Source organism: Neomonachus schauinslandi, chromosome 11, assembly GCF_002201575.2.
Source record: "Neomonachus schauinslandi chromosome 11, ASM220157v2, whole genome shotgun sequence".
Taxonomy (NCBI): Eukaryota; Metazoa; Chordata; class Mammalia; order Carnivora; family Phocidae; genus Neomonachus; species Neomonachus schauinslandi.
In genome coordinates, this window is record NC_058413.1 from 48,358,909 (window position 1) to 48,430,997 (window position 72,089).

The following is a 72,089-nucleotide window of genomic DNA, read 5'->3' on the forward strand; positions in this document are numbered from 1 at the left end:
AACGTGATGCTCCCAGCTTTGTTTTTCTTTTTCAACATTTCCTTGGCGATTCAGGGTCTTTTCTGATTCCATACAAATTTTAGGATTGTTTGTTCCAGCACTTTGAAAAATGTCATCAGAATTTTGATCGGGATGGCATTGAAGGTATAGATTGCTCTGGGTAGCATAGACACTTTAACAATGTTTATTCTTCTGATCCATGAGCATGGAATGTTTTTCCATCTTTTCCTGTCTTCTTCAGTTTCTTTCATGAGTGTTGTGTAGTTGCTACAAAATGAATGAACTATTTTGAATGAACATTCAAAATAGAATGAACTCTCACCAACTGTACATCACCTGTGTTACCATCACTGACATCAAGAAACTGAGCATGTATGACAGAAGACCCCATGGGAAATATGGGATATGAATCATCGCAAATACAAATCAGGCAGCATTTCCCAGCCTGGTGCATGGGACTGGTTCATGCCTGAGGTATAATTCCACCCTGGTGAATGACATGGGAGGGATCCCTGGATTGAAATGTGGGAATTAAAATCCCTTTACCTCAGAAAAAGTTAAAGGTATATATGGACACTGGACATAGAGTGGTAGAATGAATCCCTAAGTGTTGTTGGCAACCTAATTGTTGCCAGGGGAGGTGAGCTTCCTTGAGAATGGAACCTGCTCTAGGAACATGCAGAGAGAAATAGACAAAGGTAATATGCATTCAACCACATTGTCCATTTCAGGACAGAGCCAAGTCTGCAGAGTGATTCATCTCTTCACACAGTGGGGACTTAGCCAAAAGGTCTCCTTGATTGTTCACCCAGTATAGACTGATCCCCAAATCCTTGATTTTCACTGATACTCAATAGGATTAACCCTATTTTTTTTTTTTGAGAGAGAGAGAGAGGGAGCTGTGGAAGTGGGACAAAGGGAGAGGGAGAGAGAGAATCTTAAGCAGGTTCCACACCTAGTGCAAGGCCCAACATAGGACTCCATCTCACGATTCTGAGATTATGACCTGAGCTGAAACAAGTCAGAGGCTTAACCAATTGAGCCACCCAGGCGCCCTTTTGGCATTAACTATATTATGATTATTTTATAGAGAAAGGTCTAGAATCAGTGAAGATAAATGATTTGCTCAAATCTCACAACTAGTCCAGATCATTTGAGTCATAGTTGAAAAGCTCTTTCAATAAAATCAATTGTTATGATATTTTTATCAAAAATTTTCAGTGGCTCTGTATTTCTTCTACAAATGATCAGAAGTTCTTTGATGGTGGGAGTAAGCATTCAGGTTTCTACAACTAGGCTTCAATCTACTTGCCTTAACTAGTTTCCCACCATTGCCCAAACTGTGCATTCCACCCAATCATCCTCTACCTCTAGCTCACCTGCCTTTGCTCAAGCTCTCATGCCACCAATCTCTTCTTTCCCGGTTTACAACTGTTAGTCAGCCTCTGTTTTCACTTCCTATTGGAGATGTCATGGTGAACTGAGTCTCTTGCATGAAGAGGCACTTATGCCCCATAGGAATATGAAGGAGTGATGGTCCAGGGGTGTGCTCTTGAGGGTTCACACCTGGGGGGCCAAGATCAAGCGTCTTTAGTCATCATGCAAAAATATGAGAAGGTGTTTATGATGTGATTCCAAGTTCTCCACGGAGGGATTCTACAGGGCCTATGATTCAATGTCATATAATGTTCTAGAATCAGTGCCCTGAAGCACTGAATTGTATGTAGGAGCAGGTGGCTTTGGAGTAGAGGTAAAACTTCTGATAAAGTACTGAGAAATGTAAAGAGACAGAGTCAATAGGTAAGAAAGGGAGGATTCTGGTGTGTGTGTGTGTGTGTGTGTGTGTTGGTGGGTTTTCCATTTATAGTTCATCTCCAACTGGTCGTTGGAGATGCTGTTGAAGTGATGTCTCCATGCTCAGGAATCACTGGACACAACTGGCACATTGGAATCAGTAGACTCCTTGGTTTTGATGCTGGTGAATTTCTTTTTCTCTTTTTTTCAGAGAAAAGTTGGGGCAATAATTAGAGGTATAACTAATTTGCACGCATCAGTCATCAAATCTTAGAATTTTGCAGCTGGAAGGGAACTTGGTAAATAAGTGCAACTCCTACCTCTTCATCTGGAAGGATGAAACCTCTTTAGGAGTGCTCTGCCTAAATCTTTCTTTCCAGGAGTTCTGTAGGACAGCATTGGGTCTCTAAGTTCCAGAGAAAAGGTGCAGCCACTGCAGTCAATGGCTTGTTATCAGTCACGAATGTGGGTTTTTTTTCCATAAGATGCTTACAATCCATTCTACAACATTTTTCTATTTTATTTACATTACACTCTAAATTTTCCAATTTTCAAATCTATTCACTTCTAAATATTTGGAACTAAATACATTTTGTTCTGTTTTCTCATCAGAAATGGGTTTTAAGTGTTTGATCCTGTGACTATATTTTACTGATTTCAGGTGACTTTTGATATGCAAAATATAATTAGCATGGTTAGTATGGACATTTACTTTTAATGGATGATATGGTCAAACTCAGAAATAAGTCAAGTTGCCTTTCACTGTCTGCCAATGTCCTACTGGTCTTTACTCAAGATGACATGAGCTGTGTCCTTCTGTTCTCCTGGGTTCCTCAGCTCCCACAGTGTATTTCTGCTGGTTTTCAGAACATCACACTAAAGCCAGTAGGTGTCCATTGTAATGCTAGGGTGTCATCAATACCTTTGATCTGAGTAAGTCATCCTTTTTCCCTATGCTTTCTTCCCCTGCCTACTGTATCTTCCACTGGTGACATGCTATTTGGTTATTTACACTCCTTCCCCATTCAGAAGTATTGAATCCCTCATAGAAATGTCTCATAGCCCCTTGTTATTACCTCTGCTTGCCAACAGTGTGTGTGTGTGTGTTGGTTTCACCCTTCTTTTTGACACTCTATTCCTTAAAGATATCATGGATTTCCTCATTCTTTTATCCCATTATTCATCAAACATTGGTTTAGTATCAATTATGGGCCAGGGACTGTTGTAGACATTGTGAATGTAGCAAAGAAACAAACAAATTCTTGGATTCCTGGAGTTTATATTTTAGTGATGGAGTTAGATTTTGCTCATATATAATCTGCAAATATTATAAACATATAATATGTACATGTGTATACATAAATTCTAACCCCCTTATTCATATATATACATACAATGTCACTTGCTGATAATGGAACAACACAGAGCAAGGTATAATAGATAGGAACTGAAGTACTGGAGTAACAGTGGAATGCTATTTTATGTATTGTTTCCCACTTTCTGTTGAGCTGAGGATCCAATGTGTGCCTGTGATTACTGAACCTAGGAAATGGTACTTGCTCAATCAGTGTTTGCCGAATAATTAATGATTAAATGAACTCCTGATAAGAAGGAAAATCGGAGAGAGAGAAAAGACAGACAGAGAGGAAATGTTTAAATCAGTTTTAGAATGATCAGAATCGGATGATTCTTAAATATCATGGTCACAAGGATTTGCCATAGAGAACTGGCTCTTAAAATTTCCCATGCAGGCCAATCTGAGTATAATTGGCCATGACCAGCGTTTGCAAAAATCAATAATCCTGAAGCAATTCACACTATTTACAGATCACCTAAGATTTTGAAATATGAAATATGAAAACTCTGCAGGAACCCACAACTGGGGTGAACTTAGATGTATTTTTCACATTTAATAAGTTTCATACAGGTATTTTGAAATGATAAATATTTATAATAAATATAAATCAACTGTGCTGTAACTTTGAATCATTAGGTTGTTTTAAAAATTTTTGTGGGTATCTTTTTCCCTTTGTCTACTTTTTAATACTTTATTTTTGGTAGTTTTAAAAATATCTATTTATATAAAATTGAAAAAACCAGATGATTCTGATAGCAATGTCATGGGAATGGAAACTCAGTTATAAAATATTGATGTTTGTTTAAGGGTAGGTTTAAAATCAAACTATATAATGTTACAAGAGCATTTTGATAATATCTTATACTTTTCAGACAAGATTTCTGAGCTGGCATTCTTTACTTCCTGTTTTTTACTTGAAAGGTTTATTAATCCGAGTAGTTGGCCATATCTAAAATCGCCAAACTGAATTTAGTCAGGATGTCTTCCTTTTTACATCTTTAGCCAAGAGTATCTGGGGTGAATTGCAGACACAGACTCTCAACTACTGGACCATGACTTCATAATTTGTATACAGTGTCCCTAAAAACAAAATACTCTCCACCACGAAATGAAAAAGCAAAATCAAAGCTCTGTGGTTGAATTCATCCTCCTGGGCTTTTCTAACTTTCCAGAACTCCAAGAGCAGCTCTTTGGGGTTTTCTTGGTTGTCTATCTGGTGACTCTGTTGGGAAATGCCATCATTATAGTCAGCATCTCCTTGGAACAGAGCCTCCACGTTCCCATGTACCTCTTCCTCCAGAACTTGTCTGTGGTGGACGTGAGTTTCAGTGCAGTCATTATGCCTGAAATGCTGGTGGTCCTCTCCACGGAGAAAATGTCAATTACTTTTGCAGGCTGTTTTGCACAGATGTATTTCATCCTTTTTTTTGGTGGCGCTGAATGTTTTCTCCTGCGGGCGATGGCTTATGACCGATTTGCTGCAATCTGTCATCCTCTCAGCTACCCAATGATTATGAACAGAAGGGTTTTCATGAAATTAGTAATGTTCTCCTGGGTCTCAGGGGTGCTGGTGGCTACTGTGCAGACCACATGGATTTTCAGTTTTCCCTTCTGTGGCCCCAATGAAATCAATCATATCTCTTGTGAAACCCCTGCAGCGCTAGAACTCGCATGTGCAGATACCTCTCTGTTTGAAATCTATGCATTCACTGGCACCATTTTGATTATCATGGTTCCTTTTGTGTTGATTCTCTTGTCTTACATTCGGATTCTCTTTGCCATCCTGAAGATGCCATCAGCCACTGGGAGGCAAAAGGCCTTTTCCACCTGTGCCTCCCATCTCACGTCTGTGACCCTCTTCTATGGCACGGCCAATATGACCTATTTACAACCCAAATCTGGCTACTCCCCAGGAACTAAGAAAGTCATGTCACTGACTTACACATCACTTACACCTCTGCTGAATCCACTGATCTACAGCTTGAGAAACAGTGAGATGAAAAAAGCTTTGATGAAATTGTGGCGAAGAATAGTGGATTCACACCCATTCTGATTGTGCTGAGAAGCCGTGTGATATTTGGTCACTGTTTGAACTCTGTTTAATAAATGGTGGCAACCATTTGCATTTCTTGGTATGAGTATGCTTAACCTCTTGATTTCTACATATTTGTTAATACATTAGAGGTATCTTCATATATTAATGTTTTATTCTTTTTTTCAGAAATGTATAATGTTCGTTAATATTGGGTATAAAAGAGTCTTTAAAATTTGTTGATTGGTGGCCACACAGGTGTTTATGTTAGGTTTTGCCCCTTGCAGTATGTTAAATAAACTAGTTTTATACACATACAAATAATGGGGCTTTAATTTCTATAGAGGAGGTTTCACAACATGGGTTTAATGGGTCAAAGCAATGGTGAGTTTGCAAACTTTTATAAATATCACCAAATTACTTTTCAGAAAAGATTTATTTATTTTAGAGACAGTGAGAGAGCATGGTGTGGGCGGAACAGAGGAAGAGAGAGAATCCTGAAGCAGGCTCCCCACTGAGTACAGAGACCAATGCAGGGCTCCATCCCAGGATCCTGACATCATGACCTGAGCTGAAATCAAGAGTTGGCTGCTTAACCGACTGCGCCACCTGTGTACGCCCCAAATTACTTTTTAAAAATGTAATTCAGATTGGCTTTGAAGGCCCACTCTACCCCACTGACTGGATTGAGCTCTAAGAAAACAATAAAGCGATGGGCTTTTTGTGTGTGTGTGTGTGAAAATCTGTTCCACGTATGAGTTGAAAAGAGCAGTTCTTTACTGAAAGGATCACACTGGCTCTATTCTGGGACCTATAGAAGTTATAGATCATATCTAGCTTTCGTCAGGTTATCTTAGAGTATATTTACCTAGGGTGCCTGGGTGGCTCAATTGTTAAGCATCTGCCTTCGGCTCAGGTCATGATCCCAGGGTCCTGGGATTGAGCCCCACATTGGGCTCCCTGCTCAGTGGGGAGCCTGCTTCTCCCTCTCCCTCTGCCTGCTGCTCCCCTTGCTTGTGCTCTCTCTCTATCAAATAAATAAATATTTTTTTTAAAAAATGAATATATTCACCCAGTGTGTAATAGAGAGTAGCATGGGATTGTTTTTGAAGATCATTTATTTATTTAACAATATTTGTTGAATGACTTCTATGTATCAGAAACTGTGCTAGGTCCTAAGAGCACAAAGTTTAGCAAGATAGTCTAATGAGAGAGATAGCTATTAAACAAATAACCACACACTAAAAACACAATTACAGTTGTGATAACTGTTAAACAGGAATAGCACAAGATACCCTGGAATCATCACAGGAAGACCTTATCTGATGTGGAGGGGGTGCGGGGGAGAGCACTGGCATTGGGAAGGACTTTCTCAGGAACCTCCCTGAGAAAGTGACATTGAAACTGAGCCTCATAGACAGATAGGAGTTATCCAGGCTCAACTCCAGTGTGAGGGGGTGGGGAGTGGAGTCATCCATGTGGAAAGAAGGATGTATGTGATGGTCTGGATGGGAAGGAACTTAATGTCATTCCAGTAAAGGGAGGAGACTGTAAGCGAGGGAGGAATGAGATAATAAGATGAAGAGGGAGGCAGAAGCCAGACCAAGTAAAATCTTGTTGGTACAAGAACTCTGAACTCACCTGCCAATGATAGGTGGCCAGTGAGTTAAGCAAAGCAGGAACATGGACACATTTGTAGTTTTAAAATGTCTTTCTGGCTTATTATTTGATGGAAGGCGTTCAAGAGTGGAAATAGGCAGGAGACGACAATTGCTACAGCCCAAGTGAGAGCAATGTGCTTGGGCTGGGGTGGTAGCAGTGAAGGTGAGCTGTGTGGATGATTCTACCCACGCTTAAGAAATCAAACTGACAGGACTTCGTAATGGATTGTATGGGTTGGGGGAAGGTAGGAGAGAGAAGTGAGGAATTAACCCATATTTCTGGTTGGAACAGAGAGTGGATGGGGTTTCCATTTGTTGAGATGGGAAACACTGGAAAGGAAGAATTTGGGGGGAGAAATCCAATTCTGGATGAGTAAAGGTTGGGATGTCTGTGTGAAATCACAGTCAAGTAGATTGCTGGGGTATATAGGTCAGGCTCAGAATGAAGGTTCTGAATTAGGGGAACAGGACTCAGGGCAATACCTAGAGAGGGATGCATGATCCAGGGACGGTCTTCTTAAGATGGAGAGACTCCAGAATGTCTGAAGTTCCATGGAAAGAATCCAAAAGAGAAGGAGAGGTGCTGAATCAGTGTGGCTCAGGCCTGGTGCTAAGATGTTTCTACCTGAGGAAGAGAGAGATACAAATGGACAAAGTGTTGCATGGATCACAGAGGGAGGAAGACCCAGCTGTGAAGTTGTAGGGATTCCATGGACTAAAGAGCTAATATTAGGAGGCTGGGGCAAGTGTATCAGGAATAAAGGAAGTGGATCTGGAAAGAAGCTTCAGGATGGTGCCTCTAAGCCCTAAATGAATGAAAGCTCCAGGAGGGGTTTAGTGACCTATGCCAAAAGATGGACTAAATCCTCACTGCCATCTAGTGGCTCAAGCATATAATTGCTTTAATCTCATTGCGGAAAGCTCAGGGAGCTAAGCTTGTTCTTGGTTCACCAATACCATCTGTGGTGAACTCACAGAAAGTAATAGAAGCAATCACATCAGCCCTGGGATCAAAGAATTTGAGCAAATGACAAATGCAGTGGCAAGTTTCATGTCATTAATAGGTGTAGATGTATCTCTTTGTCAGGCTTAGGAGCAGGAAGGCTGAGGGACATCTTTGTTCTTCCCCTTTTCCCATCTCCTTTCTTTTGCCACCACCACCATCACTTCACCACCACCATCTCCACCAGAGTCACCATCATATCATCACCATCACCATAAGCACTATCTCATATCCCACATATTATACATTCACAATAGTGGGTTATGTCAGCAATTTCATTTGAATATCCATTCATAAATTCAAAACCATTCATTGGATACCTAACATGTGCCAGTTGCCTTGTGGGATGTTAGGCAAAACTTCTAGGAGATTACTTGGAGTGATTGAAGCAAATAAATGAACTCTTAACAACACTGTGTGGTGAGTGTTAGAACTGTGGTTAACACTTGTGCTGTGAGACCTCACTGGGTAAGACTCTTAAGACTAGGAGTCCAGGGGGCACCTGAGTGGCTGAGTCGTTAAGCGTCTGCCTTCGGCTCAGGTCATGGTCCCAGGGTCCTGGGATCGAGCCCCGCATCGGGCTCCCTGCTCGGCGGGAAGCCTGCTTCTCCCTCTCCCACTTCCCCTGCTTGTGTTCCCTCTCTCGCTGTGTCTCTCTTTGTCAAATAAATAAGTATTAAAAAAAAAAAAAAGACTAGGAGTCCAGGAAGGCTTCCTGGAGGAGATGATTGTGGTCATAGTTTGTAAAGACTGCTAAGAGTTAGCGATATGGCAAAAACAAGAAAGAAGACTCTACATCTAGAGAAAAGCTGGTCTGAAAAGGATGATGAATTTTAAGATCTCGAGTGGAATGGTGTGACAGCTGCAGAGAATACTTGAAGAACGACAGAAAATAAATTCAGACTATGAATGACTTTATGAGCTAAACAAAGGAGTTTGAACTCAGTGCTGAAAGGTATGGGAGAGTCACTAAAGGATGTTCCATAGGGGAGAAACAAAATCAAACTTGCATTTTAAGAATAGCTAGAATTTATTGGACATTTACTATATATCTGGCTAAGCCCCTTACGTGGTTGAGCTCATTTTATTCTTCACAACAATACCATCTAACAGAGGAGCTGAGAGATACTAAATAATTTGTTTAAGGATTCAAGAAAATTTTGTGGCTGTGTGGGATTAGAACACATGTTTCTTGGACGTCAGAGTTCAAGCTTTTGGCCCATAGGCTGCTTTACTGCATCTTACATGATGGAAGCAAAGGAACTGCAAACACTCTCAAGTTGGTCTTACGTGCCCCAAGCATTTCTCCAATGGCCATGCTCTGAGCTGCTGTGCCAGTGTATATCCCAGGCTGGAGCCCCCTCCTACAGGTGGCCACATTGGCTAGCACTGTAGTCCCAGAGTAGGTCACCAGCAGAAATTGTGGGCACAATTGTTCAGATCAAATACAGACCGTTCTTGCAGGAGAGACAAGACCTGGGATCACCACGTGTCTTTGTGCAACTCTCCTGACACCCCACATGAGCAATTTGAGCATAAGAAACAATTGCTTTGGGCGCTAGACAAAGGCAATTCTTTTTAGAAAGTTCACATCTCCCCTAATTTTCAACTTTTCCACCAGACCTTAAGGGGGGGGGGGGGAGCAGGCATCCATTGCTCATGAAACTTCTTTCTATCTCTGTTGTTACTGTTTCCAAGTATGACCTCCTTTTATTTTGCTAACATTTTAGCCTTTGCTAATAAATTTGTAGACTTGTGACATTTGGCAATTTACAGAATATCAAGTCCATGTTTCAAAATAAAAACATAGCAAACTTGGTTTCCATGTTAGGGCTTCTAGATGGGCTATTTCTCAGGAGCCGGCCATCCCTGATGTCCTCATAACAATATCCCCAGCAGCAGGCCAGAACTCCTTATAGGTTGCCATGGTCAAAAGCAGTGGAAATATCAAGAGTAGGACACAGACACTTCCATCTTAATAACTGCAACCTTTTTTTCTTGGTCTATTTCTTTATGTTTCATTTAGAAATAAAAGCTATTCAGTGACCATCTTTTACTGCAGTTTTGTTTAGAGTAGTGGTTCTCAAACTTGGTTTGGGGACCCCTGACAGATACTGAGACCCTTTTAGGGGTTCTGTGAGGTCAAAGTTACTTTTAAGATATGATTTGCCTTTTATCTCTCATTCTCTCAGAAATGTACAGTGGAGTTTGCCAGAAGCTACATGATGCATTATATCACAACAGATTGCATGCAGAACGAATGGGAATTCAGCTATGTCCTATTAAGCCAGACATTAAAGAGATTTGCAAAATTGCAAAACAATGCCCCTCTTCTAAATGTTTTTTGAAAATACAATTATTTTCCATCAAAATATGTTATTTCTGTCCATGTGTCATGGGTCACTATTGTTATTTTTAAAGGAGTTAATAAGTAAATATTTTTTAAATGTCTTAGTTTTGATTTCTAATATAGTAAATATCAATTACTATAATCTGTAGAAATAAAAGCTCTTTGAGGTTCTCTACAAATTGTCAGAGTATAAAGAGGTCCTGAGACTACAAAGTTTGAGAATGGTGGTCCAGAGAATTCACTGTAGACAATTTCTCAGTGATTTCAGAGGAGGATGTATGCCCTCATTTACTTCGCATCCTCCTTGGGCTAAAAGAAAACAAGAGGCAGCAGAAATACACATGCTGGGGCGCCTGGGTGGCTCATTCGTTGGGGGTCTGCCTTCGGCTCAGGTCATGATCCCAGGGTCCTGGGATCAAGCCCCACATCAGGCTCCCTGCTCGGCGGGAAGCCTGCTTCTCCCTCTCCCACTCCCACTGCTTGTGTTCCTGCTCTCGCTATCTCTGTCTCTGTTGAATGAATAAATAAAATCTTTAAAAAAAAAAAAAAGAAATACACATGCTTACAACTCCCTGGTCTCCCGGTGTCAAACATGGCTCTCCGAAGAAGAGTTGATCTGTTTCCTTGGTAACTAAAGTGTAGCTGCCATGTGTGGCCTATTAACAACCTCCCTGGGCTGGCTGGATTCCACAGGGTGATGGCTGTCTGGGAATAATTAGGGAACTTGGTAAGGAAGTTTCCTCAAGCAGGAAATTGGTTCCTGTGGAACTTGTTAAACATTAACTCCACAGTGAAATCATGAAAACATTTACTGAAATTAGTAATAGCGTTCAGGTCCTCTGAGAACACTTACCAAGGGTGAGCAGTGTCAGGAACCAGGGACTATGAGTTTATTCTTAAAGGTTTAGGTGTCAGTTTTAAGCTGTGATGAGGGAGCAATTAGGTTAAAATGACTCCTGCATTTCTATTTTTTAAAATTTTTTTTTTAAAGATTTTATTTATTTATTTGACAGAGAAAGACACAGCGAGAGAGGGAACACAAACGGGGAGTGGGAGAGGGAGAAGCAGACTCCCTGCCGAGCAGGGAGCCCGATGCGGGACTCCAGGATCATGACCTGAGCCGAAGGCAGTCGCTTAACCAGCTGAGCCACCCAGGCGCCCGACTCCTGCATTTCTAATGAAGCCACACTTTGAAGCCTCTTCCCAGAGTTAGAACACCGGTATAGAGTAGGGATGTGCAATGTAATTAAAGTCTACTTAAATCCAAAAGTTCCCCTTCACTGAGCCCCTTCTGCCACCACTGACAAGTAAGAGTAAAAATGCTTGTTGGTCCTGGAGAAGTTGGCCAAACTTCAGATAGTCTCAGTCAATCGTGAATTTCTGACACCTTGGCCAATCTCAATTCCGAGGAGAAAGCAATACAGTTTTCCCTAGTTAACTCTTCTGGGCTTTAAGACTTGTTTAACATAAGCACACGAATCTAAGGTAAAAACAAAACAAATCTATAAGCAAAACACAGCTCTATTTTCCCTGGAAACAAACAAACAAACAAACACTGAGAATGCAACACAAGTGGAAAAAAAAAAGGAGCAGAGAGTGACACATCCTGTGAGCCCCCTGAAGGAGTCTGTGCTGCACCCCAGCTCTGCTGGTGCGTTCATCTCCTCTCCTTGTGTGTCGGTCAAATGCTTTATAGATGGCCTGAAATGGAGGTTTCAGGAGCACTTGAAAGATCAGCAAATCACATTGAAAAGAGTATGAGCAGACAAGGAGAACATTTCGACATGAAGATTTTGCAACAATAGAAGAGGAAAAATAAAGAAGTATGAAAATATAATAGGGCACCTGGGTGGCTCAGTTGGTTAAGTGACTGCCTTCGGCTCAGGTCATGATCCTGGAGTCCTGGGATCGAGTCCCGCATCGGGCTCCCTGCTCAGCAGGGAGTCTGCTTCTCCCTCTGACCCTCCCCCCTCTCATGCTCTCTCTATCTCATTCTCTCTCACAAATAAATAAATAAAATTAAAAAAAAAGAAAATATAATAAATCACACTTTGGAGGGCCTGCTAGGAGCTGGGTGTGTGCTGAGTGCTTTTGAGCTCTCTCAGTTAATGCTTTTAACAATCCTGTCGCTTGGGCCCTACTGTGACCCTCATTTTACACAGGAGGACACCTAGCTGTTGAGAACTTACATACGTTGTCCAAGGCTAAGCGGCAAAAGTGGAAATAGAGTATCTTTCCCTCTAATCCCAAGTTTCAAGTTTTTGACCACCACCTATACTCATCAGGTCCCATTTACTTCTTCACTCAACTACTATGTACTCAGGCGTCCCTCCGTGCCAGACTCTAAAATATGGAGCCAAAATAGACAGTGTTCCTGCCCATATGGAGCTCGTGGTAAATCACGAAAGATGTAAATCAAATAATCACACAAATTAGCATATCGTTACAAGTCAAGATGTGCTTGAAGGAATATATAAATGCAAACCAATGACCACACACACATACACACACACACAGCACATTTCTCCTTGTCTGAAGAGGTCAAGAAAGACATCTCTAAGAAAGCGATATTTGGGGCGCCTGGGTGGCTCAGTTGGTTAAGCGACTGCCTTCGGCTCAGGTCATGATCCTGGAGTCCCGGGATCGAGTCCTGCATTGGGCTCCCTGCTCGGCAGGGAGTCTGCTTCTCCCTCTGACCCTCCTCCCTCTCCTGCTCTCTCTCTCATTCTCTCTCTCAAATGAATAAATAAAATCTTAAAAAAAAAAAAAGAAAGCGATATTTGCATTAATATCTGAAGTTTAAGCAGGAAATCACAAGAAAATTTGTAGAGGGCAGGAGTAGAAAGAGTGTTGTGAGCAGAAACAACAAAGGCTCTGCAGCAGCAAGAAGCAAATCCCAAGGGGCACCTGGGTGGCTCAGATGGTTGATCGTCCACCTTTGGCTCAGGTCATGATCCTGGGGTCCTGGGTTCGAGCCCCGCATCGGGCTCCTGGCTCAGCAGGGAGCCTGCTTCTCCCTCTCCCTCTGACTCTCTCCCTACTCATGCTCTCTCTCTCTCTATCTCTGTGTCTCAAATGAATAAATAAAATCTTAAAAAGAAAAAAAGAAGCAAATCCCAAGAAAAGAACCCAAAGAAGTCGAGTTTGTGATTCATAACTAGAGAGGTAGCAGGAGTCAGACTTGTAGGACCCTAATGCTGTGTTAAAGAAGCTACTGAAAAAGTTCTGCTGCTTTGATTTGATTCTGAGTTTGGTTTGGTTTGAGATTTCTTTGGCTGTTTTTCTTCTGTGAGAAATATTTCATGTATGGAGTACAGAGAAGAATGTAAAGCTCTTCATGGAACCACTACCAAATTAAGTGAAGCATTATCATTAGAGGATGCTTTAGAATAATATGACCTCAACTAAAATTGAAGTCTCTTGTATACCCTAATGACACTGAAAAATTTTAAGCCAAGGGCAGGCATGAAGAGATTGCGTTTTGAAAATGTCTTTGGGTAGTTGCGGAGTAGAGAGTGAGTTAAAAGGGCACCAGGGTGGACACAGAGATTCCAGTCAGCTGACTAATGAGGCTGTCCTAGTGAGTGGGGTGCTGGCAGAAGGGACAGGGACGACAGACGGGTGGGGGGGAGGTTAGGATAATATTGGCATGACTGTAATTGAAGAATTGGTGAAGAGGAGTAAGGGGCTGGAATGGAGCTGAAGAGAACTTGTGAAATGCTGTCTCATGAAATAAAGTGATATTTCTAGGGGGAAAAGTATCTGTTCTTGATGATCTCCAGAATTAAGAAAAAAAAAGTACAACCGGATTAAAATAGACACAGAATAAGGTGATTGTTGAAAGCATACAGTTAGATTATTCATATTTTCAACTTCTCTAGATAATGGTAAACTGTATTCCAAAGTGGTTGTACTAATTTGCATCCCAATGTAAACTGTTAAGTTTTTGAATGAGTTAAATTCTTAAAATTTTCAATTTATGTCTTAGATTGACATATCATTCACCAATATCTCTATCTACCATATCCTTCTCCTTCAATAAGATTAAAACCTTAATACGCTCTTATTTCCTTCCTCCCCAAACCCACTCTCTCACCCTGTATTATCTGTCATGTTGAGATTGTTTGCAGCAATGGATTACTTGGGTTTAGTTATATGGTTTACTTGTTTCTTATTTATCACTTTGGTGTGTGTGTGAAAGAGAGGTGGGGGGGAGGGAGGGAAGGAGAGAGAGATCTTCCTTTAGCCAGGTATACCTGGATTATATCTTGGAGAAGTCCTTTCAGGAAGATTCTGAGAACAATAAACTTTCTGAGTTCTTTCATGTTTGAAAATGCTCTATTTTGTATCTCCACTATGTGCTATTTGGATGTAGGATTTTAGGTTCAAAATGAGCTTTCCTCAGATTTTTGAGCATACTACTCTGTTGCGTTCTTTTTTTTTTTTTTTTAAAGATTTTATTTATTTATTTGACAGAGAGAGACACAGCAAGAGCAGGAACACAAGCAGGGGGAGTGGGAGAGGGAGAAGCAGGCCTCCCGCTGAGGAGGGAGCTCAATGCGGGGCTGGATCCCAGGACCCTGGGATCATGACCTGAGCCGAAGGCAGACGCTCAACGACTGAGCCACCCAGGCGCCCCGTACTCTGTTGCGTTCTTGAAACGGGTTGCTGAAGAGAAATGTGGAATTTTTATTTTAGTTCTTCAAAATGGAATTATATTTTCCCTCAATAAAAATTTGTAGCATTCCCCTTTATTCTTGGTGCTCTGGACTTTATCACGAAATTTGCATTTGAGCCTCCATCCACCATGCTTACCATTCAGTGGGACTTTGCAATCTGAAGACTCTGTTTCTTCAGCTGTATGGGATTTTCTTAAAGTTTGACTGTTTCACCTCCTCCATTGTCTTTATTTGCTTTTTCTTGGAATTCCTCTCAAAGAGGCCTTGGGTTTCTGGATATATCTTTCATGTATCGACTTCTCTCATATGTTTTCCAAATCTTTTCTTTTTTAAGTTTATTTAAGTAATCTCTGCACCAAAGTAGGGCTTGAACTCAGAACCCCAAGATCAAGAGCTGCACACACTGCTGATGGAACCAGGCAGGCATCCCCTCCCCCAAATCTTGTCTATCTGTATTGCTTTTGGGGGAGAATAACTTGACTTACTTTTCTAGCCCACCCACGCCTTCCTTGACATTACTCACTTCCATATCCAGACCATTCTCTTTCTTATCTAATAAGTTTTCCAATATTTTTTCAATGGTCATAATCTAAAGTATTTCTCATTTAGTGGAAACATTATTTTGTAAAACATGTATGATTATGTTAATTGAAATAACCTTTTCACATCTGTTTTGTGATGTTATTAGGTATTATCTCTTCTGTTTATAAAATCGGGTTCCTCTTTTTCAAAGCAAAGGCTTTCCTCCAATGCTTGGTGTTTCTTGATTTTCATCTCACCTTGCAATTGAAAATCCCAATTTATTTATCTATGGGTGTGGTGTCTGATAAACTTCCTTTCATTTGTTTGGAGGAACAGAACATGCTGCCATGCAGAGTCATGTCAACGGTTTTAAAATTTGTTTTGATTGTTACTGCAACCATCCATCATGGTTTTCCCATCCTAACTGGAAAACTATCCTGAGTCTCTTTTCCCACTACCCACACTCACTGCTTTAGTTTCACAGAAAATGAGATTTTGGCCTACTGTTCAGCATAAGCAGAGGAAAAGGGATTGACCAGCCATTGGTAATTCCTCATTAACCATTTTGATAATTAGCTCTAATGCCTCCTCCTCTTGCTTGCATGTATTGATTCTGAATTTAGAGTTCCCCTGAATAAACCCCAACCCTGCTGCTTCTGGTTCTTTCTTGGGGTATTCTCCATATTTTTACTCTACCAACTTAGATAATAATTTCTGAAAAACACGATAATTTTGGTCATTTTGTTTCCTTCTTTCAACATTTCCTTCCTTATTGTCTCCCCTTACTCTCACCTTGGCATGGTGCATTGACCAGGACTTCTAGAAGAGAGCTTCCAACCAGCTGACCATAAATACAGAGGTGCTGGGATGGCCAGAGTTGTAATACCTGTTGTGTCCGGGCACAAATAAAAATCTTTTTTTTTTTACAGCATTATGACATTAACATTATCATTTCCAAATATGCTATAATGTGAAAAAGATTGGAAATTACTGCTCTAGAATGGTGTAGACAATAAGCCCCTTCATTTATATTTTTTAAATTATATGTTACAAAATGGTACATAGCATCATATTGAACCTAGCAAATTATTTTTACCTGTGGTGATATATTTTTCCTCATTTAGATTTTGCATTTTTTTTCTCTTTTCCTACATATCCTTCTTTTCTTTTTTCTTAAAAAAACTTCTCCAGGGGCACCTGGGTGGCTCAGTCATTAAGCGTCTGCCTTCGGCTCAGGTCATGATCCCAGGGTCCTGGGATCGAGCCCCGCATCGGGCTCCCTGCTCGGCGGAAAGCCTGCTTCTCCCTCTCCCACTCCCCCTGCTTGTGTTTCCTCTCCCTCTGTGTCTCTCTCTGTCAAATAAATAAATAAAATCTTAAAAAAAAAAAACAAACTTCTTCAGACAGACTTGCCCAGAGGTGCCCATTATTGGTCATTTCAAAGAAGTATTTTTTTTTCCCCTTTAAATCAAGTATACTGATTTTCTGTAATGTATCTAATTTGTACCTTTATATATATATATCAGTTTATTCTCTTTATTATATTAGCAGTAGTATTTTTCTAGCGCTTTGAGTATATGTTTCATTTTATAAGTCATTCTCATTTTTAAATAGTGTTAGGCTAAAAATTATCTTCCGTTTACCACTTTGGACGAAGAGTGATACGCATTGCTTTCTTCTGAGGATAATGACTCATTTTAATTATGCCATAAAATGGAAGCTATTTTTAAAAACTCAAGTCATTTATAAGAGGGGGATTTATTTCCAAGGGCTTAGAAATCTTTTTTTTTTTTTTCCTGTTTTCTATTATCAATTTTCAGCTTTAATTTGTTTTGGTGAAACACTGCTCACCCTATGTGATTTCTATCTTTTGAAATTTATTGAGATTGTCTTTGTAGCCTCATATGTGATCAGTTTATGTAAGTGTGTCATTGGCATTTGAAAAGCACATGTGTTCCTATTGGGATCTCAAGTTAAACACACACATTCATACACATGCATTCATATGCACATCTCACGTTTCCCGCCAATCAATTCACTTGATCATTTGCATGCTGCCCCCTGCTGGCCCCACAGGAGCTCAGATGCCTTTGTGCTGCTGTTAACCTTGACAGCATCATGGTCTTAACTGCCAGAAGTGCCTCAACCAGGGTCACCGCCATTGTAGAGAGGCCTTGATTGCTGCTAGAACCTGGATAGTTTGGGCAGTTCGAGACAAAAATGGAGTCTGGTGGAGAGATTCAAGTAATGTTCACTAAAATTGCTAATATTATTTTATAGGTCTTGGGACATTAGGGAGAGGAAAGAATCAGTAATGATATATGATTTATGGCTATTATGGAACCAGGAAGCCTACATAGTTTTCGTTTTAGTTGATAATCTTGGGCTTCAAAGGAAAATAATGATAATTTGGTCTGTTTCTCTTCAATATTTACAGACTTACAAGTCTGACAGTGGCTAAATTATCAGAGACTTTTCTCAGTCCCAAGGAGTAAGAAAAACCCAGCTGAGATCTGGGTTATAATGGCAAGCCTCGTCTGACTCCTGGTGCTTCCAGTGAGTGGGCATCAGGGAGAATTAGAACAATAGTTGAGTGCTATCCAGATAGAGCCAGAGTTCAATGACTCACTTCCTCTGAGTTCACTTGAAAATGATACGATTAGGGAGACAGGTCACCTCCAACAAGGATCATTCTGATTAAGAAGAATTTCTCATCAAGCCAACTCAGAGGAGATTGCAGACCCTATATGTCGGAGGAGGTCATGGAGAGGACATGACCACCAGTTGACCCAAGAGCTGGATCCCAGGCAATCAGGGGCTCCTCACCCCCTTTCTTGTCCTTGGAATGTGCATTCTGCCTACAGTTCCCACAATAATAGTCAGTTTCGAAGACACAGCCTTGAAAGAGTAAGGTGTTGTTGAGACCATCTGGGATGGCATATGTAACTAAACCCAGTTAAGGCCTCTATGTAAACTTTAAGATTCTGGTGGGTGGGTGCCGACATCTACTCATCTTGCAGCTGCCGAAGACAAGCCTTGAATATAAGTTCCCGTGAGTATTAAACCCGCCACCTACCAATGTAGAGTGGTCTGCTTCTTTCTTTGGTCTTTCTCCATGTACAGGAGCCAATTTGCAAACCAAGACTATATCTTGTCAATTTTCAATAACCTTGGGTTCATCCACTCTCTTAGGGGTTGCAGAAAGAGAAGGTACATTCATGGGGATTTGGAATTGAATTTAATGAAGGTACCATTTACCAAGGTATAGGCAGGCTTAAGGGGACCCATGAAGGATGGTGAGATACCCTGAAACTAGTAAAAGCACTACGCCTCTAGGCAGGAAATGGTAAAGGGGAATGAAAGCTACCAGAGACCAGTGAAGGTGGGAGCCAAGAGCTGTGCCAGAGGTTGCCTAACAGGGGAGCTAGTTGTAGTGGGAACAGGCACAGCCAGAGCCATGGTACCGGGGCAGAGACAGAGTCCAAGAATATGTATCCTGACCTCCCTCTCCCCGACCCTCTAACCTTCTGCGGGGGCCTGAGATGGGCTGACTCCAGCTGGAAGGCAGAGGGGCAGGTGCCCGAGTGATGCAGGGGCATGTGTATGCTATGTGTTCGTGTCACCCAGTCAAGCTGACACATAAAATTAACCATCACACACTTGTAGGACTTTTCCCCTTAGGATAAATTCTTCGAAGTGCAATTTTTTTGTACAAGAAAATTAAATTTGTTAAATAATGCCAGATTACTCGCCAGAAAATTTAAAAAAATGCCTTTTCCTCCAAAGCCTCACCAGCACTGGGGATTTTTATTTAAAATTTAAAAAAATTGGCCAACCTGGTGGGTGGAGAATTAATATCTCACCATTATTTTGTTGGCATTGTTTTGGTCTCAAATATAGTTGAGCTTCTTATCCTACATGTATTTTGTTTCTTTGTCATGTCTCTGTGTGTAGATATATACATTTATATACATATAAATTTTGTGGTGGCCAGTGGAAGTACTAAAGGGAGACCGCTGCTTTTCAATTTTCTTCTGCTCCACTGTACTTTTGGCACTTTTAAAATCATATGTATGGTTTGCTTTTTGAATTAAAATATGAAACAATACATACAAATGAAAGTGTATTTGCTCAGTTACTCTGCAATTCTACTTTTAGGACTGCTATTCTGGAAACATCTGTTAGCCAACTGTAGACTGCAGCAACATTTGTAGTAATGAAAAGTTATCCAATCAATAGGAAGCAATAAATTGTGGTCCTCCCATATTATGTCCTATGCCCTGTGTGGTAGGAATTATTCAGCCCTTCTCCCCACCTTCCTGCATAGCCCAGGGAACAGAAATATTCATTCTTTAAGTATGGGAAAATAGGTTCCATATTTCCCTCCATCGCTTAATGACAAGTGGAGATAAGAGAGGAGGGTGACTTATCTGGTGAGACCAGAAGGGACTGGATGAGTGAGTCCTTTAGTTGTTCTTTCTTTGATCTATATGTGTTCTTTTGTGTCCCCTGCAGTAAATCTTTGAGGGGAAGCTCCTCCACAGCTGGGATACCTGCAGAGGTGTAGCCGGCTGGGTAAACACACATATTTATAAATTATATTAGATCCCATATGTTTAGTTAAGATTATATTTGCATCTCAAATACATATATATTCCATGCAGAAGACTTGGAAGTATGTATATCAAATTGCTAACTCTTGTTAAGAGCAACCCTTGCAAGTAATGGTAGGAGGGAGTAAGAAGGACTTATTTTTTTGAAGATATTTATTTATTTATTCAGAGTGTTGGGGGAGGGGCAGGGAGCGAGAATCCCAAGCAGGCTCAATGCTCAGCATGGAGCCTGATGTGGGGCTCAATCCCAGGACCCTGAGATCATGACCTGAGCCAAAATCAAGAGTCTCAATGTATTGTTAGAATATTTTAGTTTTTACAACAAGGTATTTATTAATATAATTAAAAGAAATTGAAGAAGAAAAAAGCCCTGGAGGAAAACACATGAAGTTTTAGTAGTGGTTAGTCTCTAAGAAATGAGATTGCGGGAGGCTACATTATTTATTTAAGTTTAATATTTTAAAACAATAACCCTGTGTTACTCTTGTTACGATTTATAAACTATAGCAAAAATGCATTAATACTTTTTTTTTCTCATCTTAGGCAATAGGTAGCCTCTCCTGAATTGTTTTGTTTCTTACATTTTGGGAACACTTTTAGTGTTTCCATGATAATTAACATGTTGCTATTGTTTTTTCTCCCTTAGCATAGTTAATTATATTAACTTAGTTTTTATTCACATTTGACCTCCTGAAATTAAACCTTACCTGATCATGGTGTTGACTGTTTAATACATTCTTGAATTCAAATGTCACATATTGGATTTAGGACTTTGGCTCCATGTTTATCACAGATTTACATCAAAGTTTCATTTTTTTGTGTGCCTGGTAAAATCATCAAGGTTATGCTAGCTTCAAAGAATGAATTTGGAAACTATGTAAATAAAACTTCCACACTTCTCACACTTCTGCTATTTTTTTTTTCCTAGGCAAAGAACTTTATTAACCTTGTTTCAAACTTTATTCCTAGGCTTCTTCAGCTTAATTAGCTGCAAAGAATGAATTGTGTATAAACAAAAACTGAAAAGAGCTGCAGTGTCCAAGGGGCTTGGGCTTAAAAATATTAGAGATCTAGATTTTATCAGATCCATGAACAAAATTTTAAAAAGCAGTCATAATTTAAAATAGCAGCTCCCAGTAACTTCTTCAAGTTTTATCTTCTTCAGAAGTTGACTCAATTCAGTGTGCTTCATTCTCGGAAGCTTCATCAAAATTCTCCACAAGATCTGGAACTTCATCCTCCTCCTCCTCTCTGGTAGCAAGTGGTGCTTTTCCATCCACAGATTGGGCAGAGCTTCAGTCAGTCTTCTTAAACTAGTCAGACTGCCTGCACCGAGTTGTTTTAAGATACTGGGTAGCGTTTCTGTCGCTCTGTCTCAGCGTGGCCTGGAATGGTGAAAGCGTTCACGGCCAGCGACGCCTGAACTTCGGGGTTGTTAAAGTGGATCACTGGTCCTTGGTTTGTGAACCTATTCACCTCTTCAATACCACAGATATTGTTTACCCCTAACTTCTTTAAGGAGAACTGAAGTTTTTTATCATCTGCTGTAGCCGTTCTATGAACCACCTTCTTCTTTCGGTGGGCAGTTCCTTTCCCACCAATGCGCACTTGTGCTTGCAGTTTGGAGAGTTTCTCCTGGTTCATGATAGTTTCTTTCATCTTGTTGGAGCGGAAATGGGACCGCGCAGGGGATAGGGTTGGCTCTCAGGGGGTCTCGGGCGGACCAGCTGAGATTAGGTGCACACACGCGGGGACGCAAGATGGCAGCTACTTCTGCTATTTTTAATAGTGGAATATGTTTATGTACAGGTCAAGTGTTAAGTTCTGTGTTCTCATATTCTTGTTAGACTCTTGGTACCTATTGAACAGTCTCTTAATATGTAATATTGTCTTTCAATTTTAACTCTTTCCTTGATTAGATTTTTCTAGAGGCATTCCTATTTACTTTTTAAATAAAAGAACTAACTTTAAAAGTTTTTTATTTATTATTTTCCTGTTTCCAAACCATAGTTGACCCTTCAACAACATAGGGGGTTAGGATTACCAACCCCTCGCACAGTTGAAAATCCCCATGTAATGTTAGACTCCTCCGAAACTGAACTACTGATAGCCTACTATTACCCAGAAGCCTTACTGATAGCATGGTCAACTAATATATATTTTGTATGCTACATGTATTATACACAGTATTCTTACAACAAAGTAGTCTAGAGAAAAGAAAATGTTAATAAAATCATAAAGAAGAGAAAATAGGGATGCCTGGGTGGCTCTGTTGATTAAGCATCTGATTCTTGATTTCAGCTCAGGTCATGATCTCAGGATCCTGAGATCAAGCCCATGTCAGGCTCCATGCTGGGTGTGGAGCCTGCTTAAGATTCTTTTTCTCCCCCTCCCTCTGCCCCTGTCCCTCCTCATGCTCTCTCTCTTTCTCTGTCCCTTCTCAAAAAAAAAAAAAAAAAAGGAAAATACATTTATGAGACAATACTGTAGTTGTTTTCTTCTTTGGTCATAACTCTTTACTTTTTATATTTATATATTTTATTCCTTTTTTAATGTTTTGAGTTGAATGTGCAGTTAATTTTTAGTAAGAATTTTATAGTAATAGTTTTAATAATAATAGCTTTCATAATTATGCAGATTTTTAAAGTACAGCTCTGATCTGAGGGAGCCCTTATTTCCTTACCTGTCTCTGTGATTCAACCTTGACTTCATCCCGGTAAAGGGGGCAGGACTAGAGTGTACGTTTGAGATACAACTTGTTTGACTTTTATGTTTATGGTAGAATTATTTAAATATTGCTTTTTCTCTATTCTCCAGATTGGGATTCTATTTTTCTATTCTATTTATTTTAGATTCTATTTTATTTTCTTCATATTGCACTGTATCTCTGAGATGAGACACACAAAAAATCCTATCATTCCTTGACATGATATTGTACATAGAAAATCCTAAAGACTCTGCCAAAAACTATTAGAAGTAATAAATGAATTCAGTAAAGTTGCAGGATACAAAGTTAATATCCAGAAATTGGTAGTGTTTCTATACACTAATAACAAAGTAACAGAAAGAGAAATTAAGAAAACAATACCATTTACAATTGCACGGAAAAGATAAAAATACCTAGGAATAAATGTAGCCAAAGAGGTAAAAGACCTGTACTCTGTAAATTATTAACACACTGATGAAAGAAACTGAAGAGGATACAAAGAAATGGAAAGACATTCCATGCTCATGGAGTGGAAGAATTAATATTGTTAAAATGTCCATATTACCCAAAGCAATCTACAGATTCAATGCAATCCCTATCAAAATACCAATTGCATTTCTCACAAAGCTAGAACAAATAATACTAAAATTTGTGTGGAACCACAAAGGATCCCAAGTAGCTAAAGCAATCTTGAGAAAGAAAAACAAAGATGGAGGTTTCACAATCCCAGATTTCAAGATAAACTACAAAGCTGTGGTAATCAAAAGAGTATGGTACTGGAACAACAAAAGACACAGATCAATGGAACAGAATAGAGAGTCCAGAAATAAACCCATGATTATATGATCAATTAATCTATGACAAAGGAGGCAAGAATATACAATGGGGAAAAGAGAGTCACTTCAATAAATAGTGCTGGTAAAACTGGACAGCTACATGCAAAAGAACAAAACTGGATCACTTTCTAACACCACACACAAAAATAAACCAAAATGGGTTAAAGACCTAAATATGAGACCTGAAACCATAAAAACATCCCAAAAGGGAGCACAGGCAGTAACTTCTTTGACATTGGCAATAGAAACAATTTTATAGGTATGTCTCCTGAGGCAAGGGAAATAAAAGCAAAAATAACCTATTGGGACTACATAAAAATAAAAAGCTTCTGCACAGCGAAGAAAACCATCAACAAAACAAAAAGGCAACCTAGTGAATGGGAGAAGATATTCGCAAATGATGTATCTGGTAAGGGGTTAATATCCAAAATATACAAAAACATTTATACAACACTAAAAAAATCAAACAATCCAATTAAAAAATGGGCAGGGGCGCCTGGGTGGCTCAGTTGGTTAAGCGACTGCCTTCGGCTCAGGTCATGATCCTGGAGTCCCGGGATCGAGTCCCGCATCGGGCTCCCTGCTCGGCAAGGAGTCTGCTTCTCCCTCTGACCCTCCTCCCTCTCGTGCTCTCTGTCTCTCATTCTCTCTCTCAAATAAATAAATAAAATCTTTAATAAAAAAAAAAAAAAAAAAAAAAAAAAAAAAAAAATGGGCAGAGGACCTGAATGGACATTTTTCCAAAGAAGACATATAGATGGCCAACAGACACATGAAGAGATGCTCAACATCACTTATTATCAGGGAAATGCAAACAAAACCATAATGAGATATCACCTCACACCTGTCAGAATGGCTAAAGTCAAAAACACAAGAAACAAGTGTTGGTGAGGATGTGGAGAAAGGGGAACCCTCATGCACTGTTGGTAGGAATGCAAGCTGGTGCAGACACTGTAGAAAACAGTATGGAGGTTCCTCAAAAAGTTAAAAATAGAACTACCATATGATCCAATAATTCCACTACTAGGTATTTACCCAGAGAAAACAAAAACACTAGTTCAAAAGATAAATGCACTCCTATGTTTATTGCAGAATTATTTACAATAGCCAAGATACGGAAGCAAGCTGTATCTATCCATAGATGAATGGATTGGGAAGATGTGGATACACACACACACAGTAGAACACCGTGCCATAAAAGGATGAGATTGTGCCATTTGAGACAACATGGATGGACCTAGAGGTTATTATGCTAAGTGAAATAAGGCAGACTGAGGAAGACAAATACCATATGATTTCATGAATATGTGGAATCTAAAACATGACATGAATAAACAAAAAGCAGGATCAGACCTATAAATACAGAGAACAAGCTGTTAGTTTCCAGAGGGGAGGGGTGTGGGGAATGGGCAAAACAGGTGAAGGGGAAGGCTTCCAGCTATGGGATGAGTAAGTCACAGGAATAAAAGGCATAGCATAAGGAATATAGTCCATGAGGCTGTAATAACACTGTCTGGTGACAGACGGTAGCTATCCTTGTGGTGAGCACAGCAAAACGTATAGAGAAGTTGAATCACTCTGTTGTACACCTGAAACTAACATAACAGTGTGTATCAGCTATACTAAACGCTGCTGTCATTCCTGTCTGTGTCTGTCTGGAGTACTTTATATGCATGGTGGTTGCCATCATTATTATGGTACTAGTAGCCCCACTTTTTGCTCGCTTGTGTTCAGGGATTTTTAAGTGAAGTCAGGACTGGAGAACGGTATTCAGCATAACTCACAGCGCAGCGCTGCAGAAAGAGAAGCGGATGGATATATCCTATTTTCTGGTTGCATCGGCCAGTAAGACTAATTATTGAAGATGCAATAATATAAATACCGAATTTTGTGATAAGAAAATGGAAAGCATACCAGAAAGCACACGTCTTTAATTCTCAAATATTCAAAACACATACTAACGGAGATTTATCCCCCGCTCATAAATGAATACATACACGTTTTCTCTGCATTTCCCAAATAAACAATGTGCACTTATCCTTATCTTAGGGTCTGCTTCTGAGGGAACCCAACCTTTACTATAGGCAGACTAATGAAACAAAATTGAGTGAAGATGTAAAAGCCATTAGTATTGTTTTATTTTTATTATAGAAAAGCTGACACAGATCCGAAAGGAGACAGAATGTGGTAAAGTACTGCTATGTACCCAGCACCCAGCTTCAACAATTATCAAGGCAATAGCATGAATACCTGTGGGCCAAAATACACAGAACCAAAGTATATAAAGCAAAATATCAAAAATGGGAAAGATACCCGAATAATGGTGGGAGATTTTAATATAACTTTCTCAATATTTGACTCACAAAAAGCCAAAGTCAAGTAAAATATAAGTAACTTTGACTAATTTAGTATTTATTCTTTTAATACTTTGCTAAAAATATCTGCCATTCAAAGTGATAATACTCCTTTTTAAGTGTTTTTCTAAAAATTGGTAACATTGTAGCCATATAGCAGGTTTAATTAATTCCAAGAAGTAGAAGTTTGGCACATGCCACTTTCTCTGGTCAGAATTCTATAAAGCTAGATTTATTAATAAAATCTTAGTGAAAAACAACATAGCTACTTGGAAATTGAAATAAGTTTCTTCTAATTTATTCTTCGGTCAAAAGGAAAATGAGATTTCAATAAAGTATTTTGAAATTATCATCAATGACAGAAATAGAAATCAAAACTTATTGGCTGAGGCCAAAGATACACTCAGAAAGGGTTCATAGCCATATTTAATAGACATTGGTTATTCTCTGTTGGCCTTTTAGCATCTAAATCGCCTTCCAGTGCTTTGGAAATTCTAGTCTTTTGCATTGCAAGTGGGAGGAAGAATACATCTTCCATGACCAAGGTGGAAAATGCCAGGTGTTTCTGTAACCTCCCATACAGTTAGAGCCCAGGCATGCCTCCTAGTTGCCTTCAGACTCTGAATCTGCAGCTCCTAATGTAAAGAGCAGGGAGGACAGCCAAGGATTCACTCACGGCCAGTGACAATAATTGTAGCAAAGATCAAGTGGACAGAACAAGCTTCGGGGGGGTCTGTGCTACTTTAGGATGACCACACAACCCTTTGTGAATCTCCCTTCACCTCTTTTCCTGGAACAAGGGGTTGGATTTGGTGGACCCTTGAACCAAGGTCATCCCTCCAACAGGCTGGCTTGTAACCTGGCCCGTGGCTTGATGAAACGAGCTCGCCCAGATGACCCGAGCCAGATAGCACTAGGAACTTAAGTTAAACCAGTGAGACAGAGAAGGAGTCATGGGGGCTTCGTGGCCACCCGTCATCACAAAGATGTAGAAATTATTAATCGAACGATGGTGAAAGAGTAGAAATCCTGAAATATGGGACAGATATGTAAAGCAGGTGGAAAAATAAGTGAGTCAGTGGTGGAAGGAGGTGGGGTGAGTGTGTACCAAGTAGCTGAGTCATGTCAGTGGCACCCACATGCCCACATACTGGGCACCCCTTTGCTCAGAACTTTCCAGTGCTTTCCCGGCTCACTCAGAATCATTCTCAAGTCTACAAGGCCCTCCATTGCCCTGCCCACCTGCTGGGTCTAGATCTCATTTCCTGTCCCTCTCTTTCTTGCTAACTCCACTTAACCACATCTGCCCATCTTGCTGCTCTTCCAGTATGCCAGCACCCTTCTTCCTCTGGGCCCGCACACCTTCTGTTCTCCCCACTGCTTGGAGCACTCTTTCTTCTGCTATTGTCATGACTCACTTCCTTCAGAGTTCTCTTCAAATGCCCCCTCTTCAGAGAGGCCTTTCCTAATCAATCATCCTATTTGAGATAGCTGCTTCCTCTCTGTCACATTACAAACGTGCCCTGCTAATTTGCGGAGAATCCTTTCAGCTCCTTGTATCTAAGGCCGGAACCAGAGACATCAATTTAATTCTCTGTTATTTACACACTTTAGGGGAAAAAAAATGGAAGGAATTATCTGATATTATTTACAGTGGATACTTCTGGGCTGATGAGATTATAGGTCATTTATATCATTTAAAATACTTCCTGATATTTTCAAGTATTTTCTAAGGAGCACGGGTAACTGTTCCAATATGAAGTAGAACTTTGAGAAGCACAGACAGGAAAGGAACGCAGAGTAAATGAGGCCTGTGAGTGTGGTGAAGACACAGGCGTTTCTGCAGCCCAGCTGACCACGCAGCTCCTTCCCTGTCACTTTTAGCCCCTCTCAGAATGAGTTTGGGTTCATTTGCACCTTTCCTTTCTGTCTTGATGTTTCCCACTGTCTCTTCAATTTCCTTTTTCTTTGTTTGATTCTTTTTTTTTTTTTCACTTGCATCCTAGTCCTTTCTTTTCATGCCATTTTCCCCCTCTTCATTTCATTTTCTGACTGTAAAGAGCCCCAGGGGGTGATATGGCAAGAAGCCTATGTGTTAAATTGATTGATCTTGCGTTCTGTAATCTGCAAGGTATCGGAGGCCAGGGGCCACCCTTCTGTGTAGAGTGGGCATTGACCGAGAGCTTACCGCGTGCCAGGCTCTGCCCTAAGTACGTTACACGTGTTCTCTCACTGAATCCCCAGGACACCCATGCAGCTGGTACTATTGTTGGCCCCATTTTATGAAGTTGAATCAGAGAGATTATGTGAGAGGTGGCCCCAAGATTCAAACTCAGGCCACCTGACTCTAGAGCCTTTAACCACTCTGTAACCCAGTCCCTTATTCTGGCCAGGGGCCTGCTGATTCCTGGCCCCAGGCCTGACCAAGTATTGTGGCTTTCTTCTGCATTAGGGGAAAGAATTCTACATTCTTATTTTGCTGGGTCCCCCATTCACTTAATAAAGGAGGCACTTCAAAATATAAAGGCATTTGGAGACCCCAAAAATGTATTTACCATACACAAACCCTCTAAATACTTTCTGAGGTTACTTAAAGCATTTACGTTCAATCAGTCAGCCTTGTAAAAACATTTAGTCAATAAAACCAGTCAACCTCAAGGTTCCCTGATAATTTCAGTGGTTCCCTATGTTTTCTTTAGTGCTTCCTCCCCGTTGTCTTCTAATGAATGCCGTCTTCATCCTGGAGGATGTGTATGGGAAACACACCTTTCTCCCAGAATGCAGTTGGCTCCTCTCCTACACCCAGATAGAACCGATGGTTCCCTTCTTTTGCTCCCACTGTGTCCATACAATCTTCTACCAGAGTACACAGGATATATTTCCTCCATTTTTCATTCAAGAGACTCTCGCAGTCTGGGATCATGTCTAATTCAGCCTATCCACTCAGCACTGAGCATGGGGCTGAGGACATGCAAGAGAGAATGCTTTCAGAGGTAGGTGTGCCATCCAGAAGGGGCCAACTTGCAAATTCACCATCACCCCTGCATAGAAACTCTCTCTTTGTCCCAGATTTGATCTGATTTGGGGATCCTGAGTCACCCTAACAAAGCTCACAAAAGACTTATGGATGTGGTCAAATGCCACCTTACTCAATTACAGTAAGAAAAATTAGAAATCTAAGTTCAAGTGGCCTGGAAACCTTCCCTTCCTTAAGCCTGGAATCAGAGTAGGAGAGTTCTGCTATGATGTAGCATCAATGGCAGGAGGTTCTGGTGTCTTGATGCAGCCATTCTCCAAATCAGGAGGACCAGATATTTGGGTTGGACCCACAGGGCTCCTCTCCCATGGATGGTTTTTAGATGGTACTTCTCTTGGTTGCTCTGACAACTTTCTTGCTTCCATTGCGGACACATTCTCCTTTTACATGGCACACTGTTCTGAAGTATGAAGAATCCTGTGTAGTATTCGTTAAGGAATGGGACCATCATATGTGAATGGAGGATGAAGTGAACATCAACCCAGATGAGAGAATTTGAGCATCCAGATGAGATTATGATGCATTTCCCGTCCTCGAGGAGCTTACGGTCCAGTGGGAGCAACAGACAAATCAACAACCATTTTCATCCTAGGTGGTGGGTGCAGTGGAGGAAGCCTGTGTAGGAGAGAGTGGGCAGTTTTCTTTTGGCCTGGCCTCATTTTTCGTTTTTGCATTATTTCTATTGGACTGGTTTAGGCTGTTACTGCCTTTGTAATGAAAAAAGGCACACAAATAAAACCATTATCAAAAGCAGAAATAACATTCGACTTGATGTCGAGTTTGCAAAGGCGATAAACACTGGGCTGCACAGTGACCACGATGCTCCTGTTTTTCAAGAGGGTACAAGTGTAACTTTCCTAATAATATCCTCATAATTTTCTCAATAGCAGGATTAGTACTAAGTCCCAGGGGAAAGTTGCAAGAGCCCATTTTCTCAAGTTATTTAAAAGTCAGACTTGACAGACCCTCCCCCATTTATACCACAGTATGAACCTGGGGACCAGATATTCAAGGTAATTTGCTAGTAATTTGATCCTGTAGCTTAAGAATATAGAGAATAGGGAAGTATAAGAAAAAAATAGAGCTCGGACATCTACTCTGAGGCCAATGATTTACCAGAATGGCCCACGAGAGGAGACCCACCTCTTGCCATAAAGAGCCTGAAGTGAGCGTTCTTTGGAAGAGAATATGTAAAGCCTTCAAAAAGCCTCCAGATGTGTTTTATTCACATCCTTATTATATTTTTGTCCCCGAGAACACTTTGGACAAAAGCAAGCTAGGCTTCTGGAGCAGACAGGAAGCTGTGCTGTTCAAGGGTAGCCGCTGAGAATGGCCTGCAGCCAGGCCGGCAGGATCCTCAGCTCTCCTGTGTCCCCAGCGCTGGGCCTTCCCACCTGAGAGCGGTGGGGACCAGGTCAAGCCCGCTGCCAGGCACGGAAACAAGAGGTCACAGCTCGTTCCTGCACTCCCCAGAAGCAGTTTGGGGCCCAAACCAAGCCCCATCTTTCAGCTTTTGTGCTATATTCAGCCGCCACTCAAATAATGTGCCTGCCACGTCACTATATTTCTTTTTTCTCAAAAGTGAAAAAATTTAGTGAATAAAGCTGTAAAACCTCTCAGGAGGGCCTCAGACCTTGAGCCTCTGTAAGTAACAGCAGGTGACCAATCCTCTCCCCACGTTTGAATCCGACCTCCATCATTTGCACACTATGTAATCCAGGATGTGTCCCTTAGCTTCTGCAAGTTCTGCTTTAGTTACATCTGCTAGCGGGCGTGAGGAGGAAGGGAGATAGAAACCCCTGTTTGCAGAGTGCTCAGCGCCACCAGCAGGGCATGGAGAGCCCAGGGCATGGTAAGTGCAGGGATTAAGACTCCTGAGAATGGGCCACCTCTTTGCAGCTGATATCCTGGGTAATCTGAGTAGTCTCCTCGGTGCATTCTTTTTCTTTTTTTCTTTTTTTAAAGATTTTATTTATTTATTTGACAGAGAGAGACAGCGAGAGCAGGAACACAAGCAGGGGGAGTGGGAGAGGGAGAAGTGGGCTTCCTGCCGAGCAGGGAGCCCCATGTGGGACTCGATCCCAGGACCCTGGGATCATGACCTGAGCCGAAGGCAGACGCTTAACGACTGAGCCACCCAGGTGCCCCTCCTCGGTGCATTCTTTATGTTAGGTAAGTCCAACATGCAATAAGGAAACTAAATATGTCATTGGCAAGTCCAGACAAGAAGGGCAGAGATTTGTGATTTCCTAGGTCTCCTCTGAATTTTGATAACTAGACAAGTGAGAACAGGATAAAGGGGCTTCCTTCTTCTTCTTGAGACCTGGAAGTCAGGGAAGACCACTCTGAGAAAGTGGCATTGAAGTCCCAGCACAGAACAAGAGGACCTGTAGGTGGAGGAGGAAAGGGTGAGGTGACAGCTTGCTAGTTGGTGGGTAAAACAGATCTCTCGATTCCCATTTCAGTGTTTTCTTTATTGCATCAAACTGCCTCTCTCGGTCTCTTCTTGGAATCTCCAGAAAATATTGCCGATAGAGTACTGACATATCAAACTATAATAAGGATCACAGGGAACCATGTTCTTTCATTAAAGAAATGTTGAATTACTGCTACGTGCAAGGCTCTGTATCGCATGTCTAAATACCCAGCATCTTCCGGCTAAACCATGTCCCCTTTGGGCCAAGGCCCTCCCTGTCAGACAGATCTGAAACCCCAGTGTCATCTTTTACTCCTTCTTGTCTCATTTCCCCCTCTTCCTGCTATCCTTACTCACTGTATATCTAGACTGTGGTAGCATCCTTTAACTTGGCTCCCTGCCTCTGGGCTTGACAGTGGGCAGGAGGAAGGTAATTGGAATTAAAAATGTAGGCTAGAATCTTGGCTAAGTGTTTAAGACTCTATCCTGAATGCTTATTTTTTATTTCTTTTTTTTAGATTTTTATTTTTATTTTTATTTTTTTTATTTTTTATTTTTTTAAAGATTTTATTTATTTATTTGACAGAGAGAGACACAGCGAGAGAGGGAACATAAGCAGGGGGAGTGGGGGAGGGAGAAGCAGGCTTCCTGCCGAGCAGGGAGCCCGATGTGGGACTCGATCCCAGGACCCTGGGATCATGACCTGAGCCGAAGGCAGACGCTTAACGACTGAGTCACCCAGGCGCCCTTTTTTTAGATTTTTAAAAAATTTATTTGAGAGAGAGTGAGAGAGAGCACGAGCAGGGGGGAGAAGAAGAAGCAGACTCCCTGCTGAGCTGGGAGCCTGATGCGGGGCTCGATCCCAACACCCTGGGATCACGACCTGAGCCAAAGGCAGACACGTAACTGAATGAGCTACTCAGGTGCCCTTTTTGTTTCTAAATAATCAGTAAAACGCACCTGGGATTCTATCACCTAGAAATAACCAATACCAACCACTATTAGCAATTTGTATATCTCTATATACTTCACATAATTTTAAAAAATGAAATGATGTCATATGCATAGTTTAAAATCCTTTATACATATACCATGAGCACTTTCATGAAGATAAAGTATATCCACATTATTTTAATGGATGCATTATTATATATGTTATTGTATCACTATTGCTTTATTTAGTCATTCTTTCATTGATTTATCTTTATATTGCTACTAATGTTTTACTGTTATAAACATTATTATAGTAAATTATAAAATGCACAGATTTTGTACATTTCTTGGAGTGTTTTCATCAAATAAAGTCTCATATAGGAAGTTGCTGGATCAAAAAGGTATTTAAGGCTTTTGGTGAATATTGTCAGATTGCCCTCTGGAAATTTCATACCAATTTACACTCCCCAAAGTAGCCTATAAGCATGGCTCTCTTCCTACACTATCACCTGCTTATTGATATTCTTTAATATCGTTGCCAACCTGCTGGGTGACAAATGATCTCATTTTTGTATTAACTTGTATTTCCTTGAATACTAATGAAATTGAACATCTTTTGCAGATTTTAGGCTATTTATATTTCTTATTTTTTGAGTTGTCCACTCATATCCTATAACTATTCTTTATAGATTTATCTGATTTGTATTAATTCTGCCATATATACATCATGAATATTTTCCCACTTTATTTACAGTCTCTGACCTTAGTTCTTTTCCTAGAAAGGCTTTCCTATTTCTAGACTAGCAAATATTCTATACTTTATTCCAGTATTTTCAAAGTTCCATTTATTATATTAAAATCAGATTGATACTGAATTTATGTTGGTATAAGGCATAAGACAAAAAAGTGTGTGTATGGCTTAATTTGCTCTAATTGGTTGATAAATCCATCATTTCTCCACTGGTCTGAAATGCTGATATTATCAGTCACTAAACTCACACATATGTAATCTACTGAGGATTGGGGCGATTAGAAGTAAAGACACAGGGAGGTCCAGGTATGAAGTAATGATAAGGGCAGTAAGTAATAGGAATGAAAGAATCCTTGCATTAATGCATAAATAAATACAGGATAAATCTTGTCTCCTCTTTGAAATGTAAAGATAATAAGGAGAGGTCGAGAGTAACAATAATTTTTTTTGAGCCAGGTAACTGGGGGAAAGTGCCATGCACAAAACTGTGAAAAGCAGAATTGGCTATGAAGTGGAAGATGATGATTATTTGATCATTAAGATTTTGAGCTTGTGGTCCCCATGGAACATCTATGTGATGATGATGATGGTGGTGGTGGTGGTGTGCGTGTGTACATGTGAGAGAGAGCGAGAAGGAGAGAAAGAGGGTGAGGGAAAGAGAGTAGATTAAACCAAGATTCATCTACCTTTTCTTGAGCATCCACTGAAATTCATAGGCAATATGGCAATTTCCTAGACAGTTCATCAGCACTTGAAAGATTTTGCTCTCTTCCTCAGAGAAGTAAAGCAATAGCCCGCGCCTCCATGGAGGCTGAGAAATGGCACCTCAGTTGCTCCCTAGATCTCCCTCCTGCCCTGCCTTAGAGCCTCACTGTCTCAGGTCCCTAATCACCCTCCACCTGGTGTGAAAGAAGAGGTGAAATCCCCATCCCAGCAGCCTGCAGGGAAGGTAGAGAGCACTGGAGGGAAAATGGCAGGGGAGGAGGCTTCCACATGACGGGAACTCTGGGGCTGTTCCCTCGAAACTTCTTCCAGGCCTACTGCTAGTTCAAGCAGGGGCCGAGGGAAAGGAGCAGGAGAAAGTGGGTGAAAGCCCCAACACTGCCCCACCACACAGCCTGGCCTCTATCCCACATTTCACCTCTAGCTGCTCTTTCAGAGGCTGGGGTGCAGCCAGAGAAGCTCAGGGCAGTCACAGTCGTGATTGAGATGAGAATGCCACCTTCCACAAAGGTAGCTGTCACAAGTAGGAGTTCTTAGTGGCCCAGTTTGGAACATCAGACCTCTGCCCTATGGGAACACGTGAGCTGGAGGTGCGGGGTCAGACCTCTGCCCTATGGGAACACGTGAGCTGGAGGTGTGAGTGGAGATTCATTATGAATTAAGAAGACTTTCATGGTCTGTTCCCACATGCAATTGTGTTTCCATGGACAGGGTGTCCATGTTCCAAGTCACTGACTTGAGAACAGACATTAGGACTGAGGCTCCTGGAAATTGGAAATGGGCTGTACTAAGTTTTCCAATCAAGTAGATGAAATAAAAAAAAAAAATCCATTATTGGAGATGTTGCAAACTTCCATGCTTTGTAGAGACACTTTTTTCAGGTAAGAATTTTCTAAATACTTGCTTCAAATCAAAGATTCAAGTTGAACACTAGTCAGAAGTGGGAGTCTGGTTATTAAAGATAAAAGCTTTATACTTTTAAATGTTTAAAATATACTTTAGCATACCCTATACTATTTGATCCAAGAGTAACCCTGCAAGAGATGATTTTCCCCATTTTCTAGATGAAAGCTAAGAGTGGGATGGACCAACACACTTGACCGACACTATGGTTCAGAGCAGACCTGGGACTCAGGTGAGGACCTTGCATTCCATCTCCCTTCTCTTCCTTTCTACCCCACTAGTGGGGTAGCTCTGCTTTTTGAGACCACATTTTTAAAAAAGATTTTATTTATTTATTTGAGAGACGGAGTGAACAAGAGAGAGAGAGCACATGAGCAGGGTCAGAGGGACAGGAAGAAGCAAGGTCCCCGTGAGCAGGGAGCCCAACGCAGAGCTCGATCCCAGGACCCTGAGATTATGACCAGAGTCAAAGGCAGACGCTTAACCAACCGAGCCACCCAGGTGCCCCAAGACCACTTTTTTTTTTTTTTTGAGAGGCATATATTTTCTTCAGGACTTAGCGTGATTTATTTTGCTTAGTTGGCATTCAGGCATGTGTCACATATTCCCAAATGTGAGTTTACAGGTGTGATCAGAAGTCCGTTCTGGGTTTAGAGAAGTGATCACACAGGCATGGCCTCCTTTTGATAACTTTAACAATTTAATGTCCTGGGAACATGAATAGGCTGGGATGGCAAAGCTTAGCAGACAGTGTTTTAACACTTGCTCAGATAAGCAGAACAGAGTACTGTACTCTTAGATTAAAGCCCATAGTATTATTTGGTGCCTGTGGACACTTAAGGAACTATTTGTGGTTTGTGGTAAATATAAGAAGGAAAGATAGTCCAATGCTTGTGGAAGATATTTTAACATTTTTTATAAAAACGACTCCCCTCGGGCGCCTGGGTGGCTCAGTTAGTTAAGCAACTGCCTTCGGCTCAGGTCATGATCCTGGAGTCCCTGGATCGAGTCCTGCATCGGGCTCCCTGCTCAGCGGGGAGTCTGCTTCTCCCTCTGACCCTCCCCCCTCTCATGCTCTCTCTCTCATTTTCTCTCTCAAATAAATAAATAAAATCTTAAAAAAAAAAAAACCGACTTCCCTCAACATAAATAGCATTAGTTTCTTTTCAAGTTGCTATATTACAACTACATTAATTTTACCATTAATTTTACATTACTACGTTAGTAATTTTACCATTACTATATTACCTTTACCATTAATTTAAACTCTGCCTCTGAAAGATGTCTAAGGAAAGCTACTCGCTAGTTTTGCTAAGGCAGATGATAAGTAAAGATACTATTTATGATACCAGCTTTCAGATGAAATAGGAGATGATGGGGATAAGGAGGGTTAAAACTGGGTTTAAGAGGAAAGACACTAAAGATGGAATAAAAGCCTGTGGGAAATCCAGAGATGAAACTAGGAGCTCTCCCTACTCTTGCCTCCGTATGAGAGACTGAGAGGGCTGCAGCCTGCCGAGCTGGGGGCCGCGGAGTGGGGCTGGACGGTGCAAGCCTGGCTGGCTCCTTGTTGTTTTCCTTCTCCTAGTACCGTGTCCCCTGTGGCCGGCAAACAGGACTGACTGAAAGGAGGGGCAGAAGCTGCAGCTTGGTAGGGGTCCAGGTGCCAGAGTGGTTAACCCAGCCAAGCAAAGACAGTGAGCTCGTAGGAATAAAACATTCTCTTTCAGGACACAGAATCTAATTTTCTGGGAACTGTCTGTGAGGACAGGTCGGCTGTTGCAATGGTGTAAGACATAATTATTCTTTTTTTAAAAATAAAGATTACCTTTTCCCCGCTGAAATTTGCATGCTCTTACGAGAGATGGAAGTTCTAGTTCTTTTTAAAATGTGTGTATTTTTAAGGCAAAAAAAGAAGAGCTTGAAAGAATAGGGCTAAATCTGTCACCTTCCCAGGAGCCTAAACTCCCCAAGTTCCGACATCAGTGGACTCACCACTTAATTATAGGCAGGCAGGAAACCCTCTTGAGCACTGAATCAACATCTTCCTATTCTACCTTACTCTCCAAAGAATGCTAGAATCGTACATCCAGGACAGAGTTGAATATTTGGTGGCACACTTTTGAGATTTTAAAATTCTTAAGTTTTTGAAATCCTCTACATCAAAGAATACAAAAGAAAATGAATAGTATTTGCCTTCTCATGTTTCCTTTTCCTTTTTCATGATCAACATCAAAAAAATCCTTTTGGCCTATTTCTAAGCATGACAAATCAGTAGCATCCCAAATGAGGAGAAATAAGACATTTAAATGTAAGCCAATTAAAAATTCAGCATTTATATGCAAATGAGTCTAAATTTATATTTATACGTTTTATTTATGTTTTAGTTACATATTACGTTTGTTAATGGAAACTGTCTATGTAGTGAATGCTGCCAAAGAACATCCATTTTTAGGATTACCATGAGGAAAATGGATTTACATTTTATTTGTATGTGAGAACAGTTTTATTATTTTCACTTCCAATGAAATGTTAGACTCTGAAAATCCAATAAAGGTAAAACATTTTTATTTTGGTAACATTACATATTAAGATACTTGTTTATTTGGGGCTGACAATTTAGTATAATTAATATGAGTATTGACTGAAAGAGCCTGACTTTATAAACGAACAAAGATGCATATTCATGTTGGTTTCTCATATGGCTTAAATATTGTCTTTTTAATACTACACACATGTATAGCATGCTATATATATTTTTTTAATGTCAGTAATTGATTGGATTCTGCACCTGAGACTTTTCTTACCATAAGGCCCAAATGAGGGAGATAAAGTTATAAGACTAAGGAGCCCCAATGGGAAAGAAAATAGAAAATATTACCTCACATTCAGCTAATTCAGACCCTTCCTCATAACTAACTCTTTGTTTTTTAGGTCTTTGGGAAATTTATGAAAACATAGACTTAAATCCTTCATAATCTAGGAATACAATATTCTTAATTTTCTACTTTGTTTTATAGAAAATCAAGGAAGCACAATGAGCAAAGTCCACAAATTCAACATCTGGGAAGCCATTATGGAGAAAGCATTATGACGTATTGTCTTCAGTTTTCTCTAAAAAGAACCAAAGAACTGATGACATTTACTCTTAGACCAAGTATCCCTTTAAAGACATGAGTATAATCCATTTGCCAAGAGGCATGTATTAAAACATATATCTACTTACTCTTTTTTTCTCTTTCTAAACTGAACTGACATGGAAGCAGTTCCAAAAATATTTAAGAAACGGGTGTGGCGTGGGGCACCTGGGTGGCTCATTTGGTTAAGTGTCCTCTTGATTTCAGCTCAGGTCATGATTTCGGGTTCTGCGATGGAGCCCTGCCTCAGGCTCTGGCTGAGTATGGAGCCCGTTTAGGATTCTCTCTCTCTCCTTCTCCCTCTGCCCCTGCCCCAACAACCCCCCCCCCCCCGCCCCGCGACCACTCGTCGTGTGGGTATGGCTTTTTATTGAAAACATAACTTTCTCATCTGAGTGTTGGTACTTGTTCATTTTCTTTATCTCAACTAATGGCAACCTCTTCCTACAGTAACAGTCCCTTGCCTGTCACAGTCGTTGTCAACTCTAGCTGTTACCATCTTCCCAACAGACCAACTTCCCCGATGCGTCTCCTTCCTGGCCAGGTTGTGTTGCACTCGTAGGTCTTCCTGCCTTAAAGATGTTAGCCTCCCTGTGGTGCTGGGTGGTACAGACAGTAGAGCCACCGATTCCAGGTTTTGGCTCAGGTTGTGATCTCTGGGTCATGAGAGGGAGTCCTGAGTTGGGTTCCACGCTCAGCTCGGAGTCTGCTTGGGACTCTCTCTCCCTCTGCTTCTCTGCCCCAACCCCCTCCCCACTCTCTCTCTCTCTCAAATAAATAAATAAATCTTTAAAAAAAAGAAAAAAAGATGTTAGCCCCCCCGGGTGGGGGAAGGGGGAGGATATTGAAAAATGGTGTTCCTGCCGTGACTACAGTAATTTCTTTCCCAACCACAAGGCCATTGCTGGGTACCGTGTCCACCCATCCACTGAAATAAGGAATAAATGTTCAGTTTGGTTCAGCAGACAGAGCTGTGGTAGGTCTTGGGGTGCAAAGTGAACAGATAATCTTTTTAGTCTCAAGGAGCTCATGCTTAAGTAATCTGAAGCAAATTATCCTTCAAATTATCCTTCAGCATTATCCCACCCACTTGGCTTGCTCCTCTCTTGTTCAGTATCTGTGCAAGCTCTCTTACATCCTGGCCTTGCTTCACAATGTCTTCACTTTGTTCTTTAATCCTAGTAATATCTTTCTTTTTAATCATGGCCAACACCCCATCCCCAAGTGTTTAGGAGTAGAGCCTACGATTTACGTCTCCAGACAGGCTTTCTGAGCTAAGTAAAAGACATTATAAACATTTAACTATTTTTATTTTTCTAAATTACTAGATCAGGAGCAGCAATAAAATAAAAGATGGCACCATAGTATCTGAAGTGTCAATCTGGGGGCAACAGGAGCCCCTTAGCTTCTTGATTAATTTTAAATTTTTATGTAATTGGTTGGTGATATACGTTACTAGCAATTTTTTTAAAAATTCAAAACAATAATCACATTTGAAAACAACTTAGGGAGAAAACCTAATGGTTTGTGGCAGATTTGTACATCTTAAGAATTATTTTGGATGAAATATTAAAACAGAGGCTTGGAAAGACCATAGAATGCTCATATTCTTGCCTAAGTAAAAAAGTTAAAAGAGATTTTTCTTGCTCCTATCCTCAACAACAGCAAGAACTTACAGATTTATATAGATTTCTAAGAAAGTGGGACAGTCAGATCTGTGAAAATAGAAATAAAGAACATGGAAAATGTTGCAAAACTAAAGTATTTCTCTAGATCATTCAGATTATTTAAGACAATAATTTCATTTCTCAGAAACATGCATACTCTGACCTGGTTATCTTAGGAGACTCTCCCTCTTTCCCTTTGTTGAGATCAGGTAGGACTCCTCCCTCCCCCCTTCCCACTACACTGCACTGTAGCTGCGCTTTCCGGAGCCTAGAGAAATTAAACCCTGGTGGTTGAATAAATGACCACTTTTAGCATCCCTGAAAGTAGCCTAAACCTTATCACTTCTAATTAAACAAACAAAATCCCCCCACATTTCACTGATTCATAGTTTTTCTGTTCTTTCCTCCTCTTATTCTTGCTATAATACTATTACATCTATTGTTCATTTTAAACATGCAGTATTTCAACTACATTTAGATTAAATAAGCTTTTCACGATCTGGTCTTGAAACTTAACTACCGTCTATTGTAGTATGTTATGAAGAAATCTGTTTCAAGACTAACAAGTAATTTGCTACAATATAGGCTGTTTTATGCTGGAAAATGTTTCCAATAACAGATATTCATGTGTGGGGTTTTGTACTCAGGTTCAATAATTTATAGTTTCACCCAGAATGTTGCTTTTTAGGATCTTTTAAAACTTAGAACCCATATTATTACCTAATTGGTAGTAAGCCACTTCATTTTCAACATATGAAGGATGTACCTGTTAACTATGTAGCTTGTAAATCGATTCTGATTAGTCTATGATAATTGGTTGGATTCAATATTACCACGTCAAGCAAGTGGCCCGGTACTTTTGGTCTTTAAAAAAGTCCAAACTGGCTGGACTGCATGGCAACGGGCCTGCTAAATTTCAATCATGTTGGTTATACTGTGTCAGCATATCCTACTTTCCCAAAGCTACATCCTGACAACTCATTCACTAGGGCTCTTTGCCCTCTAGCATCTTTTTCAGGGTGTCCTTTACTTCTGTGTTCCTCAGGGTATAGATGAAGGGGTTGAGCAGGGGAATTACAAGACTATAAAACACAATGACCACTTTGTTGTACTTCCACGAATCCCCCGCTTTAGGTTGCTGCAGGTACATGAAAAACAGCGTCCCATAGAAGATGACGACCACGGTGAGGTGGGAGGCACAGGTGGAAAAAGCTTTGCACTTGCCTTCGGAAGACTGGATTTTTAGAATGGAAAAGAGGATGCACATGTAGGAGATAAGGACCGTCAGGAGGGATCCAGTGAGATTCACTGCTGAGAAGATCAAGAGCTGCTTTTCTCTGTTGCCCGTGTCAGAGCAGGAGAGGGCAAGGAGAGGGGGGTCAGCACAGTAGAAGTGGTGAATGATGTTGGAGCCGCAGAAGGACAACTGGAATGTCAGAACTGTTTGTATTACCGAGTTTAGGAAGCCGTAGGTGTAGACCCCTATCACCAACTCCTTGCAGACCCGCTGAGTCATAATGGCTGTGTAGATCAGGGGGTTGCAGATAGCCATGTAGCGGTCATAGGCCATTGTGGCCAAGAGGAAGCATTCGGTGGTGGCAAAAGCACGGGTGAAGCACAGCTGGGCAAAGCAGCCTGAAAAGGAGATGGTTTTTTTCTTCACCAATAAATTTTGCAGCATCTTGGGCCCAATGGAAGATGAGTAACAAACATCGATGAACGCCAGGTGGCTGAGGAAATAGTACATGGGGGTGTGGAGCTTCAAATCCACCCTGATGAGCAGCATCATGCCAAGGTTTCCTACCAAGGTGATGAGATAAATTACCAGAAACACCACAAAGAGGGGAAGTTGGAGCTCTGGACGGTCTGTGAATCCCATAAGGACAAATTCTGTCACTGTGGTCTGATTGCCTCTTGCCATTTTCTTCTCTCTCTTGTTGCAAAAAGAAGAAACATGGCTTCAAAATGATTAGACTTAAAAATACAAACTTCTTACCTCTTTGTTCCAGGACCAGATGACAGAAATTTGGCTTCCCAATCCCAACGGTAAAAGACTGTCATTAGCCATGGGGCTTTATTCTGCCAAAACAGACTCAGAGAAGTCAGAGCCCGTTCATTCTCTCTTGTGATGGAAACTGACCAATTGACCTCCAAGTAAGTTGCACTGGGTTACATGCCCAACAATGCTGTATGAGAACGCTGGTTTTCCCATAAACCCAAAATCTTATCAAATTTTAAACCTTCGCCGTCATGATGGTGAATACTGGGCAACTCATGTTGTCTTGATTTTTAAAAATGATGAGTAGGGGTTTTTAGCATTTTTTCAAACAATTATTCGCATGTGTATTTCTTTTTCATGACTGCTCAGTTCCGTCTCTTTGCTAATTTTCCTATTAGGTTGTTGGTCTTCTAAGCATTTTATTTACAAGGCCTCTTTGCTTATTACGGAAATCAGCCATCTGTTTGATACCTGTATTGCAAGTTATTTCTTAGTCTGTCACTCAGCATTGGTCTGGTATTTTTTTCTTTGTGCTACACAGTAAATTTTAAAGGGTTTGGTGTCAACTCTATCAATCTTCTTTTTGAATTCTGATCTTTGTGACATAGATAAACTTTCCTTGATTTAAAATTATTTTTAAAATTATCTCTTGCTCTATTCTAGGTCTTTACCAATTTCATTTTTACATTACAATCTTTGCTCTATCTGGGGTTTAATTTTGATATAAAGAATGAGGTAATCCACTCTTTTCACTTATTTATCCATATAGTTAACCAGATGTTCTAATGCCATTTGTTGGTGAAACAATTTTCCAGCTGATTTTGTTGATTTAAAACTCCAGCCTTATCATATAGTAAAACAGTCATAAGTACTTGGGTCCATTTCTGATTCATTTTCTTTGTAGTCTCTTCTAGAACAAGGACCAAACATTTCAATACAGTACTATAGAATTGGTTTTAATATCTGGTAATAAAATTTCTGGCTATTCTCACATGTATATTTTCCAGATGAACTTTGGCATATTTTATCAAGTTCCCAAAAAAATAAAGATAATCCTGTTTTCACTTAGAATGCTATTGCATTGAATTGGTATGTTAATTTGTTGAGAATTGACAGCTTTACAATCAAAACTTCTATAAGTAAGGTATGTATGTCATTTACCAATGACTTACCTAAACAGAGTTTTAAAGTTTTCTTTAAACTTTACAGATAGGGGTGCCTGGGTGGCTCAGTCGGTTAAGTGTCTGCCTTCGGCAGAGGTCATGATCCCAGGGTCCTGGGATTGAGCTCCGCATTGGGCTCCCTGCTCAGTGGGAGTCTGCTTCTTCCTCTCCTCCCCACTCATTCTCTCTCTTGCTATCTCTGACTCTCTCTCTCTCAAATAAATAAATAAATAAAATATTTTAAAAATATAAACTTTACAGATAAACATCCTATATATTTCTTTTCTTTTCTTTTTTTTTGAAAGATTTTATTTATTTATTTGACAGAGAGAGACACAGCGAGAGAGGGAACACAAACAGGGGGAGTGGGAGAGGGAGAAGCAGACTCCCCGCAGAGCAGGGAGCCCGATGCGGGACTTGATCCCAGGACCCCGGGATCATGACCTGAGCTGAAGGCAGTCGCTTAACCAACTGAGCCACCCAGGTGCCCCGATCCTATATATTTCTTTGAAGTCTACTTACAAATGCATCTTTTTATAACTATTGTAAAGGAAGCTTTTTTTTTTCATTTTGTGGTTCATTTAAGGACTTTTTATATATAGAAAAGCTACTGATTTTTGTAAATTAATTTTATAATTATCTTCTTTACTATAGTTTCCTATCATTTAAAAATAGTTCTTGGGGCGCCTGGGTGGCTCAGTTGGTTAAGCGACTGCCTTCGGCTCAGGTCATGATCCTGGAGTCCCGGGATCGAGTCCCGCATCGGGCTCCCTGCTCAGCAGGGAGTCTGCTTCTCCCTCTGACCCTCCTCCCTCTCATGCTCTCTGTCTCTCATTCTCTCTCTCTCAAATAAATAAATAAAATCTTTATTTATAAAAAAGTAGTTTTTTATATAAAATAAATATAAATAGTTCTTAGTTGATTCTTTTGGGTTTTTCAAATACAGATTCATATAATATGAAAAGGATATGAATTTCTTCCCTCATTTCTGTATAGGATCTCTCATTCTTTTATCTTTTCAACTTGTATTGGCTAGTCCTTCTTGATTAATACTAAAAATAGTGACAAAGGTGGCATTTTTTACCTTTTTTTTTTAAAGGTTTTATTTATTTACTTGACAGAGAGAGCAAGAGAGCACAAGCAGGGGGTGCAGCAGAGGGAGAGGGAGAAGCAGGCTCCCTGCAGAGCAGGGAGCCTGATGCGGGGCTCGATCCCAGGACCCTAGGATCAAATTTTTACCTTTCAACCTCTTAAAGTGTGCTCCAAAAGCACAAGGGGACTCTCAGGCATATGGACAGACAGAATAGCCTATGCAATATAACTGATGTTTGAGAAAAACAGGGCTTTAAAGAACCGCACATATTTGGTGTAGTTAAATCAGGCTCCCTAGAAGCAAGCCTGCCTTTGACACTGGCAGGGCCCAGGGCAAGAATAACAAATGTGGGCCTACATATCTATGCCTTAATAAAAAAAGTTAAAAGATAACAAATTAATAAAATATGTTCTAGCTCTCTCCTCGACAAATGTACCTTTATAATAACCTGGAAGGCAGAATCCTTGGAGGTCCATGCTGGAATGAGGTGGCATGAGAACCTGCCTCTAACCCACACCTATGGCTGGAACATGTATGCATCTGTTCACACCCCTGCAAAGAGCCATCCCTTGGCTTCTCTTAAGCCCTAAGTATGTGAACATTAGCATTGTGGTTTACCCTTATAAGGGTGATCTGGGAAAGAGACTCTTGTAAACTCTGAGGGACATCTGGGTGAGGAATTTTAGGATCTTGGTACCTGGAAGATAGTCTAGAAGGGAAGGATAGGATGAACGGATGGCGGGGGGGACATCTCTTTGGCTTTGTCCCATGGAGTGTGGTGCAGTAGGAAGAGGCCCAGAATTGCCCTGAAGAATGTGGCCAAGGCAGGGTCCCTTTTGTTTAGCTCTAAGGGTAGTACTGCCTACAAGTAAATGCACATCTGGGCTAGATAATTGAGGGCCTCATCCATTTTGAGGAGTTTGGTCTGTATCCTATAGGGAGTAGGCAGCCTTTGGAATGTACAGGGATGGTCATGGAAAATGGAAAGAACCTCAAAAACCAAAAGACGGATTCAAGGAGAACATTTTAGTAAGGGATAGTTGAGCAAAGAGTTGAGTCAGAGCAGCTCAGAGCATGTTTGGGGGACTGTGGACATCCTTTCTGTTAAGAGCAAGCATATCTGAAAGAGATGAGTGAGAAACAAACTGGATGGCGGTGGGGGTGCCGCTATATTGTGTAGAACTTCCCATGTCAGGGAGATTTTAATAGCTAGATCTGTAGTGAATGTGGACCCATTAAACATCAGAGCAGTAGACTGACTTGACCAGAGTTAAGCTTTCAGGGACTTACTCTGGGAGCATGTGCAGGGTGGATTGAAGGGAGGGAGAGAGCCATCACTACGGACACCAGCTACGATGTTAGGATGGAGAGATACGCCAAAGGCAGAGTCCGTGTCGCTTGGCAATTGACTGAGATTCAAGTTTTAAGTCTGAGAGACCAGGATAATGGTAACCTGAGAATTGGTAGTTCAGTTAAATTTTACTTTGTCTCCTTTGTCTTTCCTAAGGATCTGACACAATTTAAATACATACACACACACACACACACGCACGCACGCGCATGCACTTTAAATACACACACACACGCACGCGCACCAATAAAGTTGAGGACATCATGAGGGGAAGAAAAAGAAGATTTCCCACTGTATTTATAACAAGTCACTGTGAGGTGGTGCTTTTAGTAGAAACAGAAAGTCTGGGCTAGGAGTGGAGTAAAAGGGAAGGGTGTTGAATTCAGTCTGAGGGGATGGTGGGTGGTTACCGCACAGGCATGGCTGGCAGTATCGATTTGGCAGCCTTTAATGGACAGAAGATGGTAAAAGCTGTGAGAATCCATGAGACCAGTCAGGGACAGAGAAATAGGTAACAGCAAGGGTTCAAGGATAGAGCTTTGGGAAAATTGTATCTTTAAGGTCTGGGGAGAGGAGCAGTCGCCTGAGGTGCCCCAGTATGTCCAGGCTAGCTCGTATCAGGAAATGGTAAGGATCCAAGTATGGGCCTTTCTAATACTCCTGGTTTATTTATGATAGACATGGCCTGTTTTGCTGTGGTCTTATTTCTCTCAATAATAGCTTAAAGCAAAACCAAACTTTGAGAGCTTCAGGAGTTGTACATAAGCAATCTTACTCAGTAAAATGTTTGTTGTTCTGGATTCTGTGCCATCCAACGGCAAGAAGACATGCTTTCATATTTATTTCTAGAAGGGGTCAAGACTCCCATTCAAAGTATAATGGTTCTCACTTTAACTGTGATGCAGAACAAGTTAGTAACTCTAGAAGGACCCAAAAAGCCAGTGGACTGACGCTAACTATATTTATCAGCTCTTCACGACAGAATATTTTTCCTATGTTAGCGATTGACATAATTGCACATTTGCCTATTCAGTTTCTAAGACATGGTTAATGCATTCTAATTTCTAGATTTTTTAAAATTTCTTTTTGAATAGCAAAATATTTATTTATCATTTATCCTATGGAAATGCTTTTTTTCTTTTGCATTCAAAAATCTTCTAATTGAATGCTCTTTCTTAACAGTTTTCAACCCAGGATGTACTCTGATTTTCTTCCTGGGCAATTAAGTTTGAGACTTACTGATAATATTAATGTTTAATCTATTAGTTCTTAGAATATAACTAGGCCTGATGATAAATTCCAGGAAAAACAAAATAATAAATTTCTCATAATAAGTATTTGACTTATAATTTTCTAAGAGAAAACTTATGATCCCTTTAAAAGATAAAATACTGAGCATTCTGATTAATGACTCCCAAACTTAGTGATAATAAACAGTGATTATTTAAATACTTTTGATGTGCCAAGATTCATTCACTTTTATACATTATTTTATTTAAAACATAATTATCATTTCCCCCATTTTCTTAATCAGGAAACCGAGACAGAAATATGCAATAGTTTTTTCCAAATTCACAAAGTAGAGAAAGTAGATGAGCCAGGATTTGAAACCAGGTAGGATGATTCTAGAGTCCTCAGCCTAAACTATACTGTCTCCCCATTATGATTCCTTTATGATATGATTTATGTATATATATATTAATATCCATTTATTTGTAAATTTAGATTCCTATGAGAAAAATTATTCTTTTTTTTTTTTTTAAGATTTATTTATTTATTTATTTGACAGAGAGAGACATAGTGAGAGCAGGAACACAAGCAGGGGGAGTGGGAGAGGGAGGAGCAGGCTTCCCGCAAAGCAGGGAGCCCGATGTGGGACTCGATCCCAGGACCCTGGGATCATGACCTGAGCTGAAGGCAGACGCTTAACGACTGAGCCACCCAGGCGCCCAAAAATTATTTCTTCTTAGTTTGTTCAGGTACCTTTAAATGTATTGTGTTTAACTAATATATTCAATGGTTGGTAGTTTGGAGTATTGGTCTGTGTTTTACTATTCACTATTTGAACAATTCAAACAACTTTGTTTAAGAAATCTTCTTAACCTCTGGGAAGGGAGGGGCACATGAACTACTTTGAGAATCTGGTAAAAACTAAGTATCTGTTTCTGGGAAAGTTTCACTCATACAATATTCTGCATGTGATTTCAGAGGTTTCGTGAGTTTATCAGGCCCACGCTATGGTTTCCTAAGAGAATAATACACTGACAAAAAAAATCCCAACTTTTCCAAGTAAGAGTCAATCTATCCTTCCCCATTTGCGTCTCTGATGGAAGCAAAGCAAGCATACCTGTCCTAAAGCCTTGTCCTCTTCACAGTCCCAGTCCTGAAACCCTTCTCTTGACTGTCTTGTAGTTTTTACCGTAGCAGCCTTGGAAATGAAAAAAACTTACCATGGTAGCACCTGTCGGGCAGTCAGTCAGGATTTCCAATGTTCTGGAAGCGTCCACCTCGAGTATTTCCAGTGAGACAAACAGACTTCTTCATGTCTGACTGGAAGACTTGGTTTCTGTGTTCCATACCAACAAACCTGTGAGTATTTATAAAATGTAATGAGTCTGTTATCTCTTGTTATTTCAGAGCTTCCTGGGTACCAAGGGAACAGTATATACAGAGTTTCTAGGAGATATTTTATGTTTAATTTAAACCACCCTTGGGAATAAAATCCCTGAATCATCCTGGTAACTAATGATGACTTGCATTCTGATGTTTGGTGCATGTACTCAGGATGACTCTCAAGTCCAGAACCTTTGGTGTGATACTTGGCACTGTCTTCCTGCCGTTAGCAGGGCATATGCAGTGGGTGGCCTTGAAGTTGTGGCTGGGGTGGGTGCCCAGGGAATGTTTTATAGGGGACAGGGTAAGGTTATGCAAAGATTATGCGACTAGGATGCACATATGGGACATTTTTGTTTGCAAAGAAAAGGTGGCCTTGGCTAGCATATTTATCACAACAGACAATGAAAGAGAAAAAGCAGTCTTCATTTTTCCTATGGCTATATATTTCCTGTTGAACCAAATCAAGGAATAAAATCATATTCAAAGCCAGGTCAGCGACTAAATGTTCTAATGGTTTCATAGGCCTCACTCCCTTTCTCTCTCCCTTCCCCATTCCCCTCCAGACTGAAATTGGAACAACCAGTACACCCGATGTGGCCAGGGGCAGTTCTCCAGTTTTTGGAAACTGGCCCTCTAGGTCATTCGTTGTAATGATGTGGTGCATCCCGTCAAGTATTGCTGCAAAGAACACTGCCCTCAACGTCAGCCTTCAAAGCAAGGCAGAGCTAAGGGGAGAACGGTCTCCAACTAGAAAGTGCATTTGCTGTCTCTCAGCATTTCCCAAGTGCATTAATTCACACCAAAGAGGAGGAAGCTGGAAGAGAAATGTGTTTGTGTCAGACGTAGAGACGTGGTTCCAGTGGCTTTTCCCAGTCAACTTTGCCATTTTAAGTAAGTCGTAAAAACATTTTTATTTGGGAAAACAATAAACAACCACTAAACAAAATTTCTAATATGGACGGTTACTCTTGTTTTTGTCTTGACTTTTCATTCTGCTTAGAGGAGAGACTTTCTAGGCTATAGATGGCATAGAGTGAAACGTAGGTTTGATTTGCTGAGTTGAAGAAGTCCATGGTTTTGCAAATGCCATATCTGATCGCAAGCGGGTTACCCTGACACTGAGCAACAGGACTTCTATTTTGAGAGTCCCCAGGACTCGAGGCCTACTGCAAGGGCTGGAGTAAGGGACAGAGGCAGAGAGTCAGCTGAACTATTTTTTTGCCTTTTCTGTCACACCTCGTGTCTAGTCCCAGGTCAAACGATAATCGATGTGCTTTATATCAAAAATTGGTTTTTTATGGAATTCTCATGCTCAAATGAGCTAATTATAGGAATTAAATACCTGGGGGAGAGGAAGGGGGACAGCTAGACCTCCTAAAGGCTGTTCTTGCAGAAAGCAGGTGACACTTCCATCTTGTCTGAGCAAGTGCCCAGTAGGGGGAAGGTAAGGAGAGAAACTGATACCAACAAAGCTGAGGGAAACTAGCCATGGTATTTGAGGCCAGAACTTACACTGTGCCCCGTTCCTCAGAACAACTGGGAAAGAAGTTCTAGATCTAGGAGTATCAGATAGTCACCAGTGAGATTCCGAGGGGGAAGGTATCTTGAAGAATCTCTGGGTCATGAGATTTAATTGCAGTTTTTAGGAAGGACTTGAATTGAAGGAAGGTACACATATGATTCATGCATTCAGCTGGGGACAAACTTTAATAGGCAGCTGAGTCTTGGTAATGTTAACACCCGAGGGCGCTGACTGGTAGTAAAGATGTCAGAGGCATAACTCAAACCCTCTAATACTTTGTTCTCCCACAACCAGGAACTCCTACAGGTGTGATGATTCCTTCGCTGAACTGTGAGTTGGTGGGTGCTCTGAATTACCACGTTTGCCGTGGAGTAGCTGTTGCATTTGGTTTGAGGCTTAATTATACATTTGGATTTTCCTTGGTGTAAAGTCCCCATGTTAATAGTGTGGAGTAAGTTAAGCAATTGGGAATGTTCACTTATATGTCTGTCCTAATGTTACCAAAATTTAAATAGGCCTGGAAGAAATGTGGGTGCTAACGTCTGAGTGGAAAAGTGCAACCTTCGGGGTAAGGAAAGGCTTCTTCACTCTTGTATTTACTGTCCTTGCACTTGTGAGTCATGCTCATGCTGTGACTTCCGATTAAACAGTTTGGCTGCCTGGCTTGAGGAAGGCCTCTTTATGATCTGAGCAAAGAGACAATTTGGGCTGTGATTATACTGGGGATATTGCAATTCAGATGCCTGATTGATGGCATCTGTCCGTGACTGATTTGAGTGACATCAACATATTGACCTGTAGGATTTGTTCAGTAATGTGCTATAAGAGAGAATTATTTTGCAATAAAATGATACACCTAGTACTTGGAAATTAGAATTAATTTGATATGTATTTTCCTTCAGATAGCAAAGCCTGCAGCTGAGAGTAACTCAGGATTTTTGCTGTTTACTACATAAGCTCAAGATGAAAAGGTATATTACACACTGAGAAATGAATGCCGTCTGTACTTACCACCCAAAGACCCCCACAGAGTGCAACAGAAAAAAAAGGAGCGGCATAAAGAAAATTTTTGAGGAAACAATAAACAACCACTAAACAAAATTTCTAATATGGACGGTTACTCTTGTTTTATGTAAAACATTTTGATTTCCTGCATTTGATAAATAGTTATTTTTGTAATTCAAACATAGTATCCCAGTTTCTAAGGCCATGCGACACCAGTTCAGCTTAATTGTTAACAGCAAGAACTGCTTTCCTTTGAAGTTCATTTCTACAGTTTGAAGTTCATTCAACAGTCTTTTTCTTGGGTTCTGTCTCTGGGAAATTCCTTCCCTAAGAATGCCTTGAGGTGTGTGACAGGGGATTCAGCATGCTCATGGCCGTGGTCACCTGGTCCTAGCCAGTTTGTTTTGGAATTTCAAACAAGAAAGTTGGATAGACCCAGGAACGAGAGGTGGAAAATGTAGCTAAAAAAAAGGTTTCAGAAGGGAGAATCGTTGGGACTAGAGCCAGGTTGGATACCTGGGAGATAAAGACAGTCCTAATAGCACTAGCAATCTCAGAGTCATAAAAAAGAAAAAAAGAAAAAGAAAGCTGAGCAAAATCCCTAATATCCAAGAGCTAGTCTGTGGGGCTGTGGATGATGTCCCAGTCAGCAAGCAGCAGTAGAGGCTACCATTACATGTGTCCTTGAACTCAAGGGAATCCTGGCCAGCAAGTTATTTTGGATTTCTTTAGACACCATGATTGCATAGTTCATAAGGTGACCAATGGACATGGATTCGCCATAGGATACTCTGGCCAGGAGACAATCATCCCTGGTGAGTGGAGCATGTAAGAAACAAATCTGTATAAAGGTGCCCATTGTGACAATGGCTGTTCTCTGTAACAGGAGACTGTGCAGTATGCAGAGGGAAAGACAGCGCCCCCTGCAGACTAAAATGTGCATGAGACAAGGGAAATTCCAACCAAGTTGGGGTATCAGAATTGTCTCCTGTTTCTGTGCTGGGATGAGGACATTCAATGCTAAGAAAAACACAAAGAGGGACTTCTGATGTTCTTGATCTTCTGGGAACTCATGAAGGAAGTGTTTGGGACTGGTGCACTGAATTTCTCCGTTTTGTTTGTTCTTGAATTTTTTTTCTTCTGGAGGAGGGTGGGGAATGAGAAAATAGTAGACATTAAGGAAAACAACAAATAATCAGAGGGACTGAGATATAGATTAACTAGCTTTCCTTCAGCACAGTTCTGGTGTCAGTTTCGTACAGAGAACTCCCACATTGTTAGTGTGTACGAACAACATTGAACATGATTTTTTTAAAAATGACATTTGCTCCTATGGATCTTCTCTTTTAAGTCCTATTTTCTCTCACTCCTTCCTTGAATTACACCACTACAGGTATGCATTCTGATAACACTCCACCTACGCTAGAGACCAACTGTAGCAATTGATTTCTGAAGAATAAAAATGTCTGGGTAAAAGAATGGTGTAAAAATGTTCAATGGAAGGAATTCTGATGCTATATCATGATTCAATTGTAATCTAAGAAGATATTAAAATATCTACCCAGCTTAGTAAGTGAAAAAAGTCGCACACCAAGTTACACCATCATAAAATTTCAAATCCTAAAAACTTCCCAGAGAGAGAGATTTTCAAAATGGTATTAGAAAAGCACCAACACATCTCACAACAGCTATGCTCAAGACCGGAAGACAATACACTGGATCAAAAGGCTCATGTAGAAGTATTTCTTTCCAGCCAAGAATTCTATAACTAGCCAAATCATGACTCAGTTGTGAAAGATAGAATAAATATATTTTAAACTTGAAAACAAGAAGGTATTAAGATACGGCTGGCATGGGCACTGTTGACAACATCATATGACTTAAGCATGATGGTAAGATGAATAAGATTGGATGAATCAGTTGGTAAGATGTTGGCATTTGGTACTCCAGGTGCATCCTCCTCCCCCATGGGCAGACACTCAAAGAGCTCACAGTGTATTCATTGCTAGACTGAACCCTCACATCCTTCTCTTTCCTACTCCTTTTCATACCAATTTATGTGAAAAAATGTCCTTTATTGACCAACTGAATACCTAGAACTAGAGCCTTAAATAGCTAATTCATGCTTCAAAGCTACGGTTACATACTCAGCCCTGTAATTGTCTCCAGCCATTCTATTTTCAGAATTAGTTTAGCTTATTCACAGACTCATGGAGTTAAATAAGACCTTTTTGCTTCAGTCCATGTACTTAGTTATGCCCGATTTCAATTTCCTTTTTTGCACATTTCATATTGCTTTTGCATTTGTTTTTGTACTATTATTATGTTTGGATACCCCTCCCCCGAGTACTTAATTTGTAAATGTACAAGCTTAAAATACACTTTGTGTATAGCTTGAAAAGAAAAACAAAAATTGATATACTCATCTCCTTCACTATTAGAGAACTCAGCTGAGAAAAGCAATCTGATAAAACAGGACAGAATAGGACATCTGTGATGTCCGAAGGTGAAGATGTCAATAATTGTTTTACTGTACAACTAATAAAAGATTCAGTATCTTTTTGGCCATGGGTTATTTCCACAAAGGTAATCTTTTTTTTTTTTAAAGATTTTATTTATTTATTTGAGAGAGAGAATGAGACAGAGAGAGAGAGCATGAGAGGGGGGAGGGTCAGAGGGAGAAGCAGACTCCCCACTGAGCAGGGAGCCCGATGCGGGACTCGATCCCGGGACTCCAGGATCATGACCTGAGCTGAAGGCAGTCGCTTAACCAACTGAGCCACCCAGGCGCCCCAAAGGTAATCTTTTTATATGAGTTTAAAAATGCCTTTTTTAGCCTCATTTGTGTTCTTCTAGCTTCACTATAAGTCAGATTCTATTTGCTGAAACCTAGATCCTACCATTCCTAGAATCATTCTTATCTCTCACTTAGTCAACGTGTGTCCATTTGCCAGAATGCGGTTGACGTGGGATATTATTTTCAAGCTTGTGTTGATTCCTGAATGAAACCTGACCAGATGGCCCCTCTCAGTGGTGGTGGTGGTGGGGGGGGGGGGGGGGTCGCAAGTTTCAGATTCCGACAGTACTTACCAGTCATCCATAAAGCCGTTAATGGAGATTTTAGAAATTTTATTAAAAATGCCAGGTTTGTTTGATTTCAAAGAGCCAGGTAGTTTCAGGCCTCAAAGTGGGAGAAGATGAATTTCTCTAGTATTTGTAATTTCTGTTTGAATACATATATATAATGAAGAATATATATATGTGTATATATATGTATGTATACACACACACACACAGGGAGAGTTAATTAATGGCATCCCCTGTTGCTCTAATGGCCCTGTTATCTGGGGAAGTGTCATGCCTTGCAGATGTATTACCTTGAGCTGCTGGGGAGACAGAGATAGGCAGAGACGGTGTCTCGCCTACCAGGTCTCTGGGGCTAGTCTTCAGTTCTGCACCTCAGCTTCAGTTCCAGATATAGGAGATGTGACTCCCTGAACTAATCCTCAGACTCAGTGTGGTCTCTGAAATTGACTATGAGTAAAGGCTGCCCTGTTCTCCGAGGAGTCATTAAAACCATCTACTCTGCGCCAACTAATCCAAACCCAAAGTCTAGTTTCAGGAAAACAACTTCACATCAAAGGCAACTAATTGTTCTAATGAGCTTGAAAATGTCTTTGCTTAGGGGCGCCTGGGTGGCTCAGTTGGTTAAGCGACTGCCTTCGGCTCAGGTCATGATCCTGGAGACCCCGGATCGAGTCCCGCATCAGGCTCCCAGCTCGGCGGGGAGTCTGCTTCTCCCTCTGACCCTCTCATGCTCTTTCTGTCTCATTCTCTCTCTCAAATAAAGAAATAAAATCTTAAAAAAAAAAAAAAAAGAAAATGTCTTTGCTTATAATTGCAATAAGATAAGTAAACCTTGGCTTCAGAGCCTCCATACTAGTAGGACTGAATATGAACGATAATAAAAAATGAGAGTAGCGTGATAGTAGTAGTAATAGCAGTAAATTAATTCTAGTGCAAACATTCTTTCCTCCTTTGCTAGCGGAAAACAGTGAGTGACAGAGCCATCTGTTACAGCTGGAGCAGTGAGGGGGCTGGGGTTCCAGAAGCAGAACAATGCCTATTAGATTTTTTTTTAGAGAGAGAGTGGGAGGGGCAGAGGGAGAGAGAGAATCCCAAGCAGCCTCCACACCCAGTGGAGCCCCACGCAGGGCTCCATCTCAGGTCCCCGAGATCATAACCTGAGCTGCAATCAAAAGTCCGACGCTCAACCAACTGAGCCACCCAGGCATCCCACAATGCCCATTTTAAATTGGGTTACTTGTGGGCGCCTGGGTGGCTCAGTTGGTTGGGCGACTGCCTTCGGCTCAGGTCATGATCCTGGAGTCCCGGGATCGAGTCCCGCATCGGGCTCCCTGCTCGGCGGGGAGTCTGCTTCTCCCTCTGACCCCCATCCCTCTCATGCTCTCTGTCTCTCATTCTCTCTGTCTCAAATAAATAAATAAAATCTAAAAAAAAAAAAAAAAAAAAGATTTAAAAAAAAAAATAAATAAATAAATTGGGTTACTTGTGGGGTGCCTGGCTGGCTCAGTCAGTAGAGCTTACAACTCTTGATCTCAGGGTTATGAGTTTGAGCCCCACATTGGGTGTAGATATTACTTAAAAATAAAATCTTTTAAAAAATTGAGTTATTTGTCTTGAATTGTAAGTGCTCTTTATAATTTGATACAAGGCACTAATCAGATATGACATGCAAATATTTTTTCCTATTCTGTGTGTTGTTTCTTCACTGATTGATAGTTTCCTTTGAAGCACAAAAGTTTTAACTTTAATGAAGTAAATTTACCTATATTTTCTTTTGTTGCTCACGTTTTTGATATCATTCCTAAGTATCCATTACTAAACCCAAGATCATGAAAAATGGAAGGAGTGGAACATATATGAGTGTGTGTTAATGTGAATGGTGGGGGTGTGCAAAATTGTAACTGCCGAGCTACTTAATTCAGCCTTGATTAAAGTTAGAGTTAACAACCAGAGGGCTCATATCAATAGCTGCAAATTTGAAAGACTGAGAAACTGCATTTTTTTTAAGTAAAATTCTTTTAGTGATAAAGCAAAAAATAAATGGGTTGAAAGTAAGAGTTGTTATCTCAAGTCTCCTTTTCAAAAAACTAGTTACTGATTGCAAAAATAACAGACATGACTTTATAAAAAGTTGAAAGTCCTCTCATAATTCTCCTTCTATAACAGATTGGTAAACATCCCTTCAACTTTTTCTAGACACAAAAGCATTAAATAGATAGGGTTATAAAAATGAGCTCATGGTGTAAATACTAATTTGCAACCTTTGATTTTTTTCAGTTAACATCATTGTTTCTTTGGTACTAAGGAGGGCACGTACTGCATGGAGCACTGAGTGTTATACGCAAACAATGGATCGTGGATCACCACATCAAAAACCAATGATGTATTGTATGGTGACTAACGTAATATAATAAAATTAAATTAAATTAAAAAAAATAATGCTGACTTAAAAAAAAGGGGGGGAGAGCATTAGGATAAAGGATACTCTCCTGCCTTAAATAGAACCAGATTAATGTAAGTGCAAGATATAGAGAAATGTCCAAGAAACAATGATGTTAACTGAAAGAAACTGCATTTTTAAGTAACATAGATTTTGAGATGAAAATGAACTGAATTCACCATTATATCTTGTTGTACAGATATGAGTAAAATGTTGGAAAAATATTTTTCACATGTATATGACTAAAGGAACTAAAGACCTATTTGGAGGGGGTGGTATTTATACCTTACGTAGCTAGAATAAAGTTGAGATGCTTACTTTTAAGAAACTTGCCCGTGAGATTCCACTTTAGCTCTACTTGTTTATTGCTCTATATCTTTCAAACTTGATACTTGCCAGCTGTGAGAAAGTATTAATTTTTGTTTTCTCTTTGTAGAATATTGAACTAAATTTATTGTTTTGATATCTAACCCTTGATTATTCTGTTCTGACCTTGTTATAATTAACTCAACCAATAATATCTGTAGTAATTCTCAGACTTGGAAAAACCACTGTTTTTCTCCTTGTAACAATTATCTTCAAATTAAATAAATAGGGAAAATAGCAGTAAAAGTTCTAGGCATTAATTCCAATGCGGGGGGAGGATCCTCCCCAGAACCACCAGGTAATTCTCTGGACATTGACTGAGTGTCATACAATTCAACTCAATTCTGACATTATCTACCTGGAGATAACATCAGACCCTACACGTTAAAGGCACAGTCCCACAAAACTCCTCCCGCCCCCCATCACCTAACTTCAGCTGCCAATCCCAAACCCAGGTACCACCTGTGCGTCTGACCCACCGGCTGTAGTTTAGAGGTTCCTACAACCCTGCTTGTACTTCAGACAACAGGCACAAATCCAGGTTGTTACCTGTACTTCTGGCCGACTGGCTCTAAGTTATAGGTTCCCACAACCCCCACCTCAGGTTTGGTTAATTTGCTACAGCAGCTCACAGAACTCAAAGAAACAATTTATATATTAGATTACCGATTTATTATGTGAGGATATAACTCAGGAACCGCCAGATGGAAGAGACGCATAGGGCATGGGGAAAGGGTGTGGAGCTTCCGTGCTCTCGGCGCACGCCACTCTCCCCAAATCTCCATGAGTTCACCAACCTCTCCCGGCCCCTCCCTTTGGGGTTTTATGGAAGCTTCATTACCTGGGCATGATTGTTTAGCTGATTCAGTACCCAGCCCCTCTCGCCTCCCCAGAAGTCAGGGGGTGGACTTGGAAGTTCCACCCCTCTAATCACATGGTTGTTTCCCCCTGACTACAGCCCCAAGCCCCAAACCCTGAAGTGCACGCCCAGAGTCACCTCATTAACATAACAAAAGGCTCCTGGTTGCTCTCACCACTTAGGAAATTCTGCAGGTTTTAAGAGCTCTGTGCTAGAAACCAAGACTAAGACCAAACATATATTTCTTATTATTCATCACAATATCACAAGCAGAACACAGATAGAAATCCTAATTTTTCTTTAGGAAAGCATATTATCTACAGACACTGAGGTATCTCAAACATGAACTAGTTTAAAGAGTCAAAAGTTGTTCCCTGCTGGGAGTAGGAATTTGGATTTGTGAAGAACTGCTCAGTGGGCCATTGTTTTCTTTATGCGCCATTTTAACTAAGGGCGTATAATTATTTGATAGTGCAAAAGTGAATAATATTAAATCTTTTTAATAACTCCCTCTGGCTATTGTGTGGAAGGCCAAATGTGCTTATAGGAAAATCAATAAGGACAGCTATTGCAGTGTTGAGAGGCAAAGAAGTGGACACATTTGATAGGAACTTAGTGATATGGGAAACAAAGGAAAAGAAAAATTATTAAATTTCCTTAATACCTACAGCCCATTGACAAGTCCTTGAAACAGGCAGAGTGACATTCCTCTAAGGACTCAACTGTCCCGATGTTAATACTTTGCTAAGGGCAAAAGGCAATTTTAGCCCAATCCCCTCTCCCAGCCAGGATCCTGTAAGTCTACTTTAACATATAAAAATTCCTTTAGAAATTTCCTTTATCTCTAAACCCCCCGAGATATGTGTTGGCAATCATCCCCCAAGCATATGGCCCACCGATATACATCTGAAGGATCTCATGACTAAGGTTTTATTAGACGGTAATAAATGACCTTTTCCCAACAATAGCTAGCCCCCTCAAGGTCCTGGAAACCTTGCTTCCAAAATTCCTTAGAGACCTACACTATCCTTAACCCCCTCCCAGCTTGAAAGTATATGATTGGCCACTCCTCATGACCCCAGTGCCGCTTTCTGCCCACAGGGCCTGTCCCCGTGCTTTTAATAAAACCACCTTTTTGCACCAAATACTTCTCAAGAATTCTTTCTTGGCTGTTAGCTTTGAATCCTCATGTCTTTCCTACATCACTTAGGAGGTAAAATCAACAGGAGCTGGTTATTGATGAACACAGTCCTGGAAATTAAGATCCTGAGTATTGGCCTGGTTCTCAGTGATGTGGGAAACAAAGGCAGAAGAAATGTAGATAAAATTAAATGTCCTCATAATCTGCAACCCACTGACAAATCTTGAGTCATGTGGAGTATGACCCTTCTCCAGGACGCTCCCAACTGTCTTAATGTTAATGCCTTGCTAGAGGGAAAAACAGCCTCAGTTTGACAATAGCAAGGTCTCCTGGTATCCTGTGAGTCTTCTTCAGCATATGAAAGTCCTTTTGGAGCTTCCTGTTACTTCTCCCCACCCTAAAGTATATAATCAGTTGCCCCTCACAATCCAGGGACAGCAGCTTTTTCTGCCCAAGGATCCTGTCCCTGAGCTTTAATAAAACCACCATTTTGCACTGAAGATGTCTCAAGAATTCTTTCTTGGCTGTCGGTTTCAGGCCCCACCAACCTCACCAACATTCCAAAAACTACATCATTCAGGGACAGACTGTAGGCCCTGCCAGTTTTAGGGAATTAGGCAGTGTTAAGGGGAGAGAGAAAACTAAATCAAGGACTGGCTGGGAACCAGTGGTTATCACTGAGGCACTCAAGTCTTGAAGTTGCCTGGACGGCAGTTCTAGTTAAGACTACACCTTCTAGCATTTAGTCTGACCTGAATTTTGAACCAGGATTTAGTTCGACCATTTGAGCGCATGTGGACAAGTGGCTTAATCTAAGCTTCAGCTTTCTCTTGGTAAAGTTAAAATAATGGAAATACTTAGCACCAAATTATTGTGAGGATTAAATGAGAAAATGTAAGCAAAAAATCAAGCACCGTGTTTGGTAAGGAGTCAAATCTGAACAAAGGTTGGCTAGTATTATTACTGGAAAATCCATCAAGAGTGTATCAGGAAGGGGAGATAGGACTTTCCACAATTTGGTTTAGCAAGAGAATTAGATTGAGTGTTCAGGTTGAAGACAGCTGTTCCTATCATCATCCTTCTTGTGGGATAAACCACTAGCCAGTAGTCATACCTTTGAGGCATGCAGGCCAAGTCTGATCAGGAAGTCATCCCAAACATCTTTATACTACAGAGTTCCCTATGTATATACAATTTTAAAGATACTCATTTAATACTTTTTGCTAGGAAAAAATGTATACATGTTTAAAAATTGTCTTATTTAAAATTCAACCTTCCATGGCATTCCACCCTGTTACCCCATGTACCTAACGGAGTGCCTTATCTTTATCACTATAAAATACGCCCCAAATGAACACATTTTGAATGAGTGGAGCTAAAGTTATATTTCATATTTTTAGTATTCCTTAACCTGAAATATCAAAGTACACTTGGAGCCAATATTTAGCCATGAGATAATTTATTATATTACACTCCCAATAATTATAATGAAAGGGCACCAATATCTAGATTAAAAAAAACAAAAACAAAAAGATTACTTGAGAATTGACAGAACCCTTAAAGATGAGCTGTGTCTGTGTGAAGGGAACTGCTCCATATTCACTGAAGAATGTGATAATGATCTCTGGTGCTTTTAAATTCACAGTTCAATCTCTAGAATCTTCAGAGATTTCTTCCCAAAGACAAACAGTAATGTAAGATAGCAAGGCTGCTGTATAACAATGACTGAATTTCTTGCTCTAGGACAAATGAATTCTTATTTCAAGAGGTAGGATTTTGGCTTTCGTGACTTAATACTATTCTCTCAAGTTGTATCTGTACTCTCAAGTCATTGTGGATAAACAGAGCAGATGTAACCCAGCAGTCGGCTAACAGGTGACCTTAGCTGAGTTAATCTACATTTCTGCGGCCTATTTAGTGCATATAAATAGGCATACTTCCAGGTACAAGGATTCATCATTTATCCACTCCTGAAACCAGAAACTCACATGGTCTTCTTACACCATCTAAATAAACTTGGAACTCAACAATAATGCTACTAAATTCACTAGCCTTGAGATGCTTTGGGGACTTACTGTTAGTAAATATCTTGCGGAAAGACTTCCTTTACTTATTGTTCTGAATGCTTTAGCTTACACACAAGCAGATACAATGGACAAAGTCTAGAATATAAAGCCAGAAGAGATTCAATCTGGCCACTCGCTGGGTGGACATGGGTAAACTTCTTAACTTTTCAGGCTGGAACTTCATTCAGCTGTACATTATGTTGAAAATAAAATTATTTTATTCTATAATTCTCCAATGAGAGAACATTGCTACCTTAGAAAATGATTTGTCTGAATAAATGTAGTTTAATTATATCCTAGATATTAATCATATGTTTTGCATAGTAATTAGATTGACATATCAATCTACTTAATAAGACAATACTTTAAATATTACACGTACATAATAAATTTACAATAGGTGACTTTTCATTTATAACCTTAATTTGAAATTCCTTTCTATTTCTTTGTCCTATCAAGAAAATTGTATTTCTCCTTTTTAAAAGATGGTCTTGTTTTATTGATACTGTAAACTTTGTGATTAGTACCTTTTTTATATGTTAGCTATCCTCAAGTAGAAAGGGTAATTTGTTATCCACCCATTTCCAAGAGATTCTGCTTCATCTTAAATATTATTTAATTTCATTTATAGCATAGCTACCAAAGGAATGAACTAGATTCAAACTGTCTGGGATTCCTATTTTGATTCTACCACATGCTATGTAAACTTAGATAAATTACTTAGTATTTTCAAGGTCAGTTTCCTCATCTATAAATCATACAGAAGTGTTTAATATTATTTCATAGAAATTAAAGTACAACTATATATACAAAATTCTTAACCCTGTGCCCACTACTTAGTAAGCATTCAATAACGTTAGCTATTACTCGAGACTCCATTAAAATGTGTAAATATAGGCTATTATACACATTTTCATTCTTTCTGTTATGCTTACCATTCCTTTTGTTCTTTATGTAAGTCTTATGTTTTTAATCTTTAGCTTTAAAGCTACTTTAAATACATTTTATAAATAAAGAGAAAAGGGTACATTATTTGAAGGTTTCCTAGTTTCTGCTGAATTCTTAAAATAGAGAATACTCATATACATAAATACATAAACTTTTTACTCTAAAACTATATGTAAAATATTAAATTTTTTACTCTGAAGTAAAAAAAAAAAGTCCAAACTTAATTTTAATATTTACTTGTTTATAATAAGCTCTTTGTGCAATCACGAAAATGAAGCCTTTGAATTTCTAACTCCTGTAATGTTCTCACCACAGGTTCATTTGGGGAGCTGCTACATTGCCTCATGGATTCCCTGGGGGGTGGGAACCACACTGCAGGGACAGGGTTCATTTTATTGGGCCTAACTGACGACCTGTCCTTCAAGTCATCCTCTTCATGATCATCCTCTGTGTCTACCTGGTAACCATATCTGGCAACCTTAGCACAATCATTCTGATCAGATCTCCTCTCAGCTTCACCACCCTACGTATTTTTTTCTGAGCCACTTGGCCTTGGCTGACTTAGGCTATTCATCTGTCACACCCAACATGCTTATAAACTTCCTGGTGGAGAGAAATACGATCTCGTATCTTGGATGTGCCATCCAGCTGCGTTCAGCTGTTTTCTTTGGGTCAAGTGAGTGCTTCCTGCTGGCTGCCATGGCATATGATCGCTTCATGGCAATCTGCAACCCACTGCTTTATTCAACCAAAATGTGCGCACAAGTTTGTGTTTGCCTACTCGCACTGACTTACGTAGGTGGTTTTCTCAATGCTTCCTCTTTCACTATTTGCTTCTTTTTTACTCTTCTGTGGACCAAATCAAGTCAATCATTTTTTCTGTGATTTTGCTCCTTTAGTTAAACTCTCCTGTTCTGATAGCAGTATCCCTGCAGTTGTCCCCTCATTTACGGCTGGCTCCATCATTGTGGTCATGGTGTGCATCATAGTGGTCTCCTACATCTGTATCCTCATCACCATCCTGAAGATGCGCTCCACTGAGGGACGCCACAAGGCCTTCTCCACCTGCATGTCCCACCTCACAGTGGTCACTCTGTTCTATGGGACCATCACATTCATTCATGTGATGCCCAAGTCCTGCTACTCGACTGACCAGAACAAGGCGGTGTCTGTGTTTTACATGGTGGTGATCCCCATGTTGAACCCCCTCATCTACAGCCTTAGGAACAGTGAGATGAAGGGGGCTCTGAGGAGAGAGCTGGGCAGAAAAGTATTTTCTTAGTGAAGCTTGTTATTTTATAGTATTTGATAAAATAATATACCATAAATATAATAATAAAAAGGATATTGAGTGTCTGTGGTCTAAACATGTCAGTCCATATGTCAGCCAGCATGGAGCTTTTTAGAGTAAAGTAGAGGGTGGATTTTCTGATATCAATTTGTAAATCAGAGGCTTATAGTGAGTTACCTTTAACAAAATTAATTTTAATTTAAATTATAAACACAAATTGGTTCACATGAAAACGTATCTAATCAACTGAAAATCATAACTTTTATTCATATTTTTTCAAAAGCAGTTCTCTGTATTAGCTAAGGTTATTGTACCTCCAAACCTTTAAGACTAAGTCCATTTCAACAGCAGTTTATCCTGAAATAAGCATGATAATTATTATGACTGAGTACATCCTGAGGGGAAATGACCAAGTGGAACCAGACAGCAAAATTACTGGAAACATTTTTTTGCAGTAAGGTTATCTGCTGGGGGTGGGCTCTGTGGACCCATAAATGCTGGCCTGTGTTCTGGGTCTCTGGTTCCAGCCTAGTTGCAGGGACCTCATAAAAGAACAGGGCAAGATGCCCCTGACTAACCTGTGAATGCTTCTGTCAGGTGAGATAGGTGACTTCTCTGTGGGAGTGAGCACGACTCCTGAACTCCTCAGGGACAACTCTTGGAGTGACTTGTTCATGGGCAGACTCACATCCTGTGAAGGAAGCTGGAGGGGACTGGGATTGTGTTTTTCCCATGAAGCTTAACTTACCTTTATGTACTGACAACTACCACACTTATTTCTCTTTTCCAGTCCTCTCTTTAACGTTTTAGACAAAAATATTTTTGTCTAATGAAACTCAAGCACAGATGATCTCAAACGGAAGTATCATTTCCTACCCCAAATTGCTCCCTCCAATTTTATGTATCCCAGGAAGAGGCCCCTCATTCAGTTTATGGATTCTGAACCCTGAGAGAAATGGATTTCTTTTCCCCCTTCACATTCTGCATCCAGTCACAAAATGTTATACATTCAGAGTCCAATATTTACTTCCTACTTCTTTTCATTTCATTGTCAGCACTTGTATTTTAAACTACCACCTTATACATTTATTTTACAATAGGACTCCCGTGATAGCTCATTTTATGTGTTGACTAAGCTATGGTGATCAGCTATGGTCAAACACCAGTCTTGGTGTGGCTGTGAAGGTATTTTTAGATGTAACTAACATTTAATCAGTAGGCTTTGAGTAAAGTACATTACCCTCCATAATGTGGGGGGTGCTTGTTCAATCTGTTGAAAGCACACACACACACACACATGCCACTTCTTGTTTATCCATTCATGTATCGATGGACACTTGGGCTGCTCCATAATTTGTCCATTATAAACAATACTGCTATAAACATAGGGGTACATGTATTCTTTTGAATTAGTGTATTTGTATTTTGGGGGTAAATACCTAGTAGTGCAATTACTGGATCATAGGGTAGTTCCATTTTTAACTGTTGAGAAACCCCCATACTGTTTTCTACAGTGGTTGCACCAGCTTGCATTCCCCTTTCTCCGCATCCTCACCAATGCTTGTTGTTTCTTGTGTTTTGATTTTAGTCATTCTGACAGCTGTGAGGTGACATCCCATTGTAGTTTTGACTTGCATTTCCCTGATGATGAGTGCTATTGAGCATCTTTTCATGTGGCTGTTGGTTATCTGGATGTCTTCTGTCCACTTTTTAATTGGATTATTTCATTTCTGGGTATTGTTTTATAAGTTCTTTATATGTTTTGGAAACTAACCCTTTATCAGGTATGTCATTTGCAAATATCTTCTTCCATTCAGTAGGTTGTCTTTTAGTTTTGTTGATTGTTTTCTTTGCTGTGCTGAAGCTTTTTCTTTTGATGTAGTCCCAATAGTTCATTTTTGCTTTTGTTTGCCTTGCCTGAGAAGACATCTAGAAAAATATAGCTATGGGTGATGTCAGAGAAATTATTGCCTGTGCTCTCTTCTAGGATTTTTATGGTTTCGGGTCTCATATTTAGGTCTTAATCCCATTTTGAATTTATTTTTGTGTATGGTATAAGAGAGTGGTCCAGTTTCATTCTTTTGCATGTAGCTGACCCGTTTTCCCAACAGCACTGTTGAAGAGACTGTCTTTTTCCCACTGGATCTTCTTTCCTGCTTTGTCGAGGATTAACCATATCCTCAAACAAACATAGTGGGTTTGTTTCTGTTTTCGGTTCTGTTCAGTTGACCTATGTGTCTATTTTTGGGCCAGTACCATATTGTTTAGATTACTACAGTTTTTGTAATATAACTTGAAGCCCGGAATTGTGATAGCTCCAGCTTTGTTTTTCTTTTTCAAAATTTCTTTGGCTATCTGGAATCTTTTGTGGTTCCATATAAATTTTAGGATTTTTTTGTTCTAGTTCTATGAAAAATGCTGTTGGTATTTTCTTAGGGATTGCTTTGGGTAGTATAGATATTTTAACATTTGTTTGTCCAACCCATGAGCATGGAATGTCTTCCCATTTCTTTGTGTTGTTTTCAATTTCCTTCATCAGTGTTTTATAGTTTTCAGAGTACAGGTCTCTCAACTGTTTAAGTTTATTCCTAGGTATCTTATTATTTTTGGTGCAATTGTAAATGGAATTGTTTTCTTAATTTCTATTTCTGTTGCTTCATTATTAGTGTATAGAAATACAATTGATTTCTGCACACTTATTTTGTATCCTATGACTTTACTGAATTCATTTATCAGTTCTAGTAGTTTTTTGGTATAGTCTTTAGAGTTTTCTACATATAGTATCATGTCACCTGCTAATAGTGAAAGTTTTACTTCCTCCTTACCAATTTGGCAAGGTCTTTTATTCATCAGTCATGTTGATTGATATGTGAATATTGAACTGGCCTTGCATCCTGGGAATGAATCCCACTTAATTGTGGTGAATGGTTTTTTTTTTAATGGATTGTTGGATTCTGTTTGCTAGTATTTTCTTGAGGATTTTTGCATATATTTTCATCAGAGATATTGGCCTATAGTTCTCCCTTTTTGTGGTATCTTTGGTTTTGCTATCAGGGTGATACTCACCTCATGGAATGAATTTGGAACTTTTCCTTCTTCTATTTTTTGAATAGTTCGAGTAGAATAGGTATTAAACTCTTCTTTAAATGTTTGGTAACATTTGAAAAGGCAATAATTCTTAAAATTACTCACAGAGTCCTGAATACAGCCCCTGTTCTATTTCTATCTCTCGCCAGTCTTCCTTGGTCTCCAAATACCCAAACTCTAAGAATCAATCATTTGGTCTTCTTTTAAATCCTTAAACAGGTCCATAGCCTTGCTGCCTCAGCACCCTCTCACATGCAGTGCCCCTACCTGAATTCATTACTGCCCCCCTTACCTTGGTAACACCTACTTATGCTATAGATACCAACTTGAGTGTTGTTTCCTATCTGTGAAGACTTCTTGAGGCTCCAGGACCAATTAAGTACACCTGTAGAACTCTGCATATTTTCTTCAGTATATTCAGTGCACTTACAGACTTAATATTTGTTTTCTCCACAATGCTGAAAGCCTTCCATAGCTACCACCACGACTTTGCTCTTTCCCCATACATGTAAATGACACACAGTAAGCAAAAATGCATATTTGAAATGAATGAATGAAAAATTAACAAGGGAATGGATGACTGAATGAGTGTTCGCTCTGGTGTGAACCACTGACTCTGCTGCCTTAGAATCCTGGCCACTGATCTGCTGAATGCTTCAGCCTGATGCAAGTGACTAAAGGTTTGGGTCACATCCTGCTACAGTTGTGACAGGCTTTTGCACAAACTCATGCTCAGCACGGCTACGCCACTGCCTCCACACCGTTCCACAGATCGGCAACTAGAATCCCAGCCTTGTTTAGTAAAAGTTTTGTAATCACCCTCTGCTGAATAATGTCTCTTTCATGTATTTACATGGGTGGAGAGTTAGAAGATCTAGAAATCAAATGTTAGTGAGAGGAGTATTACCAGTGGTACCAGTGTGAGCAATAGGAGCTAACACTATGAGAGTGTTTACCACATTCCAGGTACTGTTCTCAGGGATTTACACATATTGGCCTAATTAATCCTCAGAATAACCTTATGAAGTTTTTTTGTTTCTTAATCTGTATTTTACAGAGGATGTGACTGAGGCATATAAAGGTTAAGCAAAACCTCAAGGTCACAAATATCCTCTGAATATTTTGCCTTCTTTTAAGGCATATACTCTCTGACAGACCGGGGTGTGGGGCTCATCAAGACAACTTCACCACTAGAGGACTTTCATCTGTCCCAGATATATTCCTTTCCAGTCAACCCTTATTGTTCAGAGTTCAGGGGAGAGATTTCTCTGTTGGATATGTCAGGCTAACTTGGTCTAATGACCAACTTTCTGGCACAAAATAAATTAGGAGGTAGATAAATATCTCTAAATTTTTTAAAGCATAGACTTCTGGTTCCACTGAAGATGAAGTATCTCCATTCCTCTCAGGTCCTCCCCTCTTGTTACACACACACACACACACACACACACATACACACACCCACACCCCAAACACAAAAAATCTGTTACAGATAAAACAAATAAGCATAGGAAGATTCTAAAGGTAGAAAGAAGAAGGCAGCCTCCTAGGGATTTGGGGACCTGAGGAACAACACAGCAGTGAGTCCCTGGGTTTCCTTATATCCTGGACAGCATACTACAGAAGCCTCCCGTCCAGAACCACCAAGAGACACAGACAAAAAGAACCCTAAGAAAACCCAGTTTCTCCTAACCAAAGAACTGGGAAAGAGTGGCCTTAACAGAATATAAAACATTTTGGCCATACCTACCTTACTCCAGACAAATACCTATGGAAAATCGTACCCGCCATCCACCCGCAGGTTTCAGTGGGGCCAAGCAGGTTGCTTATGCTCTCCCCACCCACCCTCTGATTCCCTTGCCCAGGTAATGTCAGTCAGGTCCAGTGGGGAAATGAGCCTCCACTGTCACCTGGCAGCATGAGACTTAATGAGGGATTAAGAGGTGGGGCTAATGGTACTCTGCTCACCCTGCCTCCAGCCCTACTTGGCAGTACACCCACTGAGCTGAGCTTTCACCCGCACCCTGCAATGATAGGGCAGAATGAACCTGCTCTCTACTTCCCCCTTTCCTAGTGGCAGTGGAACTCAACAAGGAACTGAGCTTACTTGGGGGCAAGAAGGCATGTAGCCAGTGTCATATTATCACTAAGAAAGAGCCATCAGGGCAGAGTGGGCAGCTGGACTTCCATCTCAACCATCTGCTGGGAGCATTTTGCTAGAGTTGTGTCAGTAGAGCTCAATAGGAAGGTGAACACACGCACTGACATGGTGCTTGCAGCTACACCTCAACAGGGCTGAAAAGGCATTTCATACACCCAACCTACAGAACATCCTTAAACATGCTCAGAACACTAACATTGGCCTACAATTGGGCAAAATCATCTGACACAAAGCCTATTTTATAATAAGTGTTGATTATCTTGTAATTTATTGGATACTGTACAGAAAGTGAAAAGCAGATGGTTGTATAAGTACGGAACAGTTGTGTGTGGATCAGTTACTTACTTCCTGATTGTGTGGCTGACTGGGAGTTGTGGCTCCATGCTCCCGCATCATGAGTGATGGAAGAGCTTCAAATTCAAAATTTGAAGTATGGTTTCTGCTAAATGCATATAGCTTTCACATCAATGTAAAGGCAAAAAAATCACAAGTCAAAACCATCATAAGTGAGGGACTGTCTGTGCTAAAAGAAAAGAATTGTCAAATGTAAATTTACGACTGGCAAAATGTTGCCTTCAGAAATGGAGTAATAAAGATATGTCAGATGAAAGAAAGCTATGAGAATTTATTCTCATAAGATAGCTTTGTCAAGCTATCTTAAGTAATTGCTAAAGGAAGTTCTCAGAAAATAAATGACAAAAAAAGACCTGGGACTTCAGTACTTAAAAAAAAATACATAGAACAGATGAAAATAAAAAGCAACATATCAAAACATGGGAGATTGAGATAAAGCGGTGCTGAGAGGGAAATTTACAGCACTAAATGCTTACATTACTAAAAAGGAAAACTCCTAGAATATGTAAAATAATTTTGAAAGACAAGAATAAGGTGGGAAGAATCACTTCACGTGATATTAAGGCTTACTCCTTAGCTACGGTCATCAGGACAGGGTGTTACTGGTGGAAGATTAGACACACAAATCACAGAGGCTGACTAGAGAAGCCAGAGAAAGACCCCACACAAGCGTGCCCAACTGATTTTTCTTAAAAAGGTACCAAAGCAATCCAATGAAAGAAGGAAGGCCTTTCAACAAACAGTGCTGGAGCAATGAGACACCCATGGAGGGCAGAAGCACCTTGACATAAACTTCACACCTTACATAAGGACTAACACAAAATAGAACATGGGCCTGGATGTAACAACTATAAACTATAAACCTTTAGAAAAAAGTAGGAGAAATGTTCAAGATACAGGGCTAGTCAGAAAGTTCTTAGAAAAGACACCAGATACCTATCATGGAAATACTGTGTTACAAAACAAGTTTGGATTCTTTAAGGATGCTCATATGTATATATGTGTACCCACACACAAACATATTTACACATATTTTAAAAGTATACACTGTACTAGAGAAATGGTGATGTCAGGATATTTTAGGTAATTAGTTAATACTTTAATTGCTTTGTACACAAAGAGACGATTTCATTGGAAATACTCCACTTTTTCTACTTTTATTTATCAGCAGTCTATACATTTTTAAATGTCCAGTGTCCTCTTATTCACCATCTGAGGGATGAGCCTATCTGTCTTGCCTAGTACCTTCCTCAGGGCCATCTGCATCTCTTTGTTTCTGAGACTGTACACGATGGGGTTCAGCAGAGGTGTCAGCACTGCATATGTGACAGCCATCGGCATGTCCTCACGCAACGAGTCCCTGTCCCTGGCCTCGGGTAGACAAAGCCAGCAAATCCGTACTGTATGCACACCACAGTGAGGTGGGAGGAGCACGCCTTATCCCTCCCCTGGGCAGAGGGCATCTTCACAACTGTGGACACAAGGAAGACACGGGACATCGTGATGAAGACAAAGCTGCCCACCAACACAAAGGCAGAGAGCACAAAAACAGCCCTTTCCTGACGGGAGGTGTAGTCACAGGCAAGGCAGACCACAGCTGAGATGTCACAGAAGAAGTGCCGGATGATGTTGGAGTCAAAGAAAGACAAGTTGAACACAGTGATGACGATGCACAGGGAAACCAGGAACCCAACCATCCAAGAGGCCATGATGAACTGAAAGCAGATCTTATGGGTCATCAAGATGGGGCAGTGCAGTGGGTCGTGAATGGCAGTATAACGGTCACAGGACATGGCAGCCACGATGAAGCAGTTATTGGCTGCTAAACCAAAGAAGAAAAACATCTGTGTGGCACACTCAGGAAGAGAAATGGTCTTGGGGCGCCTGGGTGGCTCAGCCGTTAAGCGTCTGCCTTCGGCTCAGGTCATGATCCCAGGGTCCTGGGATCGAGCCCCACGTCGGGCTCCCCGCTCGGCGGGAGGCCTGCTTCTCCCTCTCCCACTCCCCCTGCTTGTGTTCCTGCTCTCGCTGTCTCTCTCTCTGTCAAATAAGTAAATAAAATCTTTAAAAAAAAGAGAGAGAAATGGTCTTGCTGTCAGAGAGCAAGTCCACTAACATGCAGGGGATGATTGCCATAGTGGGACAGGCTTCTGAAAAGGATAGGCCACAGAGGAAAAAGTACATGGGGGTGTGAAGGCTGTGACTGAGTCTGATGGCCGCCATTATGGAAACATTTGCAGCTAGGATGGTCACATGGGAGAAGAAAATCATCACAAAGAGAAGACCCTGCAAGTCTAGGAAACTGGAAAACCCTCACAGAGGAATGTGCTCACTGTGGTGTGATTGCCAAGGAATGTGCTCACTGTGGTGTGATTGCCATGGAATGTGCTCACTGTGGTGTGATTGCCATGGAATGTGCTCACTGTGGTGTGATTGCCCATCCTCGTGGTGCAGGCAGCAACTGTCTTCCACAGATTCAGAGCTTCTGGAGGCTAAACCTCTGAGATGATTGTAAAAAGCTGCTGCAGCACAGATGTCACCTAGACTTTAGTCAAGAAAACCGGGGCAAGTTTCAGGCAACCCTGCATGGGAGAACCTGAGAAAGGGACCCTAAATGTACCTGACTGAAGTCAAGTTCAGGAGTCAGCATGATGAGAAGGATGCTAATAGGAGAATCTGTATAAATGACCAAATATCTTCATGGATTCTACTCACAAAAGCACTCTTATCTCTCTCTTTTCCAATCAGGATCTACACGTAAGCAGGAAAACATGAGTAAAATTGCTTTGTTCTCACCCACTGGATTTTGTGATGACACATTTTCAAATGCTTTTTGAGATTGACTGGCAACCTGGTACTTAGGAGTGCTTAATAAACTATTGATTAAAATAAATATGACATTTAAAGAATTTAGGGAAGTCAATGCAATCCTTTTTCATCAGTGCATCATCATGAAGCAGCTCCAAAGGTGAAAACTGTAGGAATAAAATGAATGCAAAATAATGTCCACAATAGCCAAACTGTGGAAAGAGCCAAGATGTCCATCAACAGATGAATGGATAAAGAAGATGGGGTATATATATACAATGGAATATTATGCAGCCATCAAAAGGAATGAGATCTTGCCATTTGCAACGACGTGGATGGAACTGGAGGGTGTTATGCTGAGTGAAATCAGTCAATCAGAGAAAGACATGTATCATATGACCTCACTGATATGAGGAATTCTTAATCTCAGGAAACAAACTGAAGGTTGCTGGAGTGGTGGGGGGTGGGAGGGATGGGGTGGCTGAGTGATAGACATTGGGGAGGGTATGTGCTATGGTGAGCGCTGTGAAGTGTGCAAGACTGTTGAATCACAGATCTGTACCTCTGAAGCAAATAATACATTATATGTTAAAAAAAAAAAAAAAGAAGAAGAAGAAGATAGCAGGAGGGGAAGAATGAAGGGGGGGAAATTGGAGGGGGAGACGAACCATGAGAGATGATGGACTCTGAAAAACAAACTGAGGGTTCTAGAGGGGAGGGGGGTGGGAGGATGGGTTAGCCTGGTGATGGGTATTAAAGAGGGCACGTTCTGCATGGAGCACTGGGTGTTATGCACAAACAATGAATCATGGAACACTACATCAAAAACTAATGATGTAATGTATGGTGATTAACATAACAATAAAAAATTTTTAAAAACGAATGCAATGTATAACTTCTGCTAGGTTCTATCCAATGGCAGTATTTGGAGCTTGAGATATATAATATCAGCTCTTAATACATATCAATAATTTTTAAGTTCTTAAGAATTTCTCATTGAAATTTTTTTTCCAGATGCCTAATATAATGGTCTAGTTTGAAGTCAAATGATTTTGAAGGTACTGTCTCATTCTAGAATGGCATATTCTGGTCATAACATTCTAGTCAACTTTTGAGTTTTTAGCAAAACATCCAGGACATTTTCTAGCAGGTATACTTGTTATATGGCTTACTTTGAAGTACAGACCTGAATAGAATCAACTCAAATTCTTTAGGCCAATTTGGCCAATCATATTTCTATTTAGATTGTTCATTCAG

At 40.4% G+C, this 72,089-nt stretch overlaps 4 protein-coding genes and 1 pseudogene across 4 annotated transcripts in view; 2 read left to right on the plus strand and 3 right to left on the minus strand.

Moving 5' to 3' along the window:
- Positions 1 to 4,259: 4,259 nt before the first annotated feature.
- LOC110576552 (olfactory receptor 10A3-like) lies at positions 4,260 to 5,204 on the plus strand. Its single transcript, XM_021685735.1, has one exon. It carries the CDS (start codon positions 4,260 to 4,262, stop codon positions 5,202 to 5,204), a length of 945 nt encoding a protein of 314 aa, XP_021541410.1.
- Positions 5,205 to 21,189: 15,985 nt separating this feature from the next.
- LOC123326219 lies at positions 21,190 to 21,693 on the minus strand (annotated as a pseudogene).
- Positions 21,694 to 40,460: 18,767 nt separating this feature from the next.
- On the minus strand, positions 40,461 to 41,403 carry LOC110576473 (olfactory receptor 1030-like). The gene has a single exon (XM_021685664.2). It carries the CDS (start codon positions 41,394 to 41,396, stop codon positions 40,461 to 40,463), a length of 936 nt encoding a protein of 311 aa, XP_021541339.1. The 5' UTR covers positions 41,397 to 41,403.
- A 20,072-nt stretch (positions 41,404 to 61,475) lies between these two features.
- Positions 61,476 to 62,413, plus strand: LOC110576551 (olfactory receptor 502). Its single transcript, XM_021685734.1, is given in 4 exon segments — positions 61,476 to 61,539; positions 61,542 to 61,631; positions 61,634 to 61,967; positions 61,969 to 62,413. Coding segments are annotated over 4 exon segments (933 nt in total).
- A 6,793-nt stretch (positions 62,414 to 69,206) lies between these two features.
- Positions 69,207 to 72,089, minus strand: part of LOC110576459 (olfactory receptor 10T2-like) — a 7,767-nt gene continuing 4,884 nt past the window's right edge. The window contains 4 exon segments of the mRNA XM_044919762.1: positions 69,207 to 69,391; positions 69,394 to 69,903; positions 70,118 to 70,339; positions 70,342 to 70,516. Of these exon segments, the coding sequence (XP_044775697.1) occupies positions 69,207 to 69,391; positions 69,394 to 69,903; positions 70,118 to 70,339; positions 70,342 to 70,516 (1,092 nt within the window).

Bases quoted from the DNA above. Each gene is read 5' to 3' on its own strand.
- LOC110576552 (XM_021685735.1), top strand. From the start codon at position 4,260: ATGAAAAAGCAAAATCAAAGCTCTGTGGTTGAATTCATCCTCCTGGGC.
- LOC110576473 (XM_021685664.2), bottom strand. From the start codon at position 41,396: ATGGCAAGAGGCAATCAGACCACAGTGACAGAATTTGTCCTTATGGGA.